At 52.9% G+C, this 66231-nt stretch overlaps 6 protein-coding genes and 1 long non-coding RNA gene across 12 annotated transcripts in view; 3 read left to right on the top strand and 4 right to left on the bottom strand.

Annotated features, from left to right (window-relative positions):
• Nucleotides 1-7528: 7528 nt before the first annotated feature.
• Nucleotides 7529-20776, top strand: KCTD13 (potassium channel tetramerization domain containing 13). Of its 2 annotated transcripts, none has more exons than XM_081819747.1 (6): nucleotides 7529-7959; nucleotides 9264-9433; nucleotides 16884-16973; nucleotides 17065-17117; nucleotides 17788-17983; nucleotides 19681-19972. In XM_081819747.1, the coding sequence occupies exons 1-6, from the start codon at nucleotides 7713-7715 to the stop codon at nucleotides 19804-19806; spliced, it is 882 nt and encodes a 293-aa protein (XP_081675873.1). In that variant the 5' UTR covers nucleotides 7529-7712; the 3' UTR covers nucleotides 19807-19972. The 2 variants fall into 2 exon arrangements, with proteins under 2 accessions (XP_081675873.1, XP_081675872.1); XM_081819746.1 differs by lacking the exon at nucleotides 19681-19972 and adding an exon at nucleotides 19982-20776 and having other exon boundaries at nucleotides 7531-7959.
• Nucleotides 20716-24254, bottom strand: ASPHD1 (aspartate beta-hydroxylase domain containing 1). Its single transcript, XM_006738003.3, has 3 exons — nucleotides 23089-24254; nucleotides 21719-21832; nucleotides 20716-21188 (listed from the first exon to the last, which is right to left on the bottom strand). The coding sequence occupies exons 1-3, from the start codon at nucleotides 23966-23968 to the stop codon at nucleotides 21079-21081; spliced, it is 1104 nt and encodes a 367-aa protein (XP_006738066.2). The 5' UTR covers nucleotides 23969-24254; the 3' UTR covers nucleotides 20716-21078.
• A 1230-nt stretch (nucleotides 24255-25484) lies between these two features.
• SEZ6L2 (seizure related 6 homolog like 2) lies at nucleotides 25485-43824 on the top strand. 3 transcript variants are annotated; one of them, XM_031033209.2, is made up of 18 exons: nucleotides 25485-26128; nucleotides 27031-27162; nucleotides 27842-28141; nucleotides 28497-28636; nucleotides 28911-29112; nucleotides 33164-33349; nucleotides 34000-34168; nucleotides 34793-34956; nucleotides 37291-37491; nucleotides 37913-38051; nucleotides 38879-39075; nucleotides 39203-39397; nucleotides 41239-41430; nucleotides 41514-41705; nucleotides 42218-42256; nucleotides 42437-42554; nucleotides 42657-42778; nucleotides 43252-43824. In XM_031033209.2, exons 1-17 carry the CDS (start codon nucleotides 26050-26052, stop codon nucleotides 42769-42771), a joined length of 2760 nt encoding a protein of 919 aa, XP_030889069.1. In that variant the 5' UTR covers nucleotides 25485-26049; the 3' UTR covers nucleotides 42772-42778; nucleotides 43252-43824. The 3 variants fall into 3 exon arrangements, with proteins under 3 accessions (XP_030889069.1, XP_006738060.1, XP_006738061.1); XM_006737997.3 differs by having other exon boundaries at nucleotides 25487-26128; nucleotides 42682-42778; XM_006737998.3 differs by lacking the exon at nucleotides 42218-42256 and having other exon boundaries at nucleotides 25487-26128; nucleotides 42682-42778.
• On the bottom strand, nucleotides 29323-39474 carry LOC145721543 (uncharacterized). The gene is made up of 2 exons (XR_014145274.1): nucleotides 39304-39474; nucleotides 29323-34220 (listed from the first exon to the last, which is right to left on the bottom strand). It is a non-coding gene; the product is annotated as an uncharacterized LOC145721543 (long non-coding RNA).
• Nucleotides 43825-45238: 1414 nt separating the features above from the next.
• LOC115942573 (putative protein T-ENOL) lies at nucleotides 45239-49181 on the bottom strand. Its single transcript, XM_031033207.2, has 5 exons — nucleotides 48846-49181; nucleotides 48403-48553; nucleotides 48102-48132; nucleotides 47854-47911; nucleotides 45239-45438 (listed from the first exon to the last, which is right to left on the bottom strand). Exons 1-5 carry the CDS (start codon nucleotides 48987-48989, stop codon nucleotides 45403-45405), a joined length of 420 nt encoding a protein of 139 aa, XP_030889067.2. The 5' UTR covers nucleotides 48990-49181; the 3' UTR covers nucleotides 45239-45402.
• Nucleotides 49182-50003: 822 nt separating this feature from the next.
• On the top strand, nucleotides 50004-53768 carry CDIPT (CDP-diacylglycerol--inositol 3-phosphatidyltransferase). 2 transcript variants are annotated; one of them, XM_006737994.3, is made up of 6 exons: nucleotides 50008-50340; nucleotides 50435-50569; nucleotides 51308-51461; nucleotides 51897-51978; nucleotides 52476-52557; nucleotides 52700-53768. In XM_006737994.3, the coding sequence occupies exons 1-6, from the start codon at nucleotides 50298-50300 to the stop codon at nucleotides 52843-52845; spliced, it is 642 nt and encodes a 213-aa protein (XP_006738057.1). In that variant the 5' UTR covers nucleotides 50008-50297; the 3' UTR covers nucleotides 52846-53768. The 2 variants fall into 2 exon arrangements, with proteins under 2 accessions (XP_081675868.1, XP_006738057.1); XM_081819742.1 differs by lacking the exon at nucleotides 52476-52557 and having other exon boundaries at nucleotides 50004-50340.
• Nucleotides 53769-60209: 6441 nt separating this feature from the next.
• Nucleotides 60210-66231, bottom strand: part of MVP (major vault protein) — a 23660-nt gene continuing 17638 nt past the window's right edge. For both annotated transcript variants that reach the window (XM_031033205.2, XM_006737993.3), the window contains exons 9-15: nucleotides 65409-65653; nucleotides 64865-65062; nucleotides 63629-64015; nucleotides 62718-62834; nucleotides 62426-62552; nucleotides 61104-61292; nucleotides 60210-60470 (exon numbers count right to left, since the gene is read on the bottom strand). In XM_031033205.2, coding sequence (XP_030889065.2) covers nucleotides 60252-60470; nucleotides 61104-61292; nucleotides 62426-62552; nucleotides 62718-62834; nucleotides 63629-64015; nucleotides 64865-65062; nucleotides 65409-65653 — 1482 coding nt within the window. In that variant the 3' untranslated portion in view covers nucleotides 60210-60251. The remainder of the gene's footprint in view (nucleotides 60471-61103; nucleotides 61293-62425; nucleotides 62553-62717; nucleotides 62835-63628; nucleotides 64016-64864; nucleotides 65063-65408; nucleotides 65654-66231) is intronic.

The raw sequence follows: 66231 nt of genomic DNA, 5'->3' as shown, positions 1-66231 counted from the left end.
GTTATTGGATCTAATGAAAAACTGACATAAGCAGTAGGCATCTGATGATCCCCATGTAATTGACCAGTGCCCCTAATGCTTGTTCAGACTTTTCATGAATAAAAAGGAAAGATGCTTGTGAATCTAAAATCCTAGAAACAGATCTTTTCATAGATAGTTCATACCAGTCTTTGTGCTTAAAATTGATTATGCTTTTTTTTAAACTGAAAAGTACATAATCATTGACAGATATTTATATTAACTTATACTTTACTCATGTATAAATAACTTAGGAAGAAAGCCTCTCTTCGATTTAGTAATTACATTTTTAAAAATTATGAGTGTAGAAGACAAAAGAGCTCTCATAATAGTTTTGAATTCATTAAAGTTTGGAGAATTCCAGATAAACCTAATTATTCCCATTGTTCCTCATTTTATAAAGTAAAGATCTCTGTGCTACCTAATGGCCATTTTAGAAAATCCAAAGATAGTTTAGGCATAAAAAATAGCCTAAAAATGTTATTAGTCTAAATTTTAGGCCTGAATTTAGGAAGGGCAAAATCAAGAATAATTGTAGAGGAAACAATACATAAGAAACAAATATCTAGGGGCACCTAGGTGGCTCAGTCGTTAAGTGTCTGCCTTCGGCTCAGGTCATAATCCTGGGGTCCTGGGATTGAGCCCTGCATCAGGCTCCCTGCTCTGTGGGAAGCCTGCTTTTCCCTCTCCCACTCCACCTGTTTGTGTTCCCTCTCTTGCTGTGTCTCTCTCTGTCAAATAAATAAAATCTTAAAAAAAAAAAAAGAAACAAATATCTAAAGAAAAATATTTGTAGGCAATGTAAACAGACACAGCAATGAGCAACAATGGTTATTAGGAACTTAAGTTTTTTTAAAAAATAAGGACTCTTTTCAAAAATGACAAAGAGTATATTTAAAAAGTACCAAAGAGTTAAGAATCCTAAAATTTTTATGGCATCACAAAAGACCCCGAGTAGCCAAAGCAATCTTGAGGAAGAGGAACGAAGTGGAAGGTATCACAATTCCAGATTTCAAGCTATACTACAAAGCTATAGTAATCAAAAGAGTATGATACTGGCACAGAAATAGACACATAAATCAGTGGAACAAAAAAGACCCTAGAAATAAACTCACACTTATATGGTCAATTAATCTACAACAAAAGAGGCAAGAATATACAATAGGGAAAAGACAGTCTCTTCAATTAATGGTGCTGGGGGAACTGGACAACTACATGCAAAACTGGACCCCTTTCTTACATCATACACAAAAATAAACTCAAAATGGATTAAACACCTAAATGTGAGACCTGAAACCACAAAATTTCTTTAAAAAACACATTGGGAGTAATCTCTTGGACATCAGCCTTAGCAACATTTTTCTAGACATGTCTCTTCAAGCAAGAAAAACAGAAGCTACAATAACCTATTGGGACTACACTAAAGTAAAAAGCTTTAGCCCAGTAGAGTCAACAAAACAAAAAAGCAACTTACTAAATGCGAGAAGATATTTGTAAATGATATATCCAATAAGGGGGTCATTATCTGAAATATATAAAGAACTTATACAACACCAAAAAAACACAAACAATCTGATTTTAAAATGGGCAAAGGATCTGAATAGACATTTTTCCAAAGAAGACATACAGCTGGCCAACACATACATGAAAAGATGCTCAACATCACTAATCATCAGGGAAATGCAAATCAAAACCACAAGGAGATAATCACACCACACCAGTCAGAATGGCTAGTATCAAAAAGACAAGAAAAAAACAAGTGTTGGCAAGGATGTGGAGAAAAGGGAACCCTGGTGCCCAGTCACTGCAAATGCAAACTGGAGCAGCCGCTGTGGAAAACAGTATGGAGGGCCTTCAAAAAATCAAAAATAGAAATATCATATGATCAGGGCGCCTGGGTGGCTCAGTTGGTTAAGCGACTGCCTTTGGCTCAGGTCATGATCCTGGAGTCCCGGGATCGCGTCCCGCATCGGGCTCCCTGCTCAGCAGGGAGTCTGCTTCTCCCTCCAACCCTCCCCCCCTTGTGCTCTCTCTATCTCATTCTCTCTCTCAAATAAATAAATAAAATCTTAAAAAAAAAAAATATCATATGATCCAGTAATTCCACTACTGAGTATTTACTCAAAGAAAATGAAATTACTAATTCAAAAAGATATATGCACCCCTATGTTTATTGAAGCATTATTTACAGTAGCCAAGATATGGAAACAACCCAAGTGTCCATTGGATAAATGAATGAAGAAGATTTGGCAGGTATATACAATGGAATATTAGCCATAAAAAGGAAAGAAATCCTGCCATTTGTGACAACATGGGTGGACCTTGAGGGGGTTATGCTAAGTGAAATAAGTTAGAGCAAAAGACATACCATATGATTTCACTTATATGTGGAATCTTAAAAAAAAAAAGACTCATAGAAACAGAACAGATTGGTGGTTGAAAGAGGCAGGGCCTTGGGGTGGGGGAAATGGGTGAAGGGGGTCAGGAGGTACAAACCTCCAATTATAAGATAAATAAGTTCTGGGCATATAATATACAACATGGTGACTATTTTAAAAAGAAAAAATTTAAGGTAAATAATATATGAAAACCTTGATAATCTACTTAACTTTTTTTTTTTTTTTAAAGATTTTATTTATTTATTTGAGAGAGAGAATGAGATAGAGAGAGCATGAGAGGGGGGAGGGTCAGAGGGAGAAGCAGACTCCCTGCCGAGCAGGAAGCCCGATGCGGGACTCGATCCCGGGACTCCAGGATCATGACCTGAGCCGAAGGCAGTCGCCCAACCAACTAAGCCACCCAGGCGCCCCAGATAATCTACTTAACTTTTAAAGTCAATACAAAACGGGCACCTGGGTGGCACGTTAAGCTCCAACTCTTTTTATTTTTTTTAAGATTTATTTATTCTTGACAGAGAGAGGGAGCATAAGCAGGAAGGGAAGAGGGAGAGGGAGAGAAAATCCCAAGCAAAGAGCAGAGTCCCACCTGGGGCTCAATCCCACAGCCCTCAGATCACAACCCAGCTGAAACCAAGAAAGCCCAACCGACTGTACCACCCAGGTACCCCTAAGTGTCTGACTCTTGATCTCAGCTCAGGACTTGATCTCAGGGTCATGAGTTCAAGTCCTGCCTTGGGCTCCACGCTGAGTATGGAGCCTACTTAAAAAAAAAAAAATCAACATAAAAAATAAGAAGGCTTAAATCATGAGAAAACTAATGCTGATCTAATACCAACCAAAATATTGTGTTGGTATTATTTTTACATGGCAAATTAAAATTTAAAGACATTGGATTATGCCAAAAACTCTTCGTTTATCTTAGAACTAAGGCCTTTTCTTATCTTGTACTATAATAACAAAGCCCATTACACAAATATACTTTCCAGTGCCCACAAAGGAAAAATACATAGTTTAACAATTCATTTAGACATGTTTGACTGTTTAACTATACTAGATGTTCCTAGAGTGCACACATTCAAAAGAATAATTTTTGATTAGTTAATCTTTCAAGTCTTCCAAGAGAAGAAAATGAACAGCAAAAAGTGAGAGGGAGCTACTTCAGATAATTGTAAAATTATCACTCTAAAAGGCTAATCCAAGGGCGCCTGGGTGGCTCAGTTGTTAAGCGTCTGCCCAGGTCATGATCCCAGGGTCCTGGGATAGAGCCCCTCATCGGGCTCCCTGCTCTGCAGGAAACTTTCTTCTCCCTCTTCTAGTCCCCCTGCTTATGTTCCCTCTCTCGCTGTGTCTCTCTCTGTCAAATAAATAAATAAAATCTTAAAAAAAATAAAAGGCTAATCCATGTTTCTCCTGCAAGGAGAGGGAAAACAGTTTAAACATAGAAAAACACATTGTGTTTGCTTTTTTTTTTTTGAGGGAGAGAGAAGAGAATATGAGTAGGGGAGGGGCAGAGGGAGGGGCAGAGAGAGACTCTTTTTTTATTTTTATTTATTTATTTTTTTTAAAGATTTTATTTATTTATCTGACAGAGAGAGAGAGAGATCACAAGTAGGCAGAGCAGCAGGCAGAGGGAAAGAGAGAAGCAGACTCCCTGCTGAGCAGGGATCCCAACATTGGGCTCGATCCCAGGACCCTGGGATCATGACCTGAGCCAAAGGCAGACATTTAACTGACTGAGCCACCCAGGGGTCCTGAAACAGAGAGAGAATCTTAAGCAGGCTCTACACCCAGGGTGGAACCTGATGTGGGGCTTGATCTCACCACACTGAGATCATGACCTGGGCTGAAATCTAGAGTCAGACGCTTAACCGACTGAGCCACCCAGGTGCCCCAAAAAACACATTTGATATATACATACACACACAAAGAAGAGTGATGTTCCAGCCTATTTAAAAAATAAGTTAGGAACTTGGCAATTTAATAGAGCTATACAATTAAAAAGTCAGCATTTATTAATCTCCAAAGTACAGAAATGAAATAATCACCTATGTTAAACAAAATAATCTCTCCCCCTTTCTTTTTCTTTTTTTTAAAGATTTGATTTATTTATTTGTCAGAGACAGAAAGAGAGAGAGAGAGTGCACGAAGAGGGGGAGGGGCAGAGGGAGGAACAGGCTCCCCGATGAGCAAAGAGCCTGATGTGAGACTTGATCCCAGGACCCTGGGATCATGACCAGAGCTGAAGGCAGATACTTAACTGATTGAGCCACCCTGGCATTCCCCCCACCTTTTGTTTTTCCTAAAGTAGGCTCCACACGGGGTGCCTTTTAACAAACAAGACAAATAATCTCTTCATAAGGGTTTCTTCCTTCCTTTTTTTTTTTTTTTTTTTTTGTTCGAGGTTCTTGTTAGGGGCCACTGCAATTCTAACTTGTCCCTAGTGAGATTGTGTCAGAGAGGTAAGGGTACAAGTTAGTGTTATTGTGAGAAGGAAGCAGAAATTTGGCTGTGCAACTTGTATCTGCAGAACTTGGCCAAAGGCCAATTATTATTGACAGGGGCCAGAGAAAATGTCCTGATTCTGGGCAGAAGAAATGAAACAAAGCAGTTCCCAGGACACAAACAAAATTGAGGAAGGAGTCCTTATAGCAATTTAAAATGGCAATCTGAGGGGCGCCTGGGTGGCTCAGCTGGTTAAGCATCTGCCTTTGGCTCAGGTCATGATCCCAGCGTCCTGGAATCAAGCCTCAGCAGGGAGTCTTGCTTCTAACTTCTCCCTCTCCCCCAACCCTGCATGTGCTCTCTCTTGCTATCTCTCTCTCAAATAAATAAATGAATTCATAAATAAATAAATAAAATGGCAATCTGAGGAAAAGTTTATCCAAAAGACACTGGTCTGAGGATGAATTCATAACCTCTAAGGCTGGTTGTAGTACAGACTTATTGGACATTTATTGATGGAGTGATTTTTCTGGTTTATCCTGGTAACAAATGACACTCAAGCATGCTAACTATTTATATGACCCCTGAGTGGTTGACATCTCCAGCTTCTTAGAGGGACAATCACTAGAGTTTGAGCAATAACAGATTTGTGATGCCCTGCATACCTGTCCTTTCCCTAGAAATGTTTCCTCTTATAGACAAATGGCATTCAAAACACTAGACAAGAAAACAGATCATAGGAAAAGGTATAAAAAGCCAGAAAACAATTTTACCAAGGAAAAATAAAAATCTAATTGGATAACCATAAAACCAAAGGGGACCTTATTGTAAGGAAAACAAAATAATCCCAACACTGAAGGGTCTTAACAAAACATCAGAGCTCACATCTAGTGAGAACTTACCTCCCAGCCATGGGCAGGATGGCACCTCAAACAGTTAGAGACACAAAGGGTCTCAGATGTGCACATTATTACTAGAGTTGAGGGTCCCAGTCCAAAGTAGTGAGGGCTTCAGCTGAATATCTGTGGATTCTCCATTTTTGACAATGTCCTGCAGCTAAAGACCAGTAGGAGCACACCTGTAGTTGAACAAGGGAAATGGCACACCATGGGGAACGCATCACGGACATCTCAGCAAGAATGTGTTAGGAAGGACTTATCATAGGATTTGGGCTTGTATTAGATGATTTTCGAGGAGGGCTTGAGAGAAGGGAGATTTGCTCTAGGTTGGATGTTGTCAGGAAGTGGGTATAATTCTTTTTGGTTATCTTAATTTTTATCTAGAAGGCAGGAGGAATGGATCAGGGATTAAAGCTGTTCTTGTTAAAGAAGCAGCAGTCACTCAAACTGTGGGGGTAGGGGTTATGTTTGGTCATTTTTGTGGTTTGGACAATGTTCTTGTTTTTGTGTTCAGACATGATTATGAAATGGTCTTTCTCTCAATCCATCAGAGAGTGTCTTTGTCTGATGTTGGTGTTCTGTGAACTTGTTGATGCTCAACAGGATAACACCATAGCCTAGCTGATAGTGCCGGGCTGCCTCCTAGCATTACCAAGGCTTCCAGAGGGAGAGTGTAAACTAGCTCCCAGCAGCCATGGGGTGCTTTTTTTGTTTTTTGGGTTTTTTTACCAGTTACACTTGAAAAATCAGAATTGGCAACCCCTTTTGGTAAAACATGAGCTCTCTGGGTCACCACAGACCCCATTGCTCCCCAATACTTTATAATGCCCCACCCCACTCATTTACACTCCTAACTGTCCCCTGGCATTGAAATTTGCACCCCTCGCTAAGCAAAATAGGAACCAAGCCCAGAGAAAGGTGACTTGCCGAGGATCACCCAGTGAACTGTTGACAGGGTGGAAATTACAACTCTGTTTAAATTTTCCTTCCAGCACACTCCCATGCTAGACATTAAGATCCTTTGTTAAATCTCTCAAGTATCAGCCTCTCAACGGAATGTAGATCCAGTCAGATAAAACACTTCTCAGCACACTTTCTTGTCAATAACGTGTCCCTATCTTATTCCTTCTTCTTTTCGGGACTGGGTGTCTCACGATCTTAGCTGGGATTCTCAGACCTTTTCTTGGCAGGCTGCAGCCACCCCTGACATTCATTCTGCTCCTCAAAACCACCAGGCGTGTTCCTGCCTGGGGTCTGTGTATGTGCCCTTCCCCCTGCCCGGAGCTCTCCTCCTTCACACCTCCATGTGGCCCGGTCTTCTCAGCTTCAGCTCTGCATCACCTCCTCCACGGACTCCCTGACGACCTTACCTACTCACACCCTGCATGCCCTAGCACTACTGTCACCTCCTCTAGGAGGCCACCTCACTTTAGCCTCTTGTACAAGTCTCCCTTGCTGCTTTGTTCAAAGCTCTCCTCAGTCTGTCAAAAGCGCGGGGATGGGAGGCGGGAAACCTTGCCCTTCACGCCCGCGAAGCGCTCTGAGGGCAGAGACCAACCACCCGGCGGAGACCTCGCTTTCCACAGCAGCCCTGCGGCGGAGCGCGCCTTCCAACCAAGGCCCACGACTCGCGGGCGGAGCGCACCTCGCGCCCGCCCCCACCCCGCCGCAGGTGGCGCGCTACCTCTCAACTGGCCCAAGGCCACCACGCATGCTCCGCACCGCCGGCGCGCGAGGTCGGGGGCGGGACCTTGGCGCGCCTGCGCAGCTGCTCGGCCCCGGCTTCCGGGCGGCGTCGGAGCGATGGGGCTGAGGGTCAGCGCGGCTGAGTAGCGGCGGCGTGTGGGCGTGCGGGCCGGGCGGGCCGGCTCGAGGACTCGGGTCTCGGGGTTTTTGGGAGCCGCCGGAGGGCGCGGAGAGAGCCTAGGATCGCCGTCCGCCGCCACTCTCTGGCATGTCGGCCGAGGCTTCGGGCCCGGGGGCGGCCGAGGCTCCCCCGTCCCTAGAAGCCCCTAAGCCCTCGGGTCTGGAGCCTGGCTCCGCCGCTTACGGTCTCAAGACACTGACCCCGAACAGCAAGTACGTGAAGCTGAACGTGGGCGGCTCGCTGCACTACACCACGCTTCGCACCCTCACGGGACAGGACACCATGCTCAAGGCCATGTTCAGCGGCCGCGCGGAGGTGCTCACCGACGCGGGAGGTACGCCGCGCCGCCCTTACCTGTTTGGTCCCGCATCCTCCAGATCCCCGTCAGCCTTCCGTCGCCCAGTCTCCCCATACCCTCTCTCTCGTCTCTCTACCGTCCAGTCATTCATTTCACCTCCCTCCAGCCCCACGTCCCGTCTCATCGCCCCTTTCCCATTCATGATCCCCCTGCTCTCTCAGTCCTTTACTCCCAGCAAAAACCAGCATTTATGGGACATCACACGCCCCCCTCCAACAGGTGCTGTGGTAAGTAATTCAACATGTTACTTCAGAATTTTTATTATCAGTCCCCTCCAGTTCTCCCACCCTTTATTCCTCAGCTCGGACGACTTGGGAACCAGCCCTGCTATCAGCAGCACCCTCCGGGCAACCTGCATGTTCCTTCCAACTGCCCAGCCTCATGTTTGCCTCTCTACCTCAGCACTGCTAACAACCAGCCTGGAGGAGTTGTCTGTCTCTGTGTTCCTCTAACACAGGTCCCTGTACATTCTAGGGATCCATCTCTAAATGCAGACTGTAGGAAAAGGCTGTTTTGGGGTTTGCCATGGACACCAGAGAGGAGGGTGGACAGTTCTTTGGCAGGTGAACCTTACCTTCGTGGAGTGTTGCCTTCAGGGTTGGGACGCACATGCCCAGGTGGAACTGTATAAAGTTTTTGTGAAGGTGGGGGAAGGTATTCAGAGGGGGTACAACAAGGATTTTAAGAGCAGGAAAATTAAAGTTTGGGAGGTGGAGTTCAGTCTTCAAATATGTGAAGTTGAAGAATTTATTTATTTATTAATCAAGTATTTGTAAAGTGCCAGTTAGTGGAAAATGAGTCAGACAAGGTTAGTTTTATGGACTTTTTTGTGGGGGCAGGAGGAAAATAATAAGCAAATACACGTACAGAAAACATCTGTAATTGCAGATAGTAGTAAGTTCTATGAATAACATAAAGGTTAAAATGGTAGTGAACTGGAGGGTGGGGTGGATATTTTAATTAAATAGGACGGTCAGGATTAACACTAAAGGTTAGAGTTTGTTGATAAGGTAATCTGTAATCATTTTCTCATGGTGGGAACTTTTTCAGTGTAGAACAGACTTGGAAGGGAATTAATTCTCTGTGTCTACGAATGTTAAAAAGGGGTCTATGGGGAACTCACTGGAGATATTTTAAAGGGATTTTCTTGGATATGGCAGAGGTTTGAGACAGATCAGTATTCAGACTTGTAGCTTTGGAATCTGTTTTTCATAAAAATTTAGTAGCTCCAGGGCCCCCTGCAAAGCCATCCTTCCTCCTGCCTCTCTCCATTCCACCAGGTTGGGTGCTGATTGACCGGAGCGGCCGCCACTTTGGTACAATCCTCAACTACCTGCGGGATGGATCCGTGCCACTGCCTGAGAGTACCAGAGAACTGGGGGAGCTCCTAGGTGAAGCACGCTACTACCTGGTACAGGGCCTGATTGAGGACTGCCAGCTAGCATTGCAGGTGAGGGGCCCTGGGTCCCACCCGATGCCCATGTCTCTGGAGAGCTGCCCAAGCGGTTAGATACTGGGACGTTAAAAAATAGAGGGGAGGCATATGGGGTACTGTCTGGAGAGGCTGCCTGTGGCCTGGCTGTGACTAGCCATGACCGCAGAAAATTTGGGGGTGCTTTCCTGTGTATCCCTGCTGCCTCAAGAAGGACCTCCCTTACCACCTCATGCCAGGACTGTTGCAGTAGTTAAATGATTGCTCTCTCCTTGCGGTTCCTCCCTGCCTAATCTGGCAATCACACTGCCACCCAAGTGATGATCCTTAAACACAATCGCAATCTATTCTCCCCCTTGCTCAGAAATCTTAAGTAACTCCCTGTGCCACTAGGAAAAAAAATACCTAAATTTAAATTATAATGACCTCTGTGTTTTGGTCCTATCCTGGGAGGCAGCATTCCACCCCCAGCCAGGTTTTGTTTTTTTTTGTTTTTAACTTTTTTTTAGCAATGAAATCTTAGAAGCAGAGCTGCTCCTAATAAAACAGGTTGGGGGTTCCACAGCCCCAGCTGCTGGGCTTCTCTTCTGTGGATCTCTTAGGGTTCTGAGGAGAAGAGCTTAGAAAGCATAGCCAGGACCTGTGGGTTAAGTGTCACCTCTACCACAGCTGACTGAGTGACCTTGATTGAGTCATTTCCTACCTCTGGCGTTCTGTCCTCCATTCCAAAAGATAGGGAAACAAGAAAAATAGGTACAGTGTAATGAGTTTTATTTACATAAAGCCTTTTATTCTGTTCTATTTTTACAATGTTAAAAATGTCCTTTCTTTAGTGATACAATATTAATAGGAGATTATGAGAGTTTCTTTTTTGATGCCCTTTATATATTAAAAAGTGGCAACTATGAACAACTTTCTGTTGGCTTGGTGAATACTTACTGGTTCTTGAAATTCAAAAGTATAGAGTTCCTTTGGGCAGTATGCATGTTTTTCAAACTGCATCCCATAGAAAAAAAATGTATTTTATACTTACATATATATAACTTCAGTCAGAGTTTTATAAATACACGCTGCTATATTGTTTTCTTTCTTTTGAATGCTCTTTGGGACTCATTAAACTTATTTCAGGACCCATGAATGGGTCACCACTTGCAGTTGGAAAACCATTGAACTAGATGATCTTGAAAATGGGTTCCTGCTCTGTAGTTGTACATTTATCCCGTGTTACCTCATACCCACTGTGTGTTGGGAGTGATTCTGCTATCTGCTTGTGTGTACATCTTGTACCCCTGTTTGATACATAGGCGGGACGTTGGGGATGCATCCAAGGTCAAAGAGCCAGCCAGTAAGCCACAGAGCTCAGATTCAGCCCCAGGTTATCTGACTCCCCAGTGCAGTGCTTTTTCCTCTGCTCCAGTTGCCTCCTTTACCAGGTTTCCCTGACACCGTTCCCATCCTCAGCCCACTCAGAGTTTGCTTGTTCGTGTGGAGGTTTTGGTTTTTGTTTTTAAGATTCAGGTATAGAGAATTGAGTTCATCCTACTCCTCAGTGTGGGGTACTTAATCATCATGGGTCTCTACAAGTCTTTTCTCTTTTTATTTTTCCCCTTTATTCCCAGCCCCTTGCCCACTTCCCTTTTACCCGTAGGTACCCCTCCAGTTCTAATGTTTTGATACATATACTTAGATTATGTTTGTACCTTTGAAAAGCTAAAAGCCTCGTTTTGTATATGTATTCGTTTTAAATTTCCATAAATGGCTTTGAGCTATGGATTGTGTGTTCTGTTTCTTAATTCAACACTTCTTTCAAGATCTATTCATGCTGCTGTTTGTACATTTAGTTCTTTGCTTCTAACTGCTGCACAAGAATCTATGGCGTGTATTCACCGTATTTTATTTATATATTCCCCTGAGGTTGGAGATCTAGATTGCCTCCACCTTCCTTCCCCTGCAAACGGTGCCACCTCCCACCATGAGCATCCTTATATATGTGCCCTTGTGGATCCTGGGCCAGGGTTTCTCGTGTTTGTAGGTGGAAGTGGAACTGCAGGGTCATAGAACACATACAAATGGATTTCAGCAAGTATCATCAGATTACTCTCCCAAATGACTATAGCACTTTATACTCCTGATCAGCAGTACATAACAGATCCCGTTTCTGCATATTCTCAGCAACACCTGGCATCAGCCAGTGTTCTGATTTTGCTAATCTGATTGGTATAGAGTGATCTCATTTTAATTTGCATGCCTCTAATTACTAATGAGATTGAGCATCTTTTCATATGCTTACTTGCTTTTGTGGTTTCCTCTTCTGTGAATTGCCTATTCATATTCTTTACCAAATTTTCTACTGAGTTCCTATCTTTTTCTTGTTGCTTTGCAGAAGATCCTTGCATATTTTAGTTTAGTTCCTAGGGAGAGTTAAGCCCGAAGACATGTATTGTACATAATAAATCTACTTTCCTCATATGGCTCTAGAATGGTACTATTTTCCTATCATCCTTGGAAGAGTTGAGAAAATAGGTACTCTATTTATTTGCTGGATTTTGAGATTCAGGTGAGGAATCCTAGTTGGGAAAGTCTGTTTCAGATAATTTCTAGTCAGTTTTAGTTGTCGCCAGTATTTTCTCTTAAAATGTCACCTGTCTGTGGCATCTTTTGTTGAATAGAAATCCTTGATTTTTTTATTATAAATAACCATTTGTTATTTTTAAAGCAGTATATGTATGTATTGTAGAAATTTAGAAAACACAGATGATCAAAAAAATAAAAGCTCCAGATACCCTTCCAGGGATGTGTGTGTGTGTGTGTGTGTGTGTGTATTTGCCAAAATATATATGATCATGCTATATGTGCTGTTTTGTAATTTGCTTTGTTTGTTAATAATTGCTATCTTTCCGTGTCAATAAAATTTCTTCTTACCTAACATCCAGAGTATACACAAATTTCTCCATTTGTTCCAGAAACATCTTTTATGCCTGGTTCATCTAAACCAGGACCCAGTCTAGATCCTTGCATTACATCTGGTTATTATGTTCTCTAAGTCTCTTTCAACCCCAAACCATCCCTTTTTTGCTCATGCTGACTTCCAGTTGTCCTGCACATTGACCCACTTTCCAAATTTGCCTGGTTGTTTCCTTATGATATCATTTGGTTTGGTACTATACCCTGTTCTGAGTTTTCTGTAAACTAGACAGTAGATTTATTTTTTTTTTAATTAATTAATTTTTTTTAGTATACTAATCGCTGCACCCAGCATGGGGCTCGAACTCACGACCCTGAGATCAAGAGTCATGTGCTCTTCCAACTGAGCCAGTCAGGTGCCCCAACAGTAGATTTAAAGGCTTGATACTATAACATTTTGATTAGAATATATTTTAGGTAATTTTCTATATTTTATATTGTGTTGAGAGATCCATAATATTGCTAATATGACCCATCATTAGTAATACTCAGAGTTAGCACCTAGATTCAGGTGGTGATGGTTGGATCCCTCTATTATAGTTACACCTCCTTGTTGCCAACCATAAACTAATCTGTGTGATGTTGTTTAGGCACTGTGTGAGTGGCAATTACTTACCAACCACAAACCAATTGAGAATCCTTACCTGAATCAATAATTTCATTAGGGTTGTAGAGTAATTATAATTCTGTCATTCCTTCAGAGTTATTACGTGGAATTATTTGTAAAGTCACAGTTCCTGTTGTCAACTGGAGAAAATCTTGATTTTAATGTCAAGTTCCTCTTTTTTTTTTTTTTTTTCTTAATGGTATATCCTTGTAGGGTCTTGTTTAAGAAGGTTTTTTTTTTTTCATTCTATCTACATCTTTTGGTAGCTTTATAGTTTTATTTTTCATATGTGGGTCTGTTAATCTAAATGGAATTCACTGTTACAAATGTGAATTATGAAGGGATTTAACAATTTTTTGTCCTCCAGAGAGTGAGCTAGTTTTTCCAGTGCCATCTACTAAACATTCTGTGGTAGCCTGTGTCCAAGATAGCCACCAGCAATTCTTGCTTCCTCCTTATCCAGGCTCTTGTGTAGTCCCCTCCCACACTGAACAGAGCTGACCTATGCAGCCAATAGGATATTGCAGAAGTAATAGTGTGTGACTTCTAAAGCTAGGTCATAAAAGACATTGCAATTTTTGCCTCTGTCTTGGATCACTCACTCTGGGGGAAACCAGCTGCCACATGAAGACACCCAGTCAGCCCAAGGGAGAGTTTACTAGTGAGGAACGGAAGCCCCCTGTCAATAGCCAGCACACACAGCCGGGCATATGGGTGAACTCTAACAAGCGGATTCTCTAGGCCCAATCAAGTCTTCAAATAACTACAGCCCAGGCCAACATCTGGACTGCCAACTTCCTGAGAGACCTTGGCCCAGACCACCCCCAACTAGCCAATCTCAAGTTCCCAACTCACGGAAACTGTGTGTAATAAATGTTTATTGTTTTAAGCTGCTAAATTTGTAGTAATTTGTTACCCAGCAGTGGATAACAGATTTGGTATCTGGGTGGGTTCTGTGGTAACAAAAGCCTCAAATGTACTAGTGGCTTTAGAACTGGGAAGTGGGCACCAGTTGGCAGGACTTTGAGGAGAATGTTAATAAAAGCCTGAAGAGCTTTAAAGAGTCTGTTCATGGAAGCCCGATGACCTCAGAGGAGGCTGCAATGGGGAAAATGTTACTGGAAACCAGTGCAGAGGGAACCCTCATCATGTAGAGGCAGGATTTTGGCAACACTGTCTCCTGCAGTAATGTAGAAAGTAGAAAATGTACCTAATAAACTGGGTGATGTAGGAAAGAAGTTTCCAGAAAGAATGTTGAAGGGGCCACCGGGTTTCTTGTTGCCAACAGTAAAATAGAAGAGGAGAGGGTAAGCAAGAGGGAACACAATTAAACAAGGAGGCAGGAATTACTGGGTTTGAAAAGTCCCAACCTTTCCAGATAATACATGATGTTACAATTCACAAATGACTTTCTAGCAAAGATCAAATACAGGGCATTCTCAGTAAAACATGGTCTAAAGATGAAGCCGAGGATGTGATTGTAAAAGCCTTTGTTAAGACTTCAGAAACATCCCAGAAGATGCCTCAGAGCCCTGTTGATCAAACAACCGTGCTGCCCCTCCGCCGTCTCAGCACACGCCCAAAGTAGAGAGCGTATCTCACAAAGATTTGTGGGTATGACATCTGTCCAGTGAACTGAACCCCAAGACTCAATGAGTATCCGCCCATTAAGTTTTTAAAAGAATTACGTTGGCAGAAACACTGCCAGCTTGGACAAAAAGTGATCAAGACGGTACAAGAGAAGAGGCCTTTGGGCCCCCAGAGCTCTACAAGCAGGAAACCACGGAGCCGCAAGCATGGACTGTCTTTCATGGAAAAGGAAGGACGATTCAGGGCAGAGCCAAGAGCCGTAAAGAATCATTTCTGGCAAGAGTAGGCATCAGAGAGCTCCCAACATTTGTCCAACTGGATTGCAGAATTTCTACAAAGCACTGACTTTTGTATGCCACCTACCTCCCCCCAAACCTTTTGAACAAGAGTCCCCCGCTGATTATCCTAATGCCTGTTCCACCACTGCATATTAGGTATATGGGAGAGAGAATTTGTCTCTTTAGTTCACAGGTCTTCAGATCAAGAAGAAATGTACTTAAGGAGCTATAGTTAAGGAACTACACCCAAGGAGCCTCATCCCCACCTGGACTGACTTAGGTGACGGGATTCTGTACTTCAGGCTGATGCTGTAATGAGATGAGACTTTGGGGATCTTGGGAGGGGGTGAGTGTGCTTTTCAATGGGAAGGATTTGAATCAAAGGGGCCAGAAGGTGGCCTGTGGAGCCAGCCTCCAAGGCAGTCCCCCGTGATTCTTATTCCCTAGTATTCATTCTTTCGTGTAGTTCCCTTTCACACGGAACAGGACTGACAAAACCAGGTCATAAAAGACATTGAAGCCTACACCTTGCTCTCTCGGATTATTTGCTCTGGAGAAGCCAGCTGCCATGTTGCGAAGACACTCAAGCAACCCTATGGAGAGGTCCAGATGACAAGGATCAGATGTTTCCTGCGGAGAGCCGGCACAAACTTGCCAGCCATGTGAATAAGTATTCTCAGACACAGATCCTCCAGACCCAGGCATGCCTTCAGATTCCTGCAGCACTGGCTGACTTGGCTACAACCTCAAGACAGACCCCTATGACAAAACGACCCAGCTAAGCCACTCCTGAATTCCTAACCCACAGGAACTGAGATAATAAATATTTATTGTTGCTTTAAGCTGCTAAGCTTGGGGATAGTTTATTACACAGCAATAACCAATACACACTCCATACTTGCCCCACTGTTATGTGATGTCTCCTTTATAAATATCAGTTCTCATATATACATCAGCCCATTTCCAAACTCTCTTTTGTGTTCCATTGGTTTTGTGTTTGTTCCCCAAAACCACACTGTTTTCATTAGTATGGCTTTATAGGATATCTTAATATATGATAGCATCAGTCCTTCCTCTTGGCTCTTTTTTAAAATGGACCTAAGTAATAATAGACTTTTATTCTTCCATATTAATGTTAGAAAAAGGTCTTTTTTTTAAGATTTTATTTGTCAGAGACAGCACACACAAGCAGGGGGATCGGCAGGCGGGAGAAGCAGGCTCCCTGCTGAGCAGGGAGCTGATGCAGGACTTGATCCCAGGACCCTGGGATCATGACCTGAGCTGAAGGCAGACGCTTAACCGACTGAGCCACCCAGGCGTCCCTAATATTAGAAAAGGTCTTACAAGTTTCTCAAAAAAAAAAAAACCAAAAAAAAACTTCTGGAATTTACGGTTGAGAAAAAGATCTGGTTGAGAGAGGTGAAAGGGGTTTGGCATAAAGATTCTGGAAGACAGAAAAGAGGAAAGAAGCCCATGTATCTGGTTCTGCCTCAGACCTCATCCCACCCAACCAGGTTCATTTTTTCAACAGACACTGAGCATCCACTGTATACTAGGCACTCCCTAGGTGAGAAGAGACAGATCGTAAGCAAACATACAACAAAATGAGAAAATGTGAGGACCTCAGTGCTTTGAAGAATGAGCTACTAACGTGTAAAGAAGAAGGTAGAGGACGCTGTTTTAGTCAGGGAGCTTTAGGAGATGGACCAGCACCCTCTGAGGGGTACTGTCTCGAGTTACCTGAATGGCATGAAGGGGCCAGGCACACAGCATCAAAGACCATTCCAGGCAGGGGGAGCAGCAAAGGGTTGGGTGGGCACAAGGAACAGGCTGTGGGTAGGGCTGAAGCCCAGCAAGCCAGGGAGAGTGGTAGAGATGAGCTCAGAGAGGTTGGAACCTGCAGAGAGCTCAGTGGACCACTAAGGAGTCTGGATTTTTCCCCCCAAAGGCAACAAGCAGGTTTGGACGGCTTTTAAGTGGGGGAGTGAGTGACCTTTGTGCTGTTAACCACCTTCCGCTTCTTCTCCAGCAAAAAAGGGAGAACCTGTCCCCGCTGTGCCTCATCCCCACGGTGACATCTCCCCGGGAGGAGCAGCAGCTCCTGGCCAGCACCTCCAAGGTGAGGCCCCTGAGCCCTGTAGGGTGGAGGCTGGGGGCCTCTCCCTGCCTGACCCGCACCCGTCTCCGTGCTCTCCCCCCTCCCCCCACAGCCCGTGGTGAAGCTCCTGCACAACCGCAGTAACAACAAGTACTCCTACACCAGGTGACCGCCAGGGCCGGGGGGGGGGGGGGGGGGGGGGCGCCCGGGGGGGGGGGGGGGGGGCTGGGCTCAGGCACAGCCCTAATGGGGGCCCCCAGGGTGGGGGGGCTGTGGCCACCCAGAGGGACAGAATGCCTGCCAGGAAGCAGATTCCAGCTCTGGGTACTGTGGGCAGGTCATCGTCACCCCGGAGGTTCAGCGTGCTCACCGGCAAACTGGGCTCCGGCGGCGAGGATTAGATGAGCGTGGCTAGCATTTATTTACTAAGGGCTTTTCCGCAGCAGATGCTGCTTCCCGTGCTTTACACATACTAACGCCCATAATCCTCACGGTTGTGTGGGGTAGTACTATCTCCATGTGACAGAGAGGGAACCGAGTCACCAAGAGGTGAAGGAACTTGCCTGGTGTCACTTGGTTGCAAGAAGTGGTGCAGCGAGGATGTTAGGTGAAGCCACTGGGCCCCTCTGCTGTGCGGGTGTTTGCTCGGCAAATGCTGCTTCTCTAAGGCCAGCTGAACCGGACTCCAGACTCGGGGGTGGGGGCGGGGAGGGGGGTGCAGAGGAAGCTCCCTGCTGGGCACTGGGGCCTGAGTGCAAGGTAGGGGGCCCCTGTGCTGCGGGAACAGAGGGAAGGAAGCCAGTGTGCTAAGGCCTCCTGGCCCCCTGGTCCTCAGCACTTCAGATGACAACCTCCTTAAGAACATTGAGCTGTTTGACAAACTGGCCCTGCGCTTCCACGGGCGGCTGCTTTTCCTCAAGGATGTCCTGGGGGACGAGATCTGCTGCTGGTCCTTCTACGGGCAGGGCCGCAAAATCGCCGAGGTGTGCTGCACCTCCATTGTCTATGCCACGGAGAAGAAGCAGACCAAGGTCAGACGGGGCTCAGGGCCTGGTCAGGGAGGGCTGTGGTGGTGGGCAGCAACCAGGACCCCCCGCCAGAGGCAGCGCAGCAGACCAGGCAGTGGGAAGTCCTGGGAGTCAAGAGCTGCGCTTCCAAGTTCTGGGGTCTCGTGTAACCTTGGGCAAGTCACCTTCCCCATGCGGGTCTCTGTTCCTCTGGTATGAAACGAGAGTGTTGGATTAGAGTGGGATTCTTTACCTAGCCCATTTGGGTCTCAAGGCTGTCCTGAAGTGGTGTGCAGGTTTGGGAGTGTGTACGCATTTTTCCGTATAGAAGGACCATAGTTGTCGGGGCGCCTGGGTGGCTCAGTTGTTAAGCATCTGCCTTCAGCTCAGGTCATGATCCCAGGGTCCTAGGATCGAGCCCCGCATCGGGCTCCCTGCACCGCAGGGAAGCCTGCTTCTCCCTCTCCCACTCCCCTTGCTTGTGTTCCCTCTCTCGCTGTGTCTCTCTCTCAAATAAAGAAATAAAATCTTGAAAAAAAAAAAAAAAAAGAAGGACCATAGTTGTTAGAATCTCAGAAGGGTCCATGACCCAAGATAGGTTCTTATAACCTCAGGGCCTTAGAACACACAGGTCTCTTAGAACACGCTGAGTTTGTAAGTCCTGAGTCGTTAACCTGGCAGTCATCAGCAGATACTGCTTGAGCACCTCCTCTGCACCAAGCACGGCACCAGGCTTGGAATCCAGGTGAATGAAAGGCCTAGTAAAGTACCAGCCCTCTGTCGTGTCATCTGCTCCCTTCTGACCTTGATATGGAGGAAGTGCCTCAGACCCAGTGCTATTTCATACCTCCCCACCTTTGCACATGCTAGTCCCTCTTCTTGGACTTTTTCCTCATCCCCATCTGCCTAATGAACTTGTGCCCAATCTTTAAGACACAAGCCAAGCACAGCTTTCTTTGGGACACCTTCGCTCATGAGCTTTCAACCTCTCACAACCCCAAAGTTGGTCATACTTCCTTCCTAGTCTGCAGCGGTCAGGAGGGTGTCACAGCAGCAGCAAGGGGTTAGCTCCTTGAGGGTAGGGCTCTAGCTTTTCTTCCTATCTCTCTAGCACTAGACAGGCGCTTACCATGCAGTGGAAGCTAGGAAGCATTTACCGAATGCATGCAGGAATGAATGACCCAGCTTCCAAGAAGTTCCCACTGTAATTGGGAAGACAGGAAGATAAACCAGTAATGAGAATGCAGCTTGTTAAGAGTTATATTAGCTCTGTCCCTCCAGGCCACACAACACGACACCTCCTCCGTCCCTCTCCAACACCTCCTCGTTTCACCCCTTTCTACTTTCTCTCCACTGTGCCTCCTTCCTGCTGATCTTCAAATACTGTACTAAGTGCACCCCTGCCCCGAGGCTCTTAGCCTTGCTGTTGCCTGTTCCCCAGACTGCCGTTTCTCTACTTACCCACCTGGCTCCTTCCCTCCCTCCTCTGACTGCTGGTTGAATGTCACCCTTTCAATGAGGCCTTCTCTGAATGCCCTCTCTGAAGTTGTAACGTTTGTGGCCATGACCCTCCCCACCCCCTTTTTCTGCAGTATTTTTTACTGTAACATTTATCACCATCTGAGAGTTTATATTTGAGTACACGTATGTCTGGGTCCTCCCCCTTGAACGTAAACTTCCTGCAGACAGGAACTTCGTTTAGTTCACTGCTATATTCCCAGTGCCTAGAACGACACCTGGGACGGGGCCGTCACTCAGTATTTGTCAAATGCAAGAACATACCAAGAGACTTGGCAGCAAAGGAGAGAAAACAAGTAACTCTGCCTGACTTCAGAGCTGGACCTTGAGGGATAAGTATGACTTTGCTGAGTAAAGAATTTGCCAAGGGGTTGGATAGTCCAGGCCAAAGAACCCGTGACTGCAAAGGCTAGGGGGTGCTCCTGTGCAGGAGCAGCTGGGCCGGGGGGCTGTCTGTGTAACTGCATCAGAGGGTAGGAGCTGGGGCTCGCTGGCCTTTTGCAGGTGGAATTCCCAGAGGCCCGGATCTTTGAGGAGACCTTGAACATCCTGATCTACGAGACTCCCCGGGGCCCAGACCCAGCCCTCCTGGAGGCCACAGGGGGTGCAGCCGGAGGTGGTGGGGCAGGCCGAGGGGAGGATGAGGAGAACCGAGAGCACCGTGTCCGCAGGATCCATGTCCGGCGCCACATCACCCACGACGAGCGTCCTCATGGCCAACAGATTGTCTTCAAGGACTGACCTCTGACCTTTCTGTGTTCTTCCTGCCACTGGAACGCAGTTCCTCTCTCTTTCCCTCCCCTTCCCAGACCTTTGCCCCGGCTTTGCTGGCCAAGTCGTGGGTCCTCCTTCTGTCCCTTCATTGCATGGTACAGTTCCCTGTGGCCCTTTTCCATTCAATCCCACCTCACTGCTAACAACACGGTATGTTCCAGCCCCTTCCATCAGTCAGAACCCTTCAGAAGGCCTGTTCCCTCATCCCATCCTTGTCTTGCTATCTTCCTCACCAGCTGGTTTAGAATGATTTAGAATTCCCCTTTTCTCTTTCTCTCTCTCTTTTTTTAGCACATCGTACATGCCAAAGTGTCAAGCCAGCCCTTACGGACACCCACCATGTTCTGAGCCGCCTCCCCACCATTGTGCAGGGTAGTTTCCCTCCCTCCTCCTTCCCCCACCAGTCCCCCCCACCGCTTTGACTTTGTACTAGGCTGGCCTGGGCTTGCACCAGCTCAGCCATCTTCTCAATCTATTACATATTATTTATTTTAATTTTCTATTAAATTATTGGAATAAAGTTGAGCTGAGGGTCTGGTGCTGGCTCCGGGGGAGAGGGTCAAGGAGATGGCTTGTGTTAAGGAGGTACTTGGCTAGTTGGATGGGAGAGGACAGGAGCTCCCGCCCCAAGCCTTTTACTGGGCTGGTAGCTGGATGAAGGAGTTAGGAGAGGACTTAAAATCTGTATTTCAGTGTAGGCTGGCCAGTTCCCACCCTCAGCCCCACCCCACCCCCTGCAGCGGAGAGGAGGTCCTGGCTACCACTCAAGCCATCCCTGGGTAGTGCAGCACCTCTCCAGCCCAGGTGTCTGAAGGGAGCCCCTTCCTTCAAGGGTCTGGTGCGAAGACAAAGTCAAGGGCCTGGCGCTCGGCCCCGGCCACGTTGGGGTGCCAAAGGTCCACGATGAAGACCACCCGAGGCCCGTCTTCGGGAGAGCCTAGGGCAAATGGGGATGGAGACAAGAGAGTGGCTGACATTAACTACTTATCTGCCAGAGTACTCACCACATACTCATAACAGCCGGCACTTGGCAATTAAGTACCAGGCTCTGTTCTAACCCCTTATATGTGTTAACTCTTACTGATCAAAACAAACTGCAAGTCAGTACCATGATTATTCCCATTTTTATACAAAGTAACTGAGGCACAAAGAGGTTAAATAACTTGCCCAAGGTCACACAGCTAGTAAGTGCCAGAGGTAGGACAGGAACCCGGGTGGTCCAGGCCCAGGGCCTTGTTAACCACTTTGCTGTGCACCTCCATGACCTCATTTAATCCCTGCAGTCACCTGCTAAAGAAGGTGGTCGCCCTACTTCACAGGTGTTGGGGGAAGTTATATGACTTGTTCAAGGTCATGCAGCTGGAAGGTGGTAGTGCTAGGACAGGGAGCCAGTTGCACCTGAATCCGCAGCCTCTATTCCCCTCCACTCAGTCTCTCTTTCCTCCTAACAGAACTGGAGCCCATTACCATTATGAGCCACTGTGTTCAGGAAGGAGTCGTCCACCAGTAGACAGTGTCCCTCAGCCCAGCACTGGGGCTCGCCCCCGACCACGAGCTCACAGCCGGGAGGAATCTTCAGGCCTGTGGAAAGAGATCCAGGCATCCAACACCCCCGCCTCCATCAAAGGGGCCCACCCTATTCAGTCAAAAAGCAGCTTGAAGGTCTTCAAACGCCCCATGTACTGTCCCTCCTTGCTCTCTGGAAGGTGTCCCAGATGTAATTACAATATAGTAGCAGATGAGAGAAGTGCTGGGAGATAAGGGAAAGGCAGTGCAAAGCACAGTCTACTGTTCCAGAGAAAAGGGAAGGCTTCCTGGAGGAAGCGGCATCTCTTCTTGGGCTTCTGCCAATTTAGTTCAAGAACCTACTTACTGTGTGCTCGGCCCTCATTAGTATAAAACTAATGGATCCATTTTGGCCCCAGGACCACAACACAGGAAAGTGCTTTGAGAAACCTGAGCAGCCAACTCAAATGATGGGGAATAGGGGGACCCCCCCAGAGGAGGTGTGGCACTTGAAAGTGGGAGTCCTGAAGATTGAGTAGTTTTCCAGGAGGTGATAGGTGATAATAAGGAGGAAAGACATTCCAGGCTGAGGATCGAGTGTGGCATCTGCCAGGGTCAACCAGAAGGCTCTCCTGATCTGATGTGTGGTGGGAGGGAAGGGGAGGAAGGGAACAGCTGGGAGATAAGGTGAGAAAGAATCTGGACTTGATCCTGAAGCCAGTGTGCTTTGAAGTGAAGGACACATCAAACTGGTGGCACAGGAAATGATTTTAGGCAACACAAGGTTTTAACCCTGCATTAAATAACAGAGTTGTTTCCTTTTCCATTGTTTCTCAGTCTTTAAAACATGAAGAAGGGAATCTCAGTTTGGTGCCACCATAACTTTAACACCCCCCTAACACCACTCCCTTCTAAAGGAAGAGAGGGTAGGCTTCAGTCTCAGACTGGAGTATTTAACTAGAATTTTTAAAGCTTTTTTTTTTAAGTTTAAATTTGTTTTTATGGGTACTTTCTATTTTAGTGCAAGTAATACTGATTATCATTGTTCTATAAAGATTCCTTTTAAATAAATAAGTGAAACAAAATGTAAGGGGAATCAGTATCAAGAAACATAGTCCAGGTGGTAAATGACCATGACAAAGCTTATGAAGATGGTTGGCAGGTAATCGAAGCTTAGGAAATGCTGCTGTGGGCAGCAGGGAGTCACGGAAGACTTCCGAGAAGACAGGCATGATCAGAAGCACAGTGTAGAAAGCTCTGGTGGCAGAGAAGACAGTCTGGAGGAGGAATCATGGAGGCAAGGAGGTTGTCTGTAGGCAGCATCTACTTACCCAGATGGCATCTGACCCGGGCATTGGTGGGCCCACAGCGACCCTCAAGCCGGGCCCCAGGCAGGAGGACAGAAAAGCCAGCATTGCCGAAGGTGTTGGCACTCATAAAGCTCCGCAGCCCCCTCAGTGCCCGATAGGCCCCCGGACACCGGCGGCAGTTGCTGGGTTGGCACCGGCCTGCTTGGTACAGCAGGAGCTGGTAGCACCCAGGGGCCAGGGGTGGGGACCAGCCCCGAGGCAGAGGAGTAGTCCCTGAGAAGTCCCAGCTCACAGCCCCGAAGTCCCGCAAAATGGCAGGGAAGCTGCTCTCCAGGAGCTCCACGTCATGCCGCTGGGCATCCCGTGGCACGAAGGGGGCTGAGGGCAGGTCTGGCAAAAAAAGCAGGCCTGGGCGCTGAATGCCCAGGACCCCCGGCCCTCCCCCAGGGCCTGGGCCACCTTGAGCTGCCCGCCTCACCCTACCCATGCCCGCCCAGGAGTAGCGCCTGGCGTAGGCCCGCAGGCGACGGCTCACTAGGCCTTCTGCCCTGGGTCCTTCCCTAGGCTCCCCAGAGCTCCCTGGGCTTGGCCTGCCAGTCTCAGAGCATCCCCTAGGCCCCCCACTGACACTCCCAGCCCGACTCCCAGCCCCGAGAGCCTGCATGTCTTGGGAGCCCAGGCGGTAACAGTACCAGAGGAAAAGGGAAGTGAGGGCTCCAAGGAGCAGGGTGAGGGCTGAGGAGGCCAAGGGCGATGGCCACGCAGGCATGATGGGCAGGGAGGCCCTGACCAGGAGGCCTGGGGCATCTTCCAGACCCCAGTTCCCCTGTCCTCCCAGGTCTCCACCGGTTCCCTCTGTGGCTGCTCCCGGGTTACCCCCTGGGCTGTTTCCCCTCCACATTTCCCACTCTTGGTTCTCTCTCCTGAGGTCTTCTCTTCACCTTCTATCTCTCTCTTTCTCACCTTCTTCAAGTACCTCCCAACCCTCCTTTCTCTTTTTCTCCTTCTATCTCTCTCGCCTTCTACCTCTTCTTTCTCCTTCAACTCTCTCCTCTTCCTTTCCCCTCACCCCCTCTCCTTTCTCCTTCCGGCAGTTTCTCTCCCTCAGCCTCTCCTTTCCCCACCCTCTCTGTCCTTCCCTCTCCTTTCTTCTCTCCTCCCCGCCTCTCTTAGCTCTCCCTCCCTTCCTTCTAGCTTCCCCCGACAGCAATTCCTACCCCACCTGGACCCGGGAGCCCGCAACCAGTTGTCCTCCGCAGCGGCTTCTCTCTCTCCTTCCAACCCCTCGTCCCCTTCTGCCCTCGCTTCTCACTCGGCCCGACCCGCGGGTCTTTCTCTCTCTCTCTCTCTCTCTCTCCTCCCTCCCTTTCTCCTACTCGTTCCTTCCTTGGCTCCCACTCACCCTGACGTCACCCCTCCCCACAGTCATCTCAGCTTAGCTATCCCCGCCCCCACCCAGTGGCAGTCGCATCTCAGCCGGGGTGGGGGGGGGGTCGTCTCCGGATTCGCCTCCCCTCCCCGCCCCGACGGGGCGCCACGTGGGGCGCAGGGGGCACTGTGCCAACCTCCAGCCGCCCCGCAATGCGAAAAGAAGGGGCGGGGGCTGAGGGAGGGGTGTGGCAAGACGAGGGGCGGGGCGAGCGCGAAGACTGATGGGCAGGACCGGCGCTCCCGGACTGAGGACAGGGACACTGCGGCCCGTCCGTAGGTCTGCTGATCCCTTGACCAGTCGGCCTGTGACTCCCCTGCCCCCTCCGCTTCCACTAGAACCAGCCCCCCCACCCCACCCCGGGAGCCTGATTGACAGTGAGGGCGGCTTCAGCCAATCGCCCGCGGCGTCTGGGGCCGGGCCCGCTCCGGCGGGGCCGGGAAGAGCTGTCCGCTAGCTGGTGGTGCTGAAAAAGGCGCCCAGAGGCGCTGTGAGGGAGGCCAGAAGAAAAAAAAAAAATCAAAGTTGAAGCTGCCTGGCAGCTGGCCGGGGTCATGTATGTAAGAGAAGGGGTCTCTCCTTCCCAGATCTCGGCCTGTCGCCCCTTCGACTTCTCATAAACGTGGAAATTTGCCATTCTCCTGGAGGAGGAGAAAGCCCATTTCACAGGAGCTGTAAAAGGGAAAGGGAAGTCCCGTGGGGAGGAGGGAGGTGTCTGGATGTGGGCAGGGGGCATATTGGAGAGCTGAGCAAGCGTGAACCCAGCTGTGCCGCCCCTCGGCACCCTGGGAAGAGGAGATTCAGATTCCAGATGTGCTGGAAAGGCTGGGGGAAAGGGTTGTAATTACAGCTAGGACCAGAGTTTCCTTTGCCTCCCCTAGGGGCCGCGGGAGTGAGGATTACGGTCTGGCTCATGTGGTCCCTCCTTCCTCCATCTGCACTTCCTCCTTCTTCCTCCCCCCCCGTCGCCCCCAAATAAATCCCAGGCCCCTCCCTTCGCCCGTCCCCAGGATCTGACGTGGGCTCGACACCTTTCTCAGCTTCTCCCTCCCGCAGCTCCAGTGCCCGAGCTTCGGCTCTCCAGGTTCCGCAACCCCCTCCCCTCCCCACCAAGCCCCGCTAGAGCACAGTAGGGACCCTCCCGATCCTCAACCCCACCCCAGACCCCCAGAAGCTATCTTGCCTCTCCCCACTCCCCCAGCTTGGGATCCAGCTAGCTCGGTGGACCCAGGCGCCCGAGCGAGAGGGTAACCCAGGCGACCCAGCCCCTTCGGCCTTCCCGGTCCCACCCCTTGCAGCCGGAGCCGCGCCCCCTCTCCCACAGACCCGATAGCAGAGGACAGAGGAGATTGGGCAAGGAGGGGCGGGATCCAGGCGACCCCCAGCTCAATTCTGCCCCTCCATCCCAAGGGGCAGAGAAATTGTCTTCCTTGCTAACTGCTAGCAAGGGGGTGGGGGAGAAAATTAAAGGGAAAGATAAAAGGAGACAGAGGAAAGGTGACAGCTAGATAATTTAGGAGAGGCGCAGAGGAGAGAAATCGGTGTGAGTCGCCATGGGGACTCCCAGGGCCCAGCACCCGCCGCCTCCCCAGCTGCTGTTCCTAATTCTGCTGAGCTGTCCCTGGATTCAGGGTAAGGACATGGGAGCATGGGGGTAGGCCCGGGGAAGGTCCCCAGCTGGGTCCTCTACCATCCTTTCTCTCAACATCCTGGGCTTTCCAAGCTTCTGGGGGAGGGGAGGGGTACAGCTGACAGGGAAGTGGCAAGCCGGGGCTTTCTGGCTTGTACCTGGAGCCCTAAACCCCAATACTGAGAAGGTGGGGAAATGAATGAGGGGAGCTTTTACCAGCGTCTCAGGGGCTAAATCCAGGAAGAAGGGCTGGGGAAGTTGGGGGGATGTCTGCGGAGGCGGCAGAAGCATGCAGGGTACCTGGGTGGGAGAGATGCCAGGCACTGCACACGCAAATGTTCTTGGACTTATGGACAAAGACAGATGAACAGAGGCAGTGCTCAGAGCCCACATATTCAGTCCTCTATTCTGACCCCTCGCCAGACTCCAGGGAAGCGGGCAGAGACTGCAGAGAATGAAAGAGAGAGAAAGAGAGAGAGAGAGCCACACTGCAGAGATAGAAACCCAGAGAGAAAGCTGGGCATTGCGGAAGCGAGGGCTGGGAGGTGCTGCCAGACCCTCCGCAGAGCTCCAGGGTTGGGGGAAGAGCACCATCGAGGGGAAAAAGAAGGTAGCACCGTGGCCCCTCTCCACTCCGCTGGTGCTGTCCAGGGTTCATAAGAGCCAAGAGGCTCACCGAAGGCGCACACAGCCTGGGAGGGGGGTGGGGTGGAGAGAAAGGTGTAGGAGTGTGAGGGGCAGCTGGGAGCCCCTCCTCCAATCTTGGCTCTCAGCCCAGTCTGGGACCCTCTGAGCTTCTGCAGGCCCAGCTGACTGAGGAGAGAGGAAGAGCTCTGGAAAAGATCTTTCTGGAGAAGGAAGGAGTGTGGGGCAGTGGAAGGGCTCACACAACTTCATCTCCTAGGTCTGCCCCTGAAGGAAGAAGAGGCACTGCCAGAGCCTGGAAGTGAGGCCCCCACAGCAGCCTCTGAGGCTTTGGCCGAGCTGCTCCATGGGGCCCTGCTGAGGAGGGGTCCAGAGATGGGCTACCTGCCGGGTGAGGCCCCCAGAGTGGCAGGAGTGACACAGAGAAAGAGGGAGGGACATTAACTCGGGGAGATGGGGACCCAAGCCAGGGACATTCAGAGAGGGATGGTTAGAGAGAGTCAAAACAGCATAGACAGAGAACCAGGGCAATTGAGACCAAATGATCAAGAGCCAGAGCCAGACAGAAAAACAGACCGTCAGAGAGAAAGACAGATGGAAACTCAGAGAACCAGAGTCTGAGGAATAAAGGGGAGAGAGAGACAGAAAGAGAGAGAAATGCAGAGAGTAGCAGATTTAGAATCATAAAATCAGAGAGCCACAAGAAGACTAAACAGAGAAGAAGAGTTCCAGAGAGAGCAAAAGAGAGAAAGAGGAGGGAGAAAGTGGTGCGCAGGAAAGGGAGCCGGGTCTGAACGGGGAAGCATGGGGAGGCTCAAGAAGACTGTCCGAGAGAGCCAAGAAGAAGGGCCTGGGTAGAGAGGTGGAGAGGGAGGGGTGGGGAGGCCAGGCTGTGGAAGCCTTGGGAGGGGGTGCAGAGTTCGGGTGCGGGAGAGGTGGGGGGCCTGCACCTTGTGGGGGAGGTCTTTTGGGTTCAGTGGGGGAGCCCCCAGTTTCCCTCAGCCCTGCTCCCCACCCATGGCCCACCAGTTTGCTCCTTCTGCGCCCTGACTTCCCTTGCACTGTCCCAGGATCTGATCCAGACCCCACACTAGCCACCCCTCCAGCCGGCCAGACTCTTGCAGCGCCCTCCCTGCCACGGGCCACTGAGCCAGGGACAGGGCCTCTGACAACAGCTGTAACCCCTAAAGGGGGCAGGGGTGCTGGCCCCACCGCACCAGAGCTGCTGACCCCGCCCCCGGGAACCACGGCCCCGCCCCTTCCTGGCCCCGCCTCCCCAGGCCCGCCCCTCGGGCCTGAGGGAGGAGAGGAGGAGACCACGACCACGATCATCACCACGACAACTGTTACCACCACGGTGACCAGCCCAGGTGAGGCGTTTGAAAGGGGATAGGGACAGTGTGCAGGAGCATGAATGTGGGAGAGGCGGGTGGCATGCAAGGGGAGAGGCTGCTGGAAACGTGTGGAAGAAGGGGTCTGGGTCCCGATGGGAGAGGGGCCTCTGCTCAATAATAATAAAGGCTGGCATGTGTTTCTCCTTGCTGTGTACCAGCACCGTGCTATGTGTTTTCTCTCTATTACAGTGGACACGGGTGGGGGAGGGAGCAGCGGATAAAGATGGCGAGGGGTGCTGGGGACAAGACAGGTGAGGGCTCCTGGAGTTGCTTGGCTGGGAGGGCAAGAACACAGGGCTTCACTCGACTCCAGCCACTTGTATCTCTTTAGTTCTGTGTAATAACAACATCTCGGAGGGCGAAGGGCACGTGGAGTCTCCAGATTTGCGGAGTGCCGCCAGCCGCATGGCGGGGCTCCTGGACTGCACATACAGCATCCACGTCTACCCCGGCTACGGCATCGAGATCCAGGTAACTGGACTTTGAAGCCCCCAAGCCCTTTCCTCTGGGCCCAGGTGTGTGCACAGGTTTGGCCTGGGAATCAGAGAAACTTTTCTGACTCAAATGGGCCTGTTTTCTGAGGATCTCAAAGACTCTCCTGGAGGTCTATAATATGGCCAATGTCACGGTGGTATCTGGGCTGCCACATTCAGGGGAAAGGAAAACAGACGGTGGGGGACTTAAGGGTCACCCACCCTGACTGACTTGTCCTGGGGGGCGGGGGGTCTGGGTCTGGCTTCTTTAGGTGCAGATGCTGAACCTATCTCGGGAGGAAGAACTCCTGGTGCTGGCTGGTGGGGGGTCCCCAGGCCTGGCCCCCCGACTCCTTGCTAACTCCTCCATGCTGGGAGAAGGACAGGTCCTTCGGAGTCCAACCAATCGGCTACTCTTGCACTTCCAGAGCCCACGGGTCCCCAGGGGCGGTGGCTTCCGGATCCACTATCAGGGTGAGGAGTCTGGGGTGCTGGTGGAAGGGCAGGGGCCACACTGGGCACAAGAGACATCTCTGGGAAGCTTCTAAGCACAAGGAGATGTCAGGGGCTTTTCCTCCGGACTAGGACCCTGGGGGGCAGAGCCCTCAGAGGAGATCTATACACACTTATTTCACACACTCACAGACCTGTGTCTGGGTGTGCACCCATCCGAGTGGCAGTTCATCCATTCACTCAACAAATGTTTATTGAGCACCCATTTCATACTGGCCCTGTGTTGTCCGTAGGGAGAGGAATGAACAAGCCAGATGTAAATCTTCAAGGAACTCAGAATTCTAGGTAAAGAGATGGACAAGTCATCAGGATGATTATAATTCAGTGAGATAAGGGCCTATATCCCTATGAGGAAGGAAACACAGGCAGAGGGAACAAATTTCAAAGGGACCTAAATTTCTCCTAAGGAATATAGGGACACCCTCTTGGAGGAGGTAACGAAGCTGGGACCCAAAAGACGAGCTACTAGGGAAGGGTGGGAGGGGGAGAAAGAGGAAGACAGGTGTCCAGATGGATGAAAAAGCATGACCCCCTTGAGGAGTTGAAGTAATTTAGCATGGAAGATAGAATTGTCCTAGCCATGTGACCTGGGGTGAGTTACTTAACCTTTCTGTGCCTCACTGTCTCATCTGAAAAATGGGGATCATAATACTTGGCTCATGGTGTTATCAGGAAGCCCAAATTAACTAATAATACATATCAAGGGCTTAAAATAGTGTCTGGTACACAGTGAGAGTGCAGAAATGTCAGTCACTGCTACAGAAAAGCCCAGAAAGTGGTGGGAGAGAAGCAGGCTACAAGAGAGCAGACCAGGAGGCAGGTTGGATTCAGATCATGAAGGGCCTCATCAGCTTCAGTAAGGAGTACAGACTACTTTATCCTGCAAGGGACATGGAGACATTTCGATATGTTTTAAGCAAGATAGTGACAGCCTCAGATTTGTGACCTAGAAAGATCTTGCTGACTTCGGAGGGTGTGGGAGGGGACTGAATCCATGCACGACTGCATTCATGAGCACCACCCACAGACAACCTACACGCAGGTGTACATCCATACTCACCTGTGTGTACGGGAACCTTCCCACAGTGCAAGCGTATGTTCTAGCATGTGTGTGTGTGTGAGGCCAGGGGCCCAGCCCACTGTCCCTTTCCAGACACTGCTGCCATCTCCAAAGTCCCTTCCTGCGCTGCTCAGAAACAGAGAGGGAACTATGTTTTGGGCCAATGTCCCCTTCACATCACCTCATGGCCTTGCCTGCCCCTTGTGTGCTCTGCTGACCTCAGATCCCTTGTGGGCCTTATCCAGGACACACACAACCCGTATCCCTGCCTCACACCCTCTCCAGTTTCTCCTGAGGCCTCTGTTTGGGCCCCAGGGACTCATAGGTGCAAGCTGGAGAGACCTATTCACAGAGGGGCCAGTGAGTTGGGGGCCACATAATTGGTGGTCAGGTGAGCAGGGAGCAAGGGCATGCCTGAGGGCTTAGAGCCAAGGGCTGGACTTCCAATGGTACAAAATGACTCCCTGCTGGCTCCCTTACGCAGCCACTTCCCTAGGGCACTGAAAATAGGACTCTTTAGACAAAGTGGAACATTTGGGGAAGCAGGGCTATTGCATAAATTGGCCTTCATTACCTGCCACAGTCTTCCCTGCCTTGCGGCTTCTCCAGGCACCTCTGGGACCGAGGCCCTGTTTAAGCCCTCCCCAGTCTGCACTAGCTGGGGCCTCTGGTCCAGAGTGGCCTCATTAGCTTCTCTGAAAGGTCAAAGGCTCTGTCACCACTCGCCCCAAGCCCAGCAAACGTTCCCGTTTACAAAACCCTGGTGCCAACTGTTGTTTCCTGCGCTTCTCACGGCACCCCTGAGGGTGGCCACTGGCCACTCCACCCTGAGAGGAACAAAGGCTTACAGGGATCGCTCAGACACCCGCAAGCACACCGCAGAGTCGGAAGGCACATCCTCAGCCCCGACTCCCAGTCATTTGTCAATCGAGACTGAGGGACAAGTGCTTAAGATTTTCTGAGCACTTTATGTGTGAGGTGCTTTGGGTGTCTCTTTCCTTTAACTGGAAGGCTGGTTGTCAATGATGGGACTTATTACTGCTATTTACAGGTGACAGCCCCCCCCTCCGAGGTGGCATCACCTGCCCAAGGTGACAGAGCGAATAAGTCGCGGAGCTAGAACTGGAAGTCGGGTGTGCCTGTCTCCCAATCCAGTTTGTGTGGTTGCATACCACCTCTGGGCTGCATCGATGGATCGCTTAGGCTAGGCTTTTGGGAGACAAAATAAATAAGGCCTGGTTCAGTCTCACCATAGCAAGAGGCAGCAGTTCATGTGATGATAAAATTATGCACGCACAGGTGTGGAGGCAAGAAAGAGACTAACTCTATGGGAGAGGGGAGGGGTCAGGAAGACTTCCTGGAAGAGGTGGTACTTAAGTTACTCCTTGAAAGATGAGAAAGAGTGGGAAAAGGGACTTGCAGGTAGGGGAAATGAAGTCACAAAACTACACTGTGTAGGCTATATGGGTTGCGGGTGCTAAGAACTGAAGCTGGAGGTGTTGGGCTGGACGTAGCAGTGGGAAGGGGCTTGAATGTCAATCCAAAGCATTGGGCTTGATTCCGTTGGTCGTGGAGAGCCATCAAGAGGCTAATACTCATTTAAACCACTGTGTTCTAGAAGCTTTTGGGGTCTATCTCAGTAGAGACTGCGGACGCTCACAGGACAAGGCCTGGGTCTTTTTCACCTCTCTGCGCTAGCACCCAGCCAAGGAAATGCTTGTTGAATTTTGAAGTAGGGAGACCAGATCTCTGACAGAATCACTTAGGGCTGGAGAGTCAGCAAAAACAAAGGCCCAGGCAAGCTGGTACCTCCCAAGCATGGCTACCCAGAAACAGACACACAGAACTGTGTCAGGACCAAATTTAGAGTCCATTGTCTACTGCCAAGTCACTTCCTTCCTTCCTCCCTCCCTCTCTTCCTTCCTTCCTTTTTTAAAAAGTTTACTTATTTAAGTAATTTCTACACCCAACATGGGGCTTGAACACATGGCCCCAAGATCAAGAGTCCCATGCTCGTCCGACTAAGCCCAGGCGCTCCCCCCAGTCACTATTTATTTGTTTTATCTCTTGTGATTCCACAAGAGTTTCAGGAGGCTTTCAAAAAAGAGTGCAGCAAAATTAAATCAAATAAGAAAATGGGTACCAGGAAGTGCTTATTAAAGATGAAAAAAATAGAATGTGGATGGACAAGCCATCGTTGCTAGGGACAAGCCTTAATCTGGTTCTGAGCTTCTTAGCAGCCAGCACAAAAAGAGAGATCACTCAGTTCTCACTGCAAGAGAGAAGAGAAACCAGTTCCTTAAGGAAAGCAAAGCCCTTCCTAGCACTTCGTCTTCATTGAGGGGGGATTCATTGAAGGGGCACTGAGTATTAAGGTCTGCAATGACAAGATAGTCAAAGCTCCTAAAGGAGTTTCATGTGGCTCCTCTGGATGAAAGCTGAGGGTCTATTCCCACCATGCACCTCAGTGAAAGAGCGTGTGTGTGCATAGGGGAGAAAATACTATGAGGCACTTAATAACCAATTGCTACATCTGGAGAATGGATCACAGCCTTACTCTGGCTACCTCAAAAGCACTGCATGAACTCATTTTAGAAGCTGGACAAGCTCTGCAAATACTATATGTTATTATTAGAGCTGGATGGGTTCACAGTGGTCGACTGATTTGCCCGAGGTCACCACAGCAAGTGAGTGCTAAAGCCAGAATTTCTTTGGGTCTCAGATACTTCATCTATAAAACGGAGGCCAAAGTGGGTGGATTACAAAGACTAGGGGAGAGAAGGAATGTTGAGATTGCCTCTTCGTGAGACCAACTGCCCATATGAGAACTCCAGTATGGAGCCTTCTGTGCCACCAGGGGACCTGAGAAGAGGGAAGGAAGTGCTAGGGGGTTGGTGAGAGAGGTTGGCATGGGAAAAAAAGTCCTCCTTCTCCCTGCCCTGCCTGATCCAGCCTACCTCCTGAGCTGCGGCTTCCCTCCTCGGCCGGCCCATGGGGATGTGAGCGTGACTGACCTGCACCCTGGGGGCACTGCCACCTTCCACTGCGATTCAGGCTACCAGCTGCAGGGTGAGGAGACCCTTATCTGCTTCAACGGCACCCGGCCAGCCTGGAGCGGTGAACCCCCCAGCTGCATGGGTGAGTCTCCTGCATGATAGGTGGGGCTTCTGTCCTGGAAGCCCCATTAGGAGGGTACTATCTTGGCGGTCTCTATCTTTGGGGAACATCCACCTTGAAGGGGTTTCTGTCTGGAAGAGTCCCTATCCTGGTGTCTCCATCTGGAGCTCTTTACACAGAAGGTCTCTACCCTTGGAGAATCTCCATCCTTGGCGGGCGTGGGGGTCTCTATCTGGGGATGTCCTACCTACAGTGTTTCCATTTGGGGAGTCACCATTCTGGAGGTCTCTTCTTTCAGAGACTCCTCATCCTCGAGGAAACCATTCTGGAGGTCCATATTTAGAGGATCTCTATCCTGGAGAATCTTCATCCCGGGGATCCCGTCTTGATTTCCATTTGAGGGCTTCAATTTTGGGGATCCCTCATAACTCCCCATGCCAGGGAGTGTTCATATTAGCAGGATTTCCATCCTAGGGGGTGTCCATTCTGGGGTTTTTCTATTCTAGGGCTGGTTCCCTCCTGGGTGATGGCCTTGGAAAAGGTCCTATCCTCTGGGGTGAGCCTGTAAGGCAGAGACTACTCTGAGGCCAGGTCCCAACCAAAGGTGTGGATGTAACAGCTCTGAAGACATGAGGACAAGTCACTTTAACATGTCTCCCCTCTACCCACAGCATCCTGTGGTGGCACCATCCACAATGCTACACTGGGCCGCATCGTGTCCCCTGAGCCTGGAGGAGCGGCAGGGCCCAACCTCACCTGCCGTTGGGTCATTGAAGCAGCTGAGGGACGCCGGCTTCACCTGCACTTCGAGAGGGTCTCACTGGATGAGGACAATGACCGGTGAGGGTCTGGGCCTTGGGTCAGAGGTCCCCACCTCCGGGAAATAGGAAGGCTGCAGTGGGGAGTCAGACAGATCCAGGGTGGATCCCAGTTAAAATGGGTGTCAAACACAGATTAGTCCTTCCCCTTTCTTAGGCGGTATAGCTGTGCAAACTTAGACGAATCATTGACTCTGCGTGTGCCTCAGTTTCCTCTTCAGTAGAATGGAGATCATAGGACCTCCTTCTGACGGTTTCTGTGAGGATAAATGCGTTAAGATACGTGAAGTGCTTAGAAGGATGCCGGGCACACAGTGAGCCTGGTAAATGTGTTTGTCTTCGTCATCATCATTGGAACCATCTCTTGCCTAACCAACCAATACCTCAGCGCTACCACTAGTGATGCTGGGCAGGTGACTCTTTCTGGGCCTGTTTCCTCATCTATAAAATCAGGGATAATAAATCATACTGACTCGAGGGCTCTTGTGAAAAGTAAATGAGATGAAATGTGTGAAGGCTTAGCGTACATGCTACATAGTCAAGGCTTGAAAATAATAGCTGTGAAAGTGAGTTAGGAGAGCCAGCAAGAGGCGAGGCAGCTTCTGAGGGGAAAGTGAGCTCCTGGCCACCCTTCTGTCCATCCCAGGCTGATGGTGCGCTCAGGCGGGAGTCCCCTCTCCCCAGTCATCTATGACTCGGACATGGATGACGTCCCAGAGCGGGGTCTCATCAGTGATGCCCAGTCCCTCTATGTGGAGCTGCTTTCAGAGACACCTGCCAATCCCCTGCTGCTAAGCCTCCGATTTGAAGGTAAGTGCCCTCCCCTGAGGGACCCCAACTCCTGCACTTTCCCGTCTTGCTGATGGCCAAGTATGGTCACAAGCACATACCCTGTCCCTGCTCATCTCTGTGTTTGGATCTCTGGAAACGAACTTCCTCCCCACCCCAAAACTACAAGGATCCCCTTGTGTGGACCCCTTCTAATTCCTGGGGTGGCTTTTCCCGTTTAAGTTTCACGGAGGGCTGGATCCAGGCACACAGCCAAGGGACCAGGCACCTTCATGTCTCAGTGCTTTCCTCTGTGTTGGCTTCACTGTCAGTCAGGCTGTCAGTCTGTGGTGCACCTAGCAGTTCCAGGCTGATGTACCACCAACGTAGGAAGTCCATCAGAAAGAGAAAGGGTACCACTTTGCTAAGAGCTTCAGCAAAAATGCCAGGAAGGGCTCTCATTTCTCGGCTTAGGTCATGCGTCTACACCTGAGCCAATCACTGAAGCTAGGGGCAGGTGGTGTTATGATTGGCAGATCCACATCACATGACCATCCATAGTTGGCCCCAACTGGACCTCATAGACTGGAAATGGGCGAGGCATGTGTCCCAAAATGAAAGTAGGAGTGCTATGAGCAGAAGAAGGGGGACTAGATGCTGGATGGGTAGAAACAAGGAGGTCAGTGATCATGGGAGAAGAGGCATTTGAGCTGGGCCTTACTGTATAGAGAGAATTTTATTATTTTATTTATTTTTTAGAAAGTGAGAGAGAGGGGGTGGGGAGAGGCAGAGGGAGACAGAGAATCCCAAGCAGACTCCATGCCCAGTGTGGAGCCCAATGTGGGGCTCAATCTCACAACCCTGAGACCATGACCTGAGCAGAAATCAAGAGCCGGACCCTTAACTGCCTGAGCCACCCAGGTGTCCCTAGGATAGAGAGAATTCTGAAAGAGGGAGATTAGGGATGAGCATCTCAGGTGAATGGAACAGTGAGAGCAACAGTAGAGAAAGGCCTGGTATTGTTTGGGAAATAGAGAATTTCAGTGTGTCTGGAGCAGAGGATTTGTGCAAGCAGTAGCAGGAGAGAGACAAAGAAAGTGAAATGCTCAGAGAGGGGAGGGGCTGGTTCCTGGTGTGAATCAAGGGAGAAATGGAATTGGCGCTGGGTCCTGATGGATGCATAGGATTTGGACATGACACCTCATCCAGTTTAAGTAACAGTGAACTAGAACAGATCTGAAAAATAAGTTGCCTGTTAGATTTGAAAATACGAAAACAATTCCCAGGTTTGAGGTCTGCCTCCCTAGTTGTGGGCCCTTGTTGCTCCATGAGCTTCAGAGTCCTCTGATCATTTTGCAGCTAAGACATGATCACATGGGCAAAAACTAAAATGATCTCCAAATGTTCATTTTTGCTGAGTTAGTCCAAAGTCAAAATTGAGTAGCTTCTGCATTCACTGCACTTTTGGATTCTAGCTACAGCATGGATAATCAAGGGTGGGGAGAATCTGTGTTTTGTTTTGTTTTTAAGATTTATTTATGGGGCACCTGGGTGGCTCAGTCAGTTAAGCGGCCGACTCTTGGTTTCAGCTCAGGTCATGATCTCAGGGTCGTGAGATCAGGACCCAAGTCGGACTCTGCGCTCAGCGGGGTGTGTGCTCGAGATTTCTCTCTCTCCCTCTCCCTCTGCCCCTCCCCACCCCTGCACTCTCTCTCTCTAAGATTTATTTATTTACTTTAGGGAGAGAGAGAGAGACACAGAGAGCATGAGTGGCGGGAGGGGCAGAGGGAGAGAAAGAATACACAAGCAGACTCTCCGATGAGTGCAGAGCCCAATGTGGAACTCCATTTGATCCCACGACCCTGAGGTCATGACCTGAGCCGAAACCAAGGGTCGGACACTTAACCCACTGAGGCACTCAGGTGCCCTTCTAACTGTTATTTTTGAGGAGAGAACACACCTGCATGAGCCAGTTCTCCAAAGGCACCCTTTCCCCTCCCTCCTCTGCAGTTTCCAAAACCAAGTGGCTCTGGCTGGGAATCAAGCAATCTGGGTTTGAGACCTGATTCTGTGTGACATTGGGCAAGCGATTTTTTTTGTCTGTGGACCTCAGTTTCCTCATCCGTAGAATGGGGACTGGGATTTGACTAGCCTGGGGGTTTCCCTCTAGAGGCCAGGAAGGTAACATATATGTGTGAGTGAGAGGGGTTAGGATTTTCAGGAGACTGGAGGGTGAAAGCTAAGCCCAAAGGCATTCCATTTTAAACAGCCCACCAAGTGGCCAAACCACACTTGAATTCAGCCCAAGTCCCCCCAGTCTGAGATCCCCTGAGGCCTATCCTCATGCTTACTTCCTGGGACTGACCCCATCTCTAGCCTTTGAAGAAGATCGCTGCTTCGCTCCCTTCCTGGCACATGGCAATGTCACCACCACGGACCCTGAGTACCGCCCAGGGGCACTGGCCACTTTCTCGTGCCTCCCAGGATATGCCCTGGAGCCCCCTGGCCCCCCAAATGCCATCGAATGTGTGGATCCCACAGAACCCCACTGGAACGACACAGAGCCAGCCTGCAAGGGTGAGCCCTCCACATCCCTAGGAGCTCCTTTGGTCTGCAGACTACCCCCGAGCTGGGCATCTTAGGAAGGCCATTCAGGAAGGAGACTTGCATATCCAAACCCAGTAAACCCAGGCCTTGGGTAAATCCTTGTCCTTTTCGGAGATAGTTTTCTTAGCTGAATAAATTGGTGGGTTTGTTACAGAATTTAGGGGTCACAACCCAAATGTCTTGAAGAGCTCTAGCTGGAGCTAAGTCATGGGATGGGGGGTAATGCATAGGCTGGAGAGTGGGCGGGGTTAGGTGAGAGCAGGGCCAGGGATTGGGCACAGGTAATAGATAACAGGGAGCCTGTGAGGCGGTCTGGTGCACCCAGCTGGGAGTGGCGAGGCCCTTGGTGAAATGAAGACTGAGTTCTGATTCTGCCCCCCCTGTCCCCCAGCCATGTGTGGAGGGGAGCTGTCAGAGGCGGCTGGTGTGGTCCTCTCTCCCGACTGGCCCCAGAGCTATAGCCCCGGCCAGGACTGCGTGTGGGGCCTGCACGTCCAGGAAGAGAAGCGCATCTTGCTCCAAGTTGAGATGTACGTCAGGTGCAGCCCGGGGTGTGATGGGTGTGGGCTCAGTGAAGTGTGGTATGACAACAGCCTAGCCTGCGCTGTGAGCCTGGCTGGCTATGCAAGATGAAAGAGGCCACTGAGGGTTCAGGATGGGGGTGTGGGTTGTCAGGAAGACCTGGGTACAAATCGCCTTTGATTTGTCCAGGAGACTCTGGACAAGGACATGGGTAATGCAGCCTTCTGCAGGGGCTATAGTGTGAAAAGAGGGCTCTGGCCTGGTGTCTCTCACTCTTTGGCTATTTCTGAGGCTGCCCCTGGAGGGGTTTCCAGGAACCCAGGCCCAAACTGCGGCCTAGTCACCAGGCCTCGTCATCATCACGCGAGGTGGCGGTGGGTGTGGGGAGAAGCCAGTGAGCTGATTTGGTATGAGATGGCCATGTGACCGGATGGAACCAGAAGTGGGCAGGGCCCCAAAGCGGATACTCCCGCAGGGCGGGGAGTTGGGCCCGTGGGAAAAGAGCATGGCCTGTGACTGGTCAGAGCTGCACTTGAGTCAGACTGTGCATCACCTGGCGATGGGGGAGGGGCCAGAGAGTGCGAGGAGTTCCTAAGGAGTTGGGCTGGGAATCGGGAAACAGGAACCGGGAAGAGCCACAGAACGAGTGGAACCCGGAGGGGCTAGCACAGAGAAGCCCATAATTGCTCAAAGGGCGGCCAGACCTGAGATGGGGGAATGTGTACAGGGTGGAAAGCAGGTAGGGTTACTAATGAACTGAGTTAGGGATTGGGCAGAACGGGATAGGAGGGGCCAATCGTAACCCAGCCCGCACATCTGGTTCCACTCCCTGCAGCCTGAATGTGCGTGAAGGGGACATGCTGACACTGTTCGACGGGGACGGTCCCAGCGCCCGAGTCCTGGCCCAGCTGCGGGGACCTCAACCGCGCCGCCGCCTCCTCTCCTCTGGGCCTGACCTCACGCTACAGTTCCAGGCACCGCCAGGGCCCCCAAACCCGGGCCTGGGGCAGGGTTTCGTGTTGCATTTCAAAGGTACCGAGGCCTAGGGTCCTGAAATGTGCAAGGGTCCGGCAGGCCAGAGATCCCGGGAGGGGCGCGGCCCCCGAGGCTGGAAGGGCTCCCGGAGCCGGCCTCCAAACTCGCTGTCTCCCCGCTGCAGAGGTCCCGAGGAACGACACGTGCCCGGAGCTGCCACCTCCGGAGTGGGGCTGGAGGACGGCCTCCCACGGGGACCTGATCCGGGGCACGGTGCTTACTTACCAGTGCGAGCCTGGCTACGAGCTGCTCGGCTCCGACATCCTCACCTGCCAGTGGGACCTGTCCTGGAGCGCGGCGCCGCCCGCCTGCCAAAAGAGTGAGCCCGGGCCCCGCCCAGGTCCCTCATGGCCCCGCCCCTGCCCGTCGGGGTTTGGCCGTTCCGCTTGGGCTCCGCCCATCCCCTTTGCGGCCAGCTTCTGTCCCCTTTTGCCCCCGCCCCTGTCCCGGCCGAGTTTCTCAACCCTTCGCTGTGGATTCTGCCCGGATCTTACTCAGGCCCCGTCCTTTAACCCTTTGGGTTCCACTCCTCTGATCCTCGGTGTCCCGAAACTGTCCCCTCTGGACCCCACTCTCATCTCCGGGCTGCGCCCCTCTCCCGTGCACTGTTCCGAGCTCTGACCCGGTTTCCTCTGGGTCACGCCTCACCTTCTCGTGGTCCCGCCTCCACCGCCTCCTGGCCCCGCCTCTGTCGCGTCAGAGTCCCGCCCTTCCCCGGGCCCGCCCCCGTCAACTCTGCTCCGCTCTTCCCCTTCTAGACCCCGCTCCAGTCTCAGTCCCCCACCCTTGACGTTACGGGGAGTCACTTTGCTGGGGCCTAGTCTGGTCAGAGAACTTGGTTTATTTTAATGCAGTCATTGAAGCCCCATGCTGGGTTGCGGTTATGCAGAGGGGCTGGGGTCCCTCCTGACCCTGGCGGAGCTCGCAGTCCAGAAGGGGGACACTTAAACAGCTAAAGATATTATAGAGCGTAACTGCAGGGTGATTCGGGGCAAAGTGCTTAACATCTGTGAGCTGTGGCTGCCTCATCGGTGAAACAGGAACAAGGGCTGTGAAGAGTTTTCACACAGTACCTCTGCGGGTGAACAATTTAGTAGCTGCTATAAATAATACAGAAGGGCTGTGGGAAGGGGGGTGGTTCATTGTTCCAGGGAGAGGACAGGAGATTTCACAGAGGAGGTGATATTTGAAGGAGCTAGGAGTGTTTATCTCTTAGAATAGCAGAAAGCGGTGGCGTCTTGTCATTTTCTCCAAATTTTGGGAAGCCTGCCACAGGATATGGGATTGTAGGTCTTCCACCTGGCCCTGGGGGGCAATGGTGGGACCGATGAGGTTAAGTTCAGGAAAACAGATTTGGGCTGGACACAAGGAAAACTTTCCGGTTGACACAGCTCCCCATCTCTAGAAGGATTGACAGGATGTCCAGTCTGAAACCCAGACAGGACAGGGGAAGGGACGGAGGCAGGGCCCAGAGGGGACAGGGCCTGCCCAAGGCAGCATATTGAGCCTGAAGCTGAGCTGAGACCCAAGTCTCTGAGTCTCAGCCCAGTGCTCTGGGGCTGTGACGGGGCTGAGGGACCATGGGCCAGTTATTTGACCGCCCTGAGCCCCGCTAGATGAGTCACGGTGACGTCTCGGGATCATCAGGGTATAGGATACTGTTTGTAAAGCATTTAGCAGAGGTCCATGTACAAGAAATGGCTCTGATTGTTACTTGCTCAACAAGGTTGTAAACAAGCACCTGCAGGGCAGGCTGTGCGAGTGAGTGGAGGGTACTGGGAATGACTGGACGAGTGGAACAGGAGGGCTGGGCCCCTCTAAAGAGCACAGCTGCTGTCCCGCCTAAGATCCACCGTGCGGGGCCGGCGGCGCTGGGATGTAGTTCATATGCTCTGGTACAGGGGCGAAATATTTCCCATTCCATCCTCGGATGGGGGCCTGGCTTGCCCCCACCGCTCTTTTCCGGAAGAAGCCTGAAATCTAAAGTGCACCGTTTTTTGCATTTTTCCAACTTCTGATCTCTTCATTTGGAGGAAGTGGTGGGAGATGGGGGTTTGCTTAGGGGGAAGATGGCCCATGGCTCAGGCGGCTCCCGGCCCTCAGCTTCCGGGAGATCTTTTAAGGCCTGAGCTCCCCCTGAACTTGCCCTCCTGCCGACAGTCATGACTTGCGCCGACCCTGGTGAGATCACCAACGGGCACCGTACCACCTCAGACGCTGGCTTCCCTGTCGGCTCCCACGTCCAGTACCGCTGTCTGCCCGGGTACAGCCTGGAGGGGGCGGCCGTGCTCACCTGCTACAGCCGGGACACGGGCACACCCAAGTGGAGCGACCGGGTCCCCAAGTGTGCCTGTGAGTCTGCGGACACCCTGGGAAGGGTGGCTGGGTGGCCTGCTCCGCAGCGAGCCGGCAGGTGACTGCCGTATGTCCTGCAGTGAAGTATGAGCCGTGCCTGAACCCAGGGGTGCCAGAGAACGGCTATCAGACGTTGTACAAGCATCACTACCAGGCCGGCGAGTCTCTGCGCTTCTTCTGCTACGAGGGCTTTGAGCTCATCGGCGAGGTCACCATCACCTGTGTGCCCGGTCACCCCTCCCAGTGGACCAGCCAGCCCCCACTCTGCAAAGGTGCCCGGGCAGACAGGGCAGGAGGGGGCACGGCAGGGTCTGGGGAGTGATGGGACTGGGAAAGTCAGGTAGTAGCAAATTTGAGAGCGACGGTAACCCTGCTGAGCTCCCCATTCACCTCCCGTGGGCTCTGATCCTCACAAGTACACCCAGGGGTCCTGGGGAATTTCAAGGTCATGGAATTGTCCTAAGGGATGTAGCAGAGGGGGCCTTGGCTTGGAAGTCTCTTGCCCTCTGGATAGGTCTCAGGTTCACCATTTTTGACAAATTCTACAGACCCGATTCGTTCAGACCGCTCAAGAACCCTGAACTTTTCGGGGTCTGGAGGAGGAAGAAGGCCCTGCCCTGACTACTCCTCCCCCCGCCCCCACCAAAGGAAGGATAAAGTTTAGGTTGAGCAGAGGGCAGAGAGAACCAGGCTGTCCAGCCCAGCCCCACTGGGCTCCCGGCCTCTACCCAGCCTCCTTCCCTCCCTGGCTCAGACCCCGTCCCTCCCCCTCCTCTCCCTGCAGTGGCCTATGAGGAGCTCCTGGACAACCGAAAACTGGAAGGTCAGTGAGGGCACAGGTGGAGACCCAGGCCTGGCCAAGTCGGGAGGGCAAGGCAGAGGCCGGGGGCAGGAGGCCAGGCCCCGGAGGGGTGAGGCCCAGGGTTCGAGGCCCAGGGCAGGAGGCTGGGAGAGGCCAGTGGGCTGGGCCCAGCCCCAGCTCACTGGCCTCTCCTCTCCCCAGTGACCCAGACCACAGACCCGTCGCGGCAGCTGGAGGGTGGGAACCTCGCCTTGGCCATCCTGCTGCCCCTAGGCCTGGTCATTGTCCTCGGCAGTGGCGTTTACATATACTACACCAAGTAAGTACCCTACTCGGGGAGCTCCTCGCCAGGGCAGACGTCCTGCCTGCCTGGCACAGACGCTTGGGTGAGGGGGGGGTTGGGGGCTCACCTCTCGATAAGCCCCTCTATCTCCTCCCTCTCCCAGACTACAGGGAAAATCCCTCTTCGGCTTCTCGGGCTCCCATTCCTACAGCCCCATCACTGTGGAGTCAGACTTCAGCAACCCACTGTATGAAGCTGGGGTGAGCTCTTCCCCTCCCCCTGGAGAGCTACATCTTTCAGCTCCCCCAGGGCTCCAGGTCTTTCTCTCAAAGTCTCTGTAATACCCGTCTTGGGGATTTCAAACTCAGCTGCAACACAGCAAGTCGGGCGTGCCTGGTCGGGAGTGGAGGCGTGGTGGGGACTGTGGCTAAGGAGCCAACTTGTGCCCCATCTAGTCTGTAGTGGAAACTTAGGCCCAGTTGCCAGGTCTTCCAGTTGTTCAAGACAACCCAAAAACTCAGATTTGTGTGCGATTTTAATATACCGTAAGATGAACCAAATATCCCCGGGCCAGATTCAGCCCCATTCCCACCCCATGGCTCCCAAACCTCATGATCCATGTTATTTTAAAAACCCAGGGTCTTTCCCCTCCCTGGTGGATGCCTCCTTCCATTTTGTCCCCTCCTCCATCCCCATCCCGCTCCAGCAACTGACCCCATCTCTCTGTCTCCAGGATACACGGGAGTATGAAGTTTCCATCTGAACCCCAAGACTAAGGCTGCAGGACCCAGGACGCCCTTCCCCTCTCCACTCTGGGCAGGGAGGAGTACAGGACCTCGTCTCTGGCTCCTTTCCTCCCTGCTGTGTAAATAGTCTCCTGGTCCCACGAGGGGGCTTTGACGGCCCCGGGGACCCTACAGTAAATAAACCAGCATCCTGCCGCCCAAGCCTCCTCTTCTCAGTTGCCAAACAAGGGGCCTGCCCCTTCCCTCCCACCCTACTGGCTTTTGGACCCTGGGAGGGGAACTCAGCCCTCCTGCAACTCCTGGGGCCCCTCCGGCCCAGGGCACGCCCCCCCCCCCCCAAGGACTGCCTGAGAGTTCTGCTATTCCCTTGGCCTTGAAGGCTCTTCCCAGATGCTCTGGCCCCGGGCCTCACCCCTGGGCTCTGGAGGGTCAGAAGAAGAGGGATGAAGGGGGAAAGCAGGGCCAAGGCCCCCTACCCGCTTCATGCCATCTCCCAACCCACAATCTGCCCACCTTCGCTTCTGGATTTTTGGTTTTGAGCAATAAACAGAAAACCACCATTTGTAACTGGGCTGGTGGGGTGTGGGAAGGTGGGTCACGGCTGGGCTGGAGAGAAGCCTGGGGAAAAGGGAACAATTTGGGAAATTGATGGAGCTCCAAGACGGGGCACAGGGCAATGTCAAGGGGGCTGGCCTGGGGTCAAAACGCCTGGCTTTTGGCTCAGCCTGTGTGGATGATGAGCCCCCTCTGGGCCTCAGGTGTCTCTACCCCCGTGCTTGATGCTTCTAGGCTCTTTTAGCCTGAAGATAGCAGCTGACAGTAGCTGCCTCCCCTGTGTGGCCGGAGCCTCCCTCCCTCACTGCTTGGTAGGACGCAAACAGCTCTCCGTTTCATGACCGGTTCACCTAACACGCACGCTCTTTTTGAGAATGTTTTATCTATCCAAGTGTACGTACCATTTTTCCCCCCAGTCTTTTTGGCACTTTATCTGCTGTTACATGTCTACTAAGTAATGGTCAAATTTGTAGCATTTCATAAAGAATGAGCTTGTTTTGTACCCTGTCGGGCTCCTTCTCCAGCGTATCCGCTTTTGAACATTATAAGGAATTTATAGCTCATTTGTCTAAAGAGTCTCCAAATTAAGTGAATTTCACTTAATTCAAATTTTATATTTAAATATAATTAAGCATTTTTAGGACACTCAAAAGGACACTGAAATACTCAGAGGAGGCTGAATTTTAGAACACGATGCAAACTGATCCTTATAATAGCCTGCATTTCTGGGCCTTTCTTCTGTGCTGGGCATGGTGCTAAGCACTTTGTATGCGTTCTGTTTTCAACCTCTACAAGGAGCCTGCAAGACAGGGATAATTATTCCCATTTCTCAGATAAGAAAACTGAGGCTCAGAGATGTGAACAGACTTCCTCAGGAGGCTCGAATAAGCGACCAGATTCAGATTTAAATGCAAACTCCACCAAGGTGGCTGCATTCCCTTCTGGCGAGCAATGGGGGTGACATGTTCCCCATGCATGAGGCCCCGGAGCCTGGAGGTGGCTCCTCAGAAGCAAGGGTGGACCCTCTCAGATGCCGAAGGCCTAGACATTAAGGTGCTGGAGTGTGGCTAGGAGGCTGGGTTCAGATCCGTGAACTCATCTCCGCCAAAAGGCTGACAGAAAACAGGTTGTTAACTGCCCGAATTAAAGCCATTCCAGTAACATGGTATATGCCATTTCACCCATATGCCCACATATCTGGCAAGGAAAAAAAAGAAGAAGAAGAAATGAAAAGAAGAAGAAGAAAGAAGAGGAAGAAGAAGAAGAAGAAGAAAGAAGAAGAAGAAAAGAAGAAGAAGAAGAAAAGAGGAAGAAAGAAAGAAAGAAAGAAAGAAAGAAAAAGAAAGAAAAAAGGAAAGAAAGAGGAAAGGGCCACCCTCTCACATCTCCACCCCAGAGAAGCCACTCCAGAGCCTGGCCTGGGTTGGGAAGAGGGAAGGACCTCTCTCTTTTTATTAAAGCCTTTGATTTCTGGTGATGTCTTTGCCAGCTGCGGGTGGAAAGGTGTGAGATGGTTCCAGAACACCTGGGAGGCTTCAAGTGTGCTGCTGCTTATGACCAGGAGTCCCCAGCAAACCGAAGTGTTAGTGACTTGTGAATGAGGAGGTCTGACGCATGTTCTAGAAGGACACAATGGGAGAGAGCGTGAGAGGTCAAGAGCAGCACCAGAGAAGGGTGCGGTCATCCTCCAGATGTCAAGCTGCTAAGCCCAGCTCCCTAGAAAAGAAAAAGAGCCTTCTGATTCTTTGGACCCAACGCTCCTATGTTCTCCTTCTATCCCTCACCTCTCCATCCAACCCCTATCCCCCACTCATCTCTCTATCCACCCACCATTCCCCATTTTTCCCCACCCATGCACCCACCATCCATCCATGCACGTATTTATCCACCCACACATCTACTCATCATTCTACCCATGCACACATTCTATTCATCCGTCTGCCTGTCCATCTCTCCCGCATTCACCTGTCCACCCACTCAGCCCTCTTCCACCTAATAACTCAGCCCCCATTTAAACTTCTCAAAAGCAAGGGAGTCTACCTTGCTCACTTCTATCCTCCAGCCCCTACAGCAGTGCTGGTACATACACAGTGCCTAATAAACGTTCAGTGGATTTGTCCATCCATTTATCCATTCATCCATTGGCCTACCTTCTGCATTGGCTCATCCGCTCACCCATTCCCCGACTCAATATTTTGCCCACCTACAATGACCTATAATTCGAGGAGCAGTTCAAAGATCTGTAGGCTTCCATGTTCTTGAGGATGAGGAAGGGAAAGTCTCTTGGGACCATGGGGTGCTGCCCAGAGGATGAGAGGGTATTGGCTCAGGATGAAATTCTCAATCAAGTGCCATTTGGGAAGGAACAGGAAACCACTGTACGGGCAGGTAGGGTCCTTACAGAGCATCTTGTCCAAGGTCCCCATTTGACATATGGGGAGAAAGGAAGCAACTTGCACAAGGCTAACTATCAGGTTGAGAGCAGATTAGCTGTTAAGGCCCAGGGCTCTCCTGCTACTTCAAGCTGCTTCTAACACCAAAGCCCAATTGGGAAAGTTCAAATGTCCCAAAGGCACTAGAAGGCCAGCTCCCTGAGGTTAAGAATTGTGCCACTGGTCTTGGTCATGAACACTGGAAGTAGCAGCCCCAGAAAACTGACCATCCATAAGACCTGGTGGACCCGGCACATACTGGACACTCAATAAACATCTGCGGTCAGCTCCTTCTCTGCCTTCCTCATGACCCCCTCTCTTCTCCTCCACCAACTCCTCACATGGAGAGATTCTTCCGGACTCCAGCCTCAGCGCCCTCTTCCTGCTTACTCTGCATAACCCCCACACAGCCTTCAACTGCCGACTCCCTCCTAAATCCAATTTCTATCACCAGCCCAGACATCCCTGGTGAGTTTTGAAGCCCGCTTTCCAACTATCTACATGGTATTTCCACCTGGTCTTCCCAGAGGCACCTGAAACTCAACCTGCCCAAAGGTGGGAGCATGGCTGCCATGCTCCAGGAAGACTGAGGAGGCTGGCATGGCTGAGAACAGAGGGAGACAAGGTGAGCAGTTCTAAGCAATGAGGTCAGAGAGACAGTGGGGTGGGGGGAGGCGAGAGGCCCTGTAAGCCACTGAAGGACTTTGGCTTTTCCTCTGAAACGGGGAACTATCGTTATCATGGAGTTCAGAGCAGAAGCATGACATCATCAGACTTAAGTTACAGAAGTCAGAAATGTGGGGGCGGGTCATCTGATTTCCTTTTTTTTTTTTTTTTTCCCCTACCATTTCTACTCAATGACCAAACTCAGTTTTCCTGGTCTTTATTTCTCATATCTGCCCCTCCTCTCATCTCTACTATTACTATGACAATTCAGGACCCGATCCTCACCAGCTTAGTCTCTTGGCATAACTGCTAACTGGCCTCCACCTCTCATCTCCCCTTTCCAGCTCACTCCCCCCACTGACCACCGGAATGACTATCTAAAATTACAACCTCCCTTGCTCAAATCTCTTCAGGGGCTCCTGATCTTAAGGCACGCCCGCATGAGGTCTCTGAGTAGACCCTGACTACCACGCCTCTGTACTCCAGCAGCTAAACTGCCCTCTGATCCCACTTTCTCTCCCACCCTAAGAACACAGACACACTCCCATTCACTCTGCTGAAACTCACCTCATGTCTTTGCTCATACGAGCCCTACCACTTGGAATACCCTGACCAACCCATTTTTTTCCTGGAAGATTCTTTCTTTAGATGTCACCTCCACCAGGAAGCTCCATGATTCCTTTCCTTCCTAGCCCAAGGCTGGGATAAGCACTCTTCTCGTTGTTTCCAATTCTATTATAGGCACTGATCCATATCATGTTGTAATTGACCATCTACTTGACTGGCACCACGCTAAACTGTGAACTCTTCCAGGGCAGAGACTGTATCCTTCATTTCTGGGTCCCGAGCTCCTAAAACCGGGACTGGCATATCCTGTGAACTTTAAATGTTTGGTTAATACTGAATGGCCTTGTCATTCGTGGAATCAGTATATACCTTGTCACGAGGGGATGGGAGGAGGTGGGCCTTGGTGCGGGTACGGTTTCTGTCAGAACTAGAGAAGGCAGAGGGAAAGGGGAGGGCTGAGAATTCGGAATTCGAGGATCAGAGCAGAAGAGAATCAGACTACGCGGTTTTAGAATTCCCCTACCCTGCTAGGATGTTGTTAAACCCTCACTCTCTCCCCTCCAGGCTCCTCATCCTTCTCCCAGGACAAAGGGCCTCTCCCTTGAAGCTTCACTCACCAGGTATCAGTGCCTCGGGTCTTGAAGAACACTGGAAGTAGAGGCCCAAGTCAGAGAAATTATTGCCCCCATAGCCAGAAAGAGACGTGGCTAGGGAGAAAGGTGCTGAGGTGTTCCTGGCCAGCAGTGAGGAGTGGGTACTAGGTGAGTTGGAGGGTGGGAGTCCAAGGGCTGGCTGTGAGTTCAGGGAGGTGGGCACAGATTGTTGGAAAGGTCAGCTGTGGTTGGGAGGGGTTAGGGACTGGAACTCAGGGTATGGTAGGGTCTCCGGACACAGTGGTCCTGGAGTGGGGGGGGTCACCGTGTTTGGATATCTGAGTCCCTCGATCCTGGGTCTGTTTTTCCTTGGTGGGCACAGAGTTCATGTGGCAGCCAGCAATAAACAAGGCCTCATTGGTGAGTTCTGTGCTGATCCGGGTCAGGAATTCCTCAGATCTGGATAATGAAACCTTCTGCAAAAGGGGAAATCAGAGGGGCTCAGCCTGGGAGTTCCCACATGGGAGTCCTGAGTCTGGGGGCTCCCAGGCTGGGAGCTCTGGGTCTAAGGTCTGAGTCTGGTATTGGAGGGCTGATTCTTGAGATTTGGCAGAGAAGGCACCGGAAATGGGGGACAGTCTTTGAGAACCTCAGGACCAAGTGCTGGGGGCTATGGGCTCAGGGTTGAGACTAGAGTCTCAAGGCTGGAGGTGTCAGTGCCCTTGACCTAGGAGCTCTCCATTCACTTCGGCTCACTCCCATGCTCACCAGACCTCCACCCGAGGGGGTTGCAGCTTGGGACATCCTGCTGCCCTTCTTCTCCTCATTCCTGGTAGGTGTGGATGCCATCCCCCTGGAAACAGGTGACACCTGTGTTAGGCTGAGAAACCAGCCCACTTTCCCCAAACCCATCCCACCACCATTCTTCAAGGGCCAGATTTAAGGCCTTTAGATGAACCATCCTGCTGTCCGGTTCTCTCCCTGAAAAAACAAATCTTTGCCTGGGGGAAGGAGTGGGGTGGCCCAGGAGCACTCTCCTTCCTCCCACCTGAGGCCCCTCCCAAGACAAGGCACCAGCTGGCTTACTGCCCCCGACCTGGCAGATGAGTTGAAATCTTGGGCAGGAGGGAAACAGGGAGGGCTAAAGAGCCGCTGTTTAGGTCTCAGGGGACGGGGGGGGGGGCGGGGGGGTAGGAGCTGGGGAGGAAGGCTGGAAAGAGGGGCAGCCGGGGTGGTGCAGCTACCCGTTGCTATAAAAACCTTGCTGTCTGTGGACGTTCTGCAGCCCCGTTGCCAGGATATTAGGGATTCTAGAACCAAAGGCGGGGGCCGGGTGTGTGTGTGGGGGGGGCATTTTCCCAGCACGTCCCATTTGCTCCTCTGGTCTCCGTTCCACCTCCTTTTGGATCCCTCCTTGGGGATGGTGACCCCAGCGCCAGAAGTCTTGAGAACCGGGAAGATCACATAGGGTGGTGCCTGGGGCCGAATCCTCCTACCACTAGGGGCGCGCAAGCAGCAACCCCGCCCTCGGCCGCCCTCCAGCCTCTCTAGCCGCTCTCTCGCGGCCTGGAGCCGGCGAGAGCAAATGAGGTCGGAGATAGGGGGCGGGGCAGGAAAAAAAAAACTGTGGGCTGTACTAAATAACCTTGCCTCTCGGGGACGCGTAGACCCGGGGCGGAATGTTTTCCCCTTGTCCTGTCTCCAGGAAGCTATACCCTCCGGAGAAAGGAAAGGAGAGTCAGTCATCGAGGCCTCTTTCTCTTTTGACCTCTCCTTCTGGGTTCCCCCCTGCTCGGCGCCGAGGCTTCTCTGCCCCCCTCCTCCCTCTGCGCTTTGGTACGCGCCGATGGAAAGGGGCGGAGGGAGGAAAAGGAAGCGGGCAGGTCTTAAAGGGGCCGCAGCCATTCTTAAGCTCCCCCCCCACCCCCCCAGTTTTGCACGCCCGGGCGCGGCTGGGGCGACAGGGGCGGCCGCTGGAGGCGGGCGGGGCTGCCCCCAGGGAGGGCGGGCTGTGCGCGCCCCTGCGCCCGACGCACCTCGGGGCCGGCCCATGCTCCCGCGGCCTGCGAGCTCTAACACCTGGGGCCGGGCGCGGACGGCGGGGCCCTGCGCGCTGTGGGCGCGGCCGATCCGCGGGGCCCGAGGGTGAGGCCGCGCGGCGGGGCTGGGACTCGGTTACCACCTCCAGATCGGGCCCGGGGCGGCAAGGGGGCCGCCGCGATGCCAGGTGAAAATATCTTCCTGTTTGTGCCTAACCTCATCGGTGAGTGCTGCCCGGGGCTCCCGGCCGAGCGGGAGGGCGAGGGGGCTTGGGCAGGGTCCCTGATCCCCCTCTGTCTAACCCCGTCCATCCCAAGGTTATGCCCGGATTGTCTTCGCCATCGTTTCTTTCTACTTCATGCCCTGCTGCCCCCTCACGGCCTCCTCCTTCTACTTGCTCAGCGGACTTCTGGACGCTTTCGATGGACACGCTGCTCGAGCCCTTAATCAAGGTGACAGACCTCCTCCCAGCCAGCCTTGAGGCCCAACCACCCTCTGTCCCCTTTTCCTGCCTCCTCAGGACCTGGGGGCGGGCGGGAACTCAGGAACCTGAGGGCCGCGTCCTTCCCATCTCTGTAGAAAGCAGAACAGAATGGCCTACTTTCGTAGCAGAAGGGATTTAAGCTTGCTGTTGAGAAGAACTTACAGGGTGTGGGGTAGCAAGACTGGACATGGCAGTGCTGGAGGTCTCTCTGAAGAAAAACCCGTTCAACAGGTGTTTCCTGGGGGGCTATTGTGGGGTGGGGGCTACTGTGTGCCAGGCACAAGGAATAGGGGTTCCAGAAGCCATGTTTAGAGGGAGAATGGAGAAGAAAGAAGGATGGTTTCTGCAGGGCCGATTAATTTTTTAATCTGTTCTCCAAACCCACCTGCAAGACCTCCCCCAAAACTTGAAGTCTGCTTGTCTGGAGCCCTGGACCCTTGGTTCTGGGATTGATGAGCCGCAGAGCTAGCTCTCTCATTCCCCTCTCCGGCCCCCATGCCCCCTCATTTCCTCTCTCAGTGACCCCTACCCCTTGACCTCACACCCCACAGATAGCAACAGCCTATTTTCCTCCCCAGGCAGTGGACGGTGGACATTTTCAATCTTCTTCTAGATTCTGCATCAGAATGACACGCCAAATATGGTTCCTGTCACAGACCCACTGCCCCCGATGGCCCCTTCCCACCTAACAGCCCCCGTTTTTCAGGGACCCGGTTTGGGGCCATGCTGGACATGCTGACGGACCGCTGCTCCACCATGTGTCTGCTGGTCAACCTGGCCCTGCTGTACCCACGGGCCACCCTTCTCTTCCAGCTCAGCATGAGCCTGGATATGGCCAGTCACTGGTTGCACCTCCACAGGTCTGCAGTTCGGGGGGTGCTGGCCGGCTGAAGACACTACAGTGGGGAGGGGTGAGGCTCTATGGAGGGCGTCTGGAAAGCCTTCAGACTTCCTGGGAGGTCGCCCTCTTAGCTCTGCTTTGTTGAAGGACCCTGGGCAAAGCCTCTGTTCGCGGGTGGATTAAGCAATCCCTAAAAGTCCTGTTGGATAGTCCGAGAGTTCCAAATAGATAACGGCTGAGGGCTTTGGGATGTCGTGTTTGAGTCCTGACTCTGCTGGGTAATTACCAGCTAGGTAGTTGTGTGACTTTGGGCAAGACCTCAGTTCTTAGCTGAGCCCCATCTCGTGCCCCGTCTCCTCTGTTCAGCAGAGGCAATCCCAGCACCTACCTGGGAGGATTCGATGGCCCTTAGTGGTAAGGAGTGCTCATGGATTCCCCCTGCTTTCTCCCCAAGTTCTGTGGTCCGAGGCAGTGCAAGTCACAAGATGATTGACCTGTCTGGAAATCCGGTGCTTCGCATCTACTACACCTCCAGAGTGAGCATTTCCCGCCCCCCCTCCCCTTATTCCCTCACCTTATGCCAAGCCCTGGGCTGAGCCCTGGTCCTAGGTTAGGAGAAGGCATGAGCACAAGGAGGGACACACCAACGCAGGGGAGACTCCGGGGGAGAGAGGCCTGGAAGCTGAGGCATGAAGGAGGGTAGGATCGGTGGGGAGGCTCCGCGTGACTTACACGGAGGGCAGCAGAAGGGAGGGAGGGAGAGAGAAGCCAGATTGGCCCGCGGAGCCAGTTTTCAACAAGCCTTAGGCCATGTGGGCTTTATTCTGGGAGCACAGATAGCGTCTGAAAGGATTTTTAAAGAGAGAAGTAATATGCTGAGATTTCTCTTTCACCCTCACCTCACCTCTGCACTCCTACTTCCCAGTACGGTATGGTTCCTCCCTGCTGCCCATCCGCAGAGGGTTCTGGCCCCTGTCCTTCAGCTGGGGGGAGGGGCGGCACTGCTTAAGCGACCCTTTTGCCCTCTGTGCAGCCTGCCCTGTTTACCCTGTGTGCTGGAAATGAGCTCTTCTACTGCCTTCTCTACCTGTTCCATTTCTCCGAGGGACCTTTAGGTAGGAGGCGAGGGGCTGGCGGGAGGGTGGGAGGACGTTCTGGCCCACCCGCAGTGATGGTGGCCTGGAGGCTACAGACTCCTGGGCCTCCTCTCCCTCACCTGCATCCCATTGTCTCTATCGCCCGTGCTCCCTTCCACAGTTGGCTCTGTGGGTCTTTTCCGAGTGGGCCTCTGGATCACCGCCCCTATCGCGGTGCTCAAGTCTCTCATCAGTGTCGTCCACCTGGTCACAGCCGCCCGCAACATGGCTGCCCTGGATGCGGCAGACCGAGCCAGGAAGAAGTGACCCCGGAGCCTCCAGCCCCTGGCTGCCCACCTGCCCTGGGGAGTCTCGCTGGGCCGTGCGGCTCCCCTCTCCCTCCTGCGAGGGCCCAGGCTCCCGTCTTCCTAATGTGTTGTCTCGCCTGCTGGGAAGGGGGGGTCGCCTTCCTGGGTGATGCCATGTTCTCCGAAATCCTGAGGACCAGTCCCACCCCTGGGATTCCCAAGGACCTGGACTTCAAATCAAGAAGGATCCTCGGGAGGCCCCGGCCATATGAGCAGTGCTCCTGGGACACCAAGAGGCCTGAGGACCCGGCATTGTCGCACCTGCTGGCTCAGCCCAGGGATCTGGCTTGGCCTGGGACTTTAGGGACACTTGAGTGAGGGAGATGGGGTAGGGGCCAGGTTTCTCAAAAGGCGGGGAGTCAGAGCTGTGCCCCTGGCCCCAGGAAGCCTGGGGTACCCCGGCCAGGAGAGAAGGGGGCGTGTAGATCCTTTCCCATCCCAGTCTCCTGTGTCCAGTCCTGGCTCTGAAAACCTCCATAATAGGGGGTGTGGTGAGGCGGGGAGAGGGCTTCACTCTCCAGGACTTGGTTTCCTTTGAGATACTCTTGGACCAGGGCCTGGTTGAGGGGACCTGGGGGGAAAAGGAAGATCATCTGGATGCTTTTCTCCTAGTTGTTTCCTGACCGGCTCTGCCCTGTCATTCCACTGTGACCTCAGAGAGAGGGCCTCCCTGCCACCCAAGATGCCCTGTCTTTGCCCACCTTCTTTACGACATTGTCACTGGCTGTCTCCATTTTTTTGTATACCTCACATTTTCTACCCTCACCAGAATGTAAACTCCCTGAGGGCACAGACACTTCTTGTTCCTTCTGTATCCCCACAATGAAGATGAACCTTAACCTGGCATATCATAGCCGCTTAATAAAATTCACGAACAGATCAGTTGGTTTCTCAGAGTGGGTCCTTAGATCACCTGTGGATTAGTATTTTTTTAAAGATTTTATTTGTCAGAACGAGAGAGCGCAAGCAGGGGGAGCAGCAGGCAGAGGGAGAAGCACGCTCCCCGCTGAGCAGGGAGCCCGACGCGGGGCTCGATCCCAGGACCCTGGGATCATGACCCAAGCTGAAGGCAGATGCTTAACCGACTGAGCCACCCAGGCGTCCCGCCTGTGGATTATATCTTAAAAATTCAGCTGCTTGGACCCTGTGCCAGACCTTGAGAGCTAGCATCCCTAGGGATGGGCCCAGTTGCTATTTTAATAAACAACAGGTGATTGATTCTTCCCCATAATGTTGAGAACCACTGTTCTGTCTTAAGCAGTTTTGGGGCACTCACTGTGTCGTAGACCTTGTTCTGGGCATCTGTCCCTAACAGCTAGCCCTGCCATCTGAGCTTTCTCTGCTGTCTGGCACCAGCTTGCTTTTTAAGACTATATTCAGCTTCCCATATGCCAGATCCTGTGCTGGGGGTTCTTTGCAGATGTTACTCATTTCGTCCTTGTAATAGCTTAGCCAAGAGGCCCTTGTGTCCCAGAGAGCTGAAATGTAGCAGCTGGGTATTGAGCCTCAGCTCCCGTGCTAGGCCCAGGGGATTGGGTCAGTCCTCTTGGAGGTCGCAAGCCAGCCATGGGGGAGATGATAATGCAGTTTGGGCCAAGCTTGTGGGGGGGAGGGGAAGGATGGGAGAAAAAAAGTGCTGGAGCACTTGGGTGTGGCTGAAGCAGGTGGGTGTCTAGAAAGCTGCTAGGGATTGGGGCGGGAACGGTTAATGTGCAAGAGAGGATTGATTCCCAGCAGGGAAAATGGGGAGGTCAGAGATCACCCAGAACAGTTGTGAGGAAATGGAAACGGATCGATGTGCCTGGGACACTGAGTGCTGTGGGTTGGGCGCTGGAGAGCCGAGGCCGAAGCCAGCCAGGGCCGCCTGAGGAGTCCAGTAGGGCATTTGGACTTATCCTGAGGGCCACATGGAGCCACTGAAGGATCTTTCAAGATAATAGGTAAAATATTCGTATGGCAAAAATACGGAATCGTATGCATAACAAAAGGGTGACGAGGTCTGCCACCTTCAGCTCTCCTTTCTCCCCAGAGGTGACCACGGCTACTCATTGCTTTTATGTCTGTCTAGATAAACTCTTCACGCCTGCGCACTCAGGTTTCCGTATTTTACAGCTCATTCTGTGTATGTAGTGCTCTGCTCTCACGAGCGACCACAGTTCCAAGTGCTTTTTGTGTGCATTCCTTCCCTCCTTTCACCCCCACCCAGGCTAGCCTTCTATTGTGCCCATCCTCCCTCGGAGGAGGCCCCAAAGCCTGCACCCTTAACATTGGCCGTCCCCGGGGGCGTCTGCTCAGTGGTGGCACAGAATTGCATAGGTATTAACCAGGTCCTGCCCCGTGAACAATGCTGGTTAACCGCCCGCTCCTGCTCTTGGGGGGCACTTGTGGGACATAGTGGAAGGTTTGCAGCAGGGCGGTGGCTGGGGCAGAGGTACTCCAGGAAGCTAATGAGTCAGAGCCCAGCTGCCCCTCCAAGTTCTTCGGGTGCCCCACTGCCCTTCACCCTTTGTGAACCTTGCTCTCCCCTGCAGCCAGATGGGTCCTCGGAGCCCTCGCTCAAGCCCCACGGCCCTGCCTCCTTGGCTCTTCGGCCCTAACCATTTCTAGTGACACCAGGAGTCTCTAACTTACATAAACCCAGCAAGCCCATGATCTAAACAAGGGGGAGACGTGGGCAAGAGAGTGTGTCTTCCACTCAAGTAGAATACATGCCTGAGCCTGGAGGACCCTCCCCTGGTAGGGACCAGAGGTTCCCTCTGCCTTGGGTCCCGAGCCCAGCGGCTGGACTGAGCCCAGGAGCGAGCCGAGTGGCCTGGAGGAGGGCGATGGGGAGAGTCTAGGCTGAATTAGATCTAAGGAACATAGAGGAGCCACATGTTACCATGGTCTGTGTGTTTGCGTGCTCGCGAAATTCCTATGTTGAAACCTGATGTCCGATGTGACAGCATTTGGAGACGAGGGCCTTTAGGTCGTGAGCCTTCCAGAATGGGATTAGTGCCTTCACGAAAGAGGCTCCAGAGAGCTCTCTTGCCCCTTCCACGAGGTGGGGACGAAGCCAAAGGTGCGGGCTCTGAACTGGAAGAGGGCTGTCATCAGCACAAGGCCATGCAGGTGCCTCGATCTTGGACTCCAGAACTGTGACGTGACTGTTTTTACGAGCCCCCCGGCCTGTGGTGTCTTGCTCCGGCAGCCTGAATGGACTAAGATAAAGGTGCTGCCAGAGCTTTGGGGATCTCATCCGTACGCTTTCAGACTAAATGAATCACCACCACGCAAGACATTCCGTTGGCTCGCTCCACTCAGCGGGCCCTGGCTCCGGGAGGGCACAGCCGGGGCCCCGAGAACCCGCCGTTCCCTCGGGTGAACCTGACTGCTGGAACAAACCTCAAGGCCTACAGCGGCTCAACCACGATAGTGGTTTATTTCTAACTCATGTGAAGTCCTAATCAGGAGCTCCTGACTGGGAAGTAGCTCTCCTGACGCAGAGATTCAGGGACTCGGGCTCTTCACATCTCACGGTTCCACCATTTTCCACACAGGACTCCCCAGAGCGCCCTGCTCGCTCGCAAGGTGCAAGCAGAGGAGGGGGGGCCTGGAGGATTGCCGAGGTTGGTGTTCATGGGAAGGTGGGCAATTGACACCTACTACTCCCGTCCACCTTCCATGGGCTGCAACTCATCAATGTGGCCACTTGTTCCCACAAGGGAGGTTAGGAAAGAGAGGTTAGCTGTGGGCCGAGGAGGAAGAGGAAACAGGTTGAGTAAAGAGCATGTTACCTGCTGAGTAGGATTTCACTGATTTTCTTATGCAAGGGGTTCTTTTTTTTTTTTTTAAAGATTTTATTTATTTATTTATTTGACAGAGAGAGAACAAGTAGGCAGAGGGAGAGGGAGAAGCAGGCTCCCCGCAGAGCAGGGAGCCCGATGCGGGGCTCGATCCCAGGACCCTGGGATCATGACCCGAGCCGAAGGCAGCGGCTTAACCGACTGAGCCACCCAGGTTCCCCTATGCAAGGGGTTCTTAAAGCAAGTACCTTGTCTGGCATTCAGCCAAAGAAAAGCCAGTTACTCCCGTGCTGGAGAAAAACGGGCTGTGTTGAACTTCACCAGGGATCATGCTGTTCTGTATTTCACGGGCAACTTAAGGGACCTTCGAGGGTAAATTTAGTACCAAGGGACTGGCTTAGAACCTGGCTCCGGGGTGAGCTGGAGCCCCACTTGGTGGCCAGCAAAGCCTGCTTCCTATCACTGAGGTGTATCTGGTCTCCCTCATCCTAGTCAGTCCTGGGCCTGTCCTCATGCGTATGCTTTATCATTTTATTTTTTTAAAGATTTTATTTGACAGAGAGAGCACACAAGCAGGAGGAGGGGGAGAGGGAGAAGGAGAAGCAGACTCCCCACTGAGCAGGAAGCCCAGCGCGGGGGCTCGATCCCAGGATCCTGAGATCATGACATGAGCCAAAGGCAGACCTTAACCCACTGAGCCACTCAGGTGCCCCACATGCGTACAATTTAAAGAACAGTTTCCCAGGGGCATCTGGGCAGCCCATGGGTTAAGCGTCTGCCTTTGGCTCAGGTCATGATTTCAGGGTCCTGGGATGGAGCGCTGTGTAGCAGGGAGCTTGCTTCTCCCTCTCCCTCTTCCCTTCCCTCCCACTCCCTGCTCATGCTGTCGCTCTCAAAATCTTTTAAAAAATAAAGAACAGCTTCCCCTATGACCTTACTAGATTCCATAACCTCGTGGGGGTACACGTAGTGGTCAGGGTGGGCTAGATTATGCTATGGTAACACCCTCCTCCCCAGATCCCAGTGCAGATTCTCGCTCCTGCTACGGGGCTAACCGTGGTTCTGCTTCCTGCCCTTTCCCTCTCTGGGACCCACCTCTATTTGGAACATTGCCCATCACCATGGAAAAGGGAAAAGAGGACAGTGATGTCCCTTCCCCTTGCATTTCACTGGCTAGAACAAGTCATATGGCCGTGCCGGCCACCCACTAGAGAGCTATGGGGAGCCATCAGGTCCTCAGCTGGAAAGGAGTCCAGAGCTCAGGGGTGAGGTCAGGGATGGAGAACCGCACTGGAAGTCCGTGGGCTAGAGATGCCCTAAAGCCGTGGGACTGGCCAAGATGGTCACCGAGAAAGGACAGGGTTCCGGGCGACCTGTGGTGTAGACGGAGCAGAGGAAGTGGAGGGGGCCAGGGAAACGGAGGCGTGGGCCCTGAGGTGGGGAGGAGGCAGCATGGGTGCCTAGTGGTGGGACAGGCTGCACGAGGAGCACCGAGCGCGGGCTCTAGCGCCAGGGACGTCCCTGGGGACACCAATAAGAGCAGTTTCCAGGCAGGAAGGGTGGAGACAGCAGCTAACTGGAGTGGCTTGAGAAGATAAGGAGAGGTGAGGAATGGAAACGAAGAAACGTGGCTGCAAAGGAAAGAGAGGAGAGGGGGGATGCAGGGGTGGGGGGAAGACAGGGCTGAGGGAGAGCCCGCGTGCTGGTTCCGTGGCCGGAGCGTAGGAGCTGCTCACCTGCCCGGGACAGGGAGCTGGAGAGGGGGAAGTTGATGGTGCGGCCCAGAAAGGTGATCCACGGAGGAGGAGTGGACTTGGGGGAGATCGCCGGCATCTAGAGCCCAAGGGGAGGAGCGGGGCCCAGGGGGAACGGGAGGCAGGATGGAGCCTGGGTGCTGGTAGTTTGCTAGTTGGGCTGCTGGGAAGCAGGGGGGCCTCCTGCCCAGTGTGCTTCTATTTTCTCTCAGAGGTGAGAGCAAGTGGGTGGAGAAGTGGGAGGCTGGGAGGAGGGGTGTGCGTGGTTGTTCTGAGCGAGAGCTCACACGAGCAGGAGAAGCAGAGTCAGAGGCCCTAGGTCTCCCTTGAGATTTGTTGCCATGAGTTTAAAATGGAATCAAGTCAGCATGTGGGTTGTACCTCCCCTGGGCGGACCGAGAGGGCGGTAGTTGGTTTAAGAAGGGAGGGGGCTACGCACCCCCGGGGAAGGGGAGAGGTGGAGTTAAGGAGGGAGGTTTCTGGTGAGTGAATCACCTAGAACACAGGGCAAGACTGAACTGAAAGGGTGGGTGTCGATGTTGAGAGGGTGGTTGGGGTCAAGGTCACTGAAGCCTTGAGTTGGAGGAATGGTTTGGGAAGGGGAGGCAGCAGGGGCCCAGGTTTCAGAGGTGGGATGGTTATTTAGGACAAGGTCGAAGGACAGCCACGGGAAGGAACGTACCCACCCAGGACAACCTTGCTTGCTGTCCGCTATCCCCAGAGGCCCTTGGCCACGAGCATCTGGTACCGCACACGTTAATTACCTCTCGAGGGAGGATGCAGGTCAGGCAGGCGGAAGCAGGGCTGGCCAGGCTGACTCCCCTGCTTGTTCGTTCAACCCGGAGCCGTTAGCCCCCGGCCCCCAGCGCGGCCCTGAGCAGAGCCGAGCGTCTGGCCGCACGAAGACAGCACAACTCAGAGCGAGACCAGGCTGCTGGGGTCAGCCTCGGGGCAGGAAGAGCAGTAGGACCCCAGCACAGAGCTTCCATGCAGCCTCCTCTTGTGGAGGAGCATTTGATCCCGCCCGGATCCTTCCCCAAGAAAGGGCTCTGCCCTGGTTGTGGGGACGCCTCCCTCCGGCGGCTCCCGCAGAGCCCATGCCGCCAGCCCAGGGACGCGCTGCAGTCCCCGCAGAGGGACAAGTGCCCGGGCCGGCCGGGTGTGCAGTGTGACCAGCAGGTGGCGCCACAGGCACCCTCCCAAGTGCTGGGGGGCAGGGAACAGGGGAGGACGCTGCAGGGGTGGGGGTGGGGGTGGGGAGGGGAAGACGCTGGAGGACGTAGCAGCAGGAGAGATGCCGCCTGTGCAGGAACTATGGGGGGGGGGGCCGGCTAGGCAGGCGCCGTTCTCTCCCCTGGGTGACCTCTCCTGGCCTGGGGTCCGAGAGGGCTGACTGCCGAAAGACAGTCTGGCCATTAAGACTGTGGGGTCACGGGGCGCCTGCGTGGCTCAGTCGGTTAAGCGACTGCCTTCGGCTCAGGTCATGATCCTGGAGTCCCGGGATCGAGGCCCGCATCGGGCTCCCTGCTCGGTGGGGAGTCTGCTTCTCCCTCTGACCCTCCTCCCTCTCATGCTCTCTGTATCTCATTCTGTCTCAAATAAATAAATAAAATCTTAAAAAAAAAAAAAAAAGACTGTGGGGTCACATTCCTAGCAGCGTGACTTCAGGGAGGTCTTCTCCCTGCCTCAGTTTCCTCCCCAGCCAACAGAGGACAGTCTCTAGTAGCTGCCTTGAGATTTCAGGGGTATCCCTTAAGCCCCCGGTGATGCAGACCCCCGGCGGCTTCAGTGCCCAGAAGTGTTTTATTCATGAGTGCAGCAGCGAGCTAAGGTACGACGTGGTTGCCCCCAGGGGCCTGAGGGGCGGGAGCCGGCTGGAGAAGCAAGCTGTCCCGGGGGCCCGGCAGGCCGGTCGCCTTCTGGGCCGGGTGCAGGCCCTCCGAGCCAAGCCCCAGCAGACCTAAGGCTGTGTTGAAGAGGTTGATGGGAGTGGAGCCGTCGGTGATGAGGGTCGATTTCAGGCCCAGGCTCTGGAGCAGTTTTACCTGGAGGAGCAGGAGGGGAGCGAGGAGGTAGCGTCAGGCCCTTGTCCCTTTCTCTCGGCTCCCCGGCCACCATCCGCATGGATCTGCCACTGCTGCTGCCACGCAAGCAGTCCTCACCTGGGGGGTCAGGGGTAACGAGCCGGGAGCACAGGGGAGCCTGGAGGCCCGGCTGCCCCTGTCCTGCCTCCAGCCGCTCACCGTGCCACCCTGGGTTGTGGCCCTCCGGGCCTTTCTCTGCCTAAGCACACTGAGTTTTGTTCTCTGTGTCTGTGCCCTTGACCCTCTCCCAGGAAGCTCCTGTCAACTCCACATCGCCCTCAAGTAGCCCCTCCTCAGAGCGGCTCTCCCTTAGCCACCCGGCATCACCCTAAGCCACTTGCTTCAAAGCACTGGCCAGACTGGTTGGCCCAGCTGCTTACCGTCCGCCCCGGGGGCTCAGCTCCCTGCTGAAGCTAGTGCAGTGCCCGACAGAGGACACCGGACACGGGATACAGGACAGTCCCATCTCCACCTCCCCTCGCCCCTCTGCCCCCAACATCGCTCCAGATACATCTGCCGCCCCCAGTGCTGCCTTCTTGGTTCCAAGTATGGCCCCGAGACACACACACTCCCCTGCTCCCTCCCCACTCTCACCTGCATCTCTGGCCCCGCCACTGCGAGGTCCCTGATGGTGCTGGGGCCCAGGGCTTCTGTCATCTGCTTGAACTTCTTCACCTCCACCTCAGCCAGCTGCTGGGCCTTGCTCACCTCCAGCTCCAGCTGGGCCCGGGCGTACACCAGTTCTAGCTCTCGCACTTTCTGTACCCGCTGGAGCTCAGCCTCCTGGAAGAGGGGAAAACGCAGCATTCTTGCCCTTGTGTGGCCCCTGGGAACTGCCCAGCAAGTGCCCCTAGCCAGCAGGCCTGAGGGAACAGAGGCCCAAGGCATGGAATTGCAAACTGCTAGTCAATTGGCTGTGGAATCTGGCGGGGCTACCTTTTAAGCTAGTGACCTGTTGGAGTCCTTAATCTAAGCCTTGGTTTCCTCAGCTGTCATACGGAGATAGTAGTTACCCCCTTATTGGGATTTCAAGCATTAAATAAGACCATGTGCATAAGACAATACAACAGCCCAGAGCCGGGCAACATTTGCACGAATATCACACACAGGATGGAGGTCATAATACCTGCCTGGGGGGCGGGGTGTGGTAGAAGATTATTAAATGAATAGATACAGGGCAAAGGACTTTATAAACCACAAAGTATTTAAGTAGGGCTTTACAGGGGCGCTTGGGTGGCTCAGTTGGTTAAGCATCTGACTCTTGATTTCAGCTCAGATCATGATATCTGGGTTGTGAGATCCAGCCCTGTGTGGGGCTCCCAGCTGGGCATGGAGTCTGCTTAAGAGTCTCTTCTCTCCGTGAAGGGAACCAGAGGGTAGTATGCTAAGTGAAATAAGTCAGTCAGGGAAAGACAATTATCACATGATCTCACTGATATGCGGGATTTAAGAAACAAGGCAGAGGATCACAGGGGAAGAGAGGAAAAGATGAAAACAAAACCAGAGAGGGAGACAAACCAAAAGACACTCTTAATCTTGGGGAACAACCTGAGGGTTGCTGGAGGGGATGAGGGTGGAGGGATGGGGTAACTGGGCGATGGACATTGAGGAGGGTATGTGTTGTGGTGAGCTCTGGGTATTATATAAGACTGATGAATCACAGACCTATACCGCTGAAATGATACATTATATATTAATTGAATTTAAATAAAATTTTTTTTAAATGTGGAGAAAAAAAGATTCATTCTCTCCCTCTGCCCCTCTCCCCCTCCCCCCACTCCCACCTTCTCCAAATAATTAATTAGGGCTTTACATTCAGATACCTGGCATCCTACTTATCCTCAGGGACTGCAGTGATGGGGCCTCTTCCAGACCCCAAGGCCCCGCCCTCCCACAGGCATCACCCCTCGACTCACCGTCTCAATGGCCAAGGCCTCTGCTTTCAGCTTGGCCTGCAGCACGGAGCCTTCTCCCTCGATGCGCAGGGCCTCTGCGCGGGACTCAGCCTCCGCCTTGGCAGTCCCCGTGCTCTCCACGGCGGTGCTGGGGGGGTGGGGGGAGAGTCAGGGGACACCCAGGAGAAAGCCTTTCTCCCCCTGCCCCCCCAACCCCCCGGCTAATGCTGCAGCACGTGTCACGTGCGCCCCACTCCCTCCACCCGCAGTTTTTCCGAGGCCTGGCGCTCTTTTCCTCTGGTTCTCAACCCACCTCAGAGCCTCCAGCTCCAAGAGTTCCCTGCGAGCTTTCTCAGCTTCGGACTGGTCCAAGATCTTCTGCCTCTCAAGCCGGCCGCGGGCTTCTTGCTCAAGTCTCTGAGCCTCGTGCCTGGATGGGACAGGGGACAGGGAAGATGCTGGTGTGGGGCCAGATCTCCAACAGGAACTCCAAGGGCAGGGCCCACCCATCTGCTGGGCGCCCGCGGGCAGCACTCAACCCGCAAACGGAAGAAGGGCGTGCGCGCTGCAAGCCTGGCGTGACTCTCGGCGCGGGCGGGGGACGCGGCCGTGACCGAGGCCCCTGCTTTCACACAGCTGGCCTTCCAGTCAGGAGAATCAAATGAACGCGGTTGATTTCCGACAGTGACGAGCTCCCCAAGAATGGGTGAAGGGACAGCATGGCTGAGCAGACAGGGCTCGGTTTCAGTTGGGGCAGGAAGAAAGGGGCTCTCCAAGGAGCTTCAGGCTGAGGCCAGAGGAGGAGAATGCTCTAGGGGAAGAGCATTCTGGGCAGAGGGAAGGGCCAGGGCAGACGGCCCTACGGTGGGAACCCAGCTGTGCCAACGAGGGGCAGAAAGGAGCTGGTGGGATCGGAGCACGTGAGCCTGGCGAGAGGCTGGAAGGTGAGGTGGGGGAGGCAGGGCTGGACCCCTGGGTGCCTGGAAGGCCCCAGAAGCGAGTTTGGGTTCTAGCACAAGCAAGGCGAGATGTCACAGGCGCAGGATGGCACGTGGTCGTCCTTTAAGTGGGCCACACTATCTGCTAAGGGAGAGAGCAGGCCGGCCGTGGGGGGATGCCAGGTCACCCAGGTCCCGGCAGTGGGCTGAGGGAGGGACCGTGGAGAGGTCTGACCCACGGTGGGCATCATGGGCAGCGTGCCCCCGCCACCCCGCCTTCACTTACTTAGCAGCTGCCTCCTGGGAGTTGGTGGTGATCTCGATGGCCAGCTGGACACTGCGCTGGAGGGCATCCCGGGTCCTCTGGTCCACGGGCTCCACCGACTGCACGTCCACGCTGCTGACCACCAGTCCGTTTTGGGGGAAGATGGCCCGGTCCCGGGGCTGGGGCAGGGCCCTGCCGTCCAGCCCCTTGGTTTCCAGGGTCTCGAAGCCAAAGACAGCCATGCGAATGATGCGGGCGGAGTTCTTGTGGAAGTCATCGAAGGTGACGGAGGCCACGGCCCCCCGCACCCGGGACGCGATAGCCTTGCAGGCGTCACCCACGAAGTCCGGCACTGAGAAGAGCCTGGCTGTCTCTTCAGGGTCCTTCCGGTCACTCACACCGAAGTGCCTGCGAGCAGAGAGGCCCAGAACAGGAAGCCATTTTCCTCCAGGACACAGCAACTCCGTTGTCTCGGAAAAGGACTCAGACGCCCACCCTCCGTGACCGGCCGGGGTCTCAACAGAGAGTGAGAATTAGTCCCCGCCGTGCACCCAGGTGAGGTCCCATTTACTTCTCTCAGCCACCCTAGGAGGTGGCGATGAGCCTTATCCCCGTCACAGATGAGGAAATAGAGACCCAGGGAGGTGAAGGGACAGGCCCAAAGTCACATGCTATGTGGCAGGCAGCGTGGCTCCATGGCCTATGCTCTCACGGTCCTGGTCACTGGGCCAAGAGGTGGCTGAGGTGGAGCCTAGCGTCCGCTCCAGCTCTAACCACGTGCAGGGACTGCTATAACCCTCACCGTGCCCTTTCAACAGCCCCGGGAGCCCCGGGAGGTGGACGGTTGCCATTCTCATTTCACAGATTGGGAAACTGAGGAAAGCACCGAGTCGCTTGCCCAGGTCCACAGCTAGCAAGCGGCAGGGCTGGGACCGAGGCAGCGAGCCCCAGGGCGCGCGCCGGTGACACGGGGCACACGTGCCCACTCCGACGGGGCGGGTCCGGCCCGTATCTGTAGAAGCTGCCCTTGCGTGGTTGGCTGGACACATGCTGAGTTTAGCTGGGGGTTTCCTCCAACCACGTCCACCAAATCCTGCTCCCAGCAGGGGAGTCTGCATCTTCCTGTCACTGCCCCCACCTTGGGCATCAGACTGGCTTTCCTCCTTGGCCATGGCAGAGTCAGGCATCCTGCCCCCACGACAAGCCCAGCACGGCGGCAGGCAGTGTCCGTCCTCGCGGTCCCTCCCCACCCCTCACCAGTTGTAGGCGAGCTGCAGCTGCAGCCTGGCATGGTCCGCGGTTTCGATGGTGATGACATCTGTGAAGAAGTCAGGCCCGAGCAGTAGGCAGAGCACACGGCGAGCATGGGGACGCTTGGGCCTCCCGGCCGAGAGGGACAACACGGTGAACTGCTCTTCGGGACCCAGTGACACCAGCTCGGGCCCAAAGACCACACTGCAGAGGGAGCCGGGAGTCAGACACATGGAGAGCCCCTCACCTCCTCTAGTCACCTGTCCCACCTCAACCCCCACTGGCCCCTCCCAGCTCGGCCCCCACCCCAGAGCCGGCCTCTCGCCCCCCCGCCTTACCCCCGACAGTCACCTGTCCCACCCCGGGACCCCCTCCCCACCGACAGTCACCTGTCCCACCCCGGGACCCCCTCCCCACCGACAGTCACCTGTCCCACCCCGGGACCCCCTCCCCACCGACAGTCACCTGTCCCACCCCGGGACCCCCTACCCCCCAACAGTCACCTGTCCCACCTCGCCCCCCCCCCCCCACACACACACCGGCCACTCACCGAGCTTCCTTCTTCCGGTAGTCATACACCTGCACGGCTGCGTTGTGAGGGACCCGGTACCTGACCACACGGGTCTTGTTCCGGACAGTGGTGGGCTGAGGGGTCTTGGATGTCTCCTTCTCGCCCCTGTCTGCCAGAGGGTCCTGCCCCTTGTTCAGCAACTCCTCCACCCCCGGAGGCAGCTCTTTTTCCCACAGGACTTCGTCCTGGGTCAGCATGTAGGTGCTTCCAATCACAGCACGTACCTTGAGAGAGGATGAGGGGGGACGTCACCTGGGGAGGTAAAAGGGAGAAGGACCCAGCCAGCCATCCCGAAACAGAACTGGTCCCGGGGAGGGGGGTGGGGACAGTAGAGCGCTGTCGCTGGGCTCGGTCTCTGGAACGGGGCTGCACTCGGATGCACCGTCTGCTGGCTCGGTCATCTGGGGCAAACAGCCATGCGTTAGGTCCAAGTCCACAGAACGGACCCGCCGCCAGCTACCTCCCAGGGTTGAGGAACGAAGGACCTCTCCGGTGTCTAGTGCCGAGAACCTGGCATGTGGTTAATTAAGGGTTCGATCTTATTTCTTCTGGAATTTTCCTTCTTGGGGCAACTTGGAGGGCATCCTAGGGACAGAGGCAGTCGATCCTAGGAAATAGGTAATAACCACTAACATTTCCTAGGACTCCAAGCCCTACTTCTAGGTTGGATTCTCACAGAAAGAGGTCAGAGATGTGTTCCTACGTCAAACCAAGGTCAAGGCTTCAGATGAGGGGGCAAAGAGGAAGGATTCCACCAGGCTAAGCACATGGGAGAGGAGGTTGATTCTTGCTGTTCCTAGGC

This window comes from Leptonychotes weddellii, chromosome 5 (genome assembly GCF_054177405.1).
Source record: "Leptonychotes weddellii isolate Sample4059 chromosome 5, ASM5417740v2, whole genome shotgun sequence".
NCBI lineage: Eukaryota > Metazoa > Chordata > Mammalia > Carnivora > Phocidae > Leptonychotes > Leptonychotes weddellii.
Note: the sequence above shows the minus strand (reverse complement) of the source record. Positions and strands in the feature narration are given on the sequence as shown.

What these genes read in the sequence shown, in the direction of transcription:
- KCTD13 (XM_081819746.1), top strand. Translation starts at nt 7,713, where the DNA reads ATGTCGGCCGAGGCTTCGGGCCCGGGGGCGGCCGAGGCTCCCCCGTCC. An exon ending in GGTGCTCACCGACGCGGGAG is followed by an intron (nt 7,960 to 9,263) that starts GTACGCCGCGCC and finishes CCATTCCACCAG; the next exon opens with GTTGGGTGCTGATTGACCGG. An exon ending in TCCTGGCCAGCACCTCCAAG is followed by an intron (nt 16,974 to 17,064) that starts GTGAGGCCCCTG and finishes CTCCCCCCACAG; the next exon opens with CCCGTGGTGAAGCTCCTGCA.
- SEZ6L2 (XM_006737997.3), top strand. Translation starts at nt 26,050, where the DNA reads ATGGGGACTCCCAGGGCCCAGCACCCGCCGCCTCCCCAGCTGCTGTTC. An exon ending in GCTACGGCATCGAGATCCAG is followed by an intron (nt 28,637 to 28,910) that starts GTAACTGGACTT and finishes TGGCTTCTTTAG; the next exon opens with GTGCAGATGCTGAACCTATC. An exon ending in GCCGCCCGCCTGCCAAAAGA is followed by an intron (nt 39,398 to 41,238) that starts GTGAGCCCGGGC and finishes TCCTGCCGACAG; the next exon opens with TCATGACTTGCGCCGACCCT.
- ASPHD1 (XM_006738003.3), bottom strand. Translation starts at nt 23,968, where the DNA reads ATGTGGAGGGGAAACAGCCCAGGGGGTAACCCGGGAGCAGCCACAGAG. An exon ending in CCGGGTCAGATGCCATCTGG is followed by an intron (nt 21,833 to 23,088) that starts GTAAGTAGATGC and finishes CTCTTTCCACAG; the next exon opens with GCCTGAAGATTCCTCCCGGC. An exon ending in GAACACAGTGGCTCATAATG is followed by an intron (nt 21,189 to 21,718) that starts GTAATGGGCTCC and finishes CATTTGCCCTAG; the next exon opens with GCTCTCCCGAAGACGGGCCT.
- LOC115942573 (XM_031033207.2), bottom strand. Translation starts at nt 48,989, where the DNA reads ATGGGTTTGGGGAAAGTGGGCTGGTTTCTCAGCCTAACACAGGTGTCA. An exon ending in GACTCAGATATCCAAACACG is followed by an intron (nt 48,133 to 48,402) that starts GTGACCCCCCCC and finishes CTCTACTTCCAG; the next exon opens with TGTTCTTCAAGACCCGAGGC. An exon ending in ACCCGAGGCACTGATACCTG is followed by an intron (nt 47,912 to 48,101) that starts GTGAGTGAAGCT and finishes TGCCTTCTCTAG; the next exon opens with TTCTGACAGAAACCGTACCC.
- CDIPT (XM_081819742.1), top strand. Translation starts at nt 50,298, where the DNA reads ATGCCAGGTGAAAATATCTTCCTGTTTGTGCCTAACCTCATCG. An exon ending in CACTGGTTGCACCTCCACAG is followed by an intron (nt 51,462 to 51,896) that starts GTCTGCAGTTCG and finishes TTTCTCCCCAAG; the next exon opens with TTCTGTGGTCCGAGGCAGTG. An exon ending in GCATCTACTACACCTCCAGA is followed by an intron (nt 51,979 to 52,699) that starts GTGAGCATTTCC and finishes TCCCTTCCACAG; the next exon opens with TTGGCTCTGTGGGTCTTTTC.